The sequence below is a fragment of the Glandiceps talaboti genome, chromosome 23, assembly GCF_964340395.1.
Source record: "Glandiceps talaboti chromosome 23, keGlaTala1.1, whole genome shotgun sequence".
In the NCBI taxonomy this organism is placed as follows: Eukaryota; Metazoa; Hemichordata; class Enteropneusta; family Spengelidae; genus Glandiceps; species Glandiceps talaboti.
Window position 1 is genome coordinate 7,211,685 of NC_135571.1, and position 64,144 is coordinate 7,275,828.

The 64,144-nt window shown below is 35.8% G+C and overlaps 2 protein-coding genes across 2 annotated transcripts; both read right to left on the reverse strand.

Moving 5' to 3' along the window:
• Positions 1-21,597: 21,597 nt before the first annotated feature.
• On the reverse strand, positions 21,598-52,273 carry LOC144452892 (mitochondrial glutamate carrier 2-like). Its single transcript, XM_078144095.1, has 9 exons — positions 52,154-52,273; positions 36,016-36,250; positions 31,323-31,454; positions 30,708-30,763; positions 27,109-27,199; positions 26,287-26,405; positions 24,671-24,912; positions 22,856-22,955; positions 21,598-22,032 (listed from the first exon to the last, which is right to left on the reverse strand). The coding sequence occupies exons 2-9, from the start codon at positions 36,027-36,029 to the stop codon at positions 21,803-21,805; spliced, it is 984 nt and encodes a 327-aa protein (XP_078000221.1). The 5' UTR covers positions 36,030-36,250; positions 52,154-52,273; the 3' UTR covers positions 21,598-21,802.
• A 1,160-nt stretch (positions 52,274-53,433) lies between these two features.
• Positions 53,434-60,236, reverse strand: LOC144452989 (large ribosomal subunit protein bL21m-like). Its single transcript, XM_078144241.1, has 7 exons — positions 60,138-60,236; positions 59,713-59,803; positions 57,410-57,504; positions 56,539-56,699; positions 55,715-55,767; positions 55,232-55,335; positions 53,434-54,666 (listed from the first exon to the last, which is right to left on the reverse strand). Exons 1-7 carry the CDS (start codon positions 60,208-60,210, stop codon positions 54,593-54,595), a joined length of 651 nt encoding a protein of 216 aa, XP_078000367.1. The 5' UTR covers positions 60,211-60,236; the 3' UTR covers positions 53,434-54,592.
• Positions 60,237-64,144: the final 3,908 nt, after the last annotated feature.

Here is a 64,144-nt window from a genome sequence, read left to right on the forward strand (position 1 = left end):
AAGCCATCGATGTGTGTACAAATGAACCGAGGCTCAACGGAATGGTAAGTTGCCGAAAATCGTGCTGAATGTTTCAAATATTTTACGTTTTAGATTATGCTGTTGAGTAATGAATTACCAGGAACAATTCTAATTTTTGTCGATATTCAGAGAGCGCGACGACATTTTTCACTAGAATTGACGTACCTTGGTATGGTATATTGTTTTGCAAAATGGCGGCCCTCTCGTTCATGTTCATGGCATGGTTTAGCGCAGGTATTGGTCACAAGTGCGCTCGTGAAGTTGCTAGATCACAGAGTCAGAGAACTACGACATGATGACCCCCGGGGGCCCGGTGGGGTACTTGGGTGGGTAATGGGTACATATGTACCCTGGTGGACAAAAATTACAACCACAATCTCTACAAAAATTCGAAAAGTAGGGGTCAAAAATCTACATTTTAGCCAGAAATAGGAGTCAAATCGTCTGGGTGGTCATGATTTTTATACACTTTTGATACACTTTCACGTGACACGTGCATGCTTCAGTCATCGCTAGCTAGTTCATTGGCTGCCCAGGGGCTGGGAGGGGAGGGGGGAGGGGGGGGGGGCGCCTACTTCTGATTAAAGATGACTGCATGAAAACAACCCGTGGAAACAACCTTGTTCAAAATATAGGGTCAAAAGTCGTACATGCATTCAAAGAGGTGGGTTAAACCTCATAATGCTTTAAAAATCAAGATTCAAAAGTCTACATGAGTCAAAAAAGTGGGGTCAAAACCACGGTACATACGTATATACCCTTTCTATGGGAGTACACCCCCCCCCCCCGGCTGACAGCCTCACTGTCATTCTCTATTGTCGTAGTTCTCTGTGATCTAGCAACTTCACCTGTGGTGTTGATCACATGACCTACAACTACGTAAGTTCGTAATGTTAGACTGTTAGACAATGGATATTAAATTATTATAATGGTAAGTGTTACGTGTTCTAGATGTTTCTCTAGTTGTTGTTTTTTATTAAAGTGGGGCCAACCCTTACTGTTACAGTGTTAGTGCTAGGGGAAACCTAGGAGTATCTCTTATCTAGGAAACATGGGCATGACAGATAGTCAAACTGAATGATCGACACCTTTCTTCTTTACAGTAATTCAAATTATCAGACAGAAACTTTTCTAGAGCTTGAAGCCCAACTGCAGTGGTGAGAGACTTAAGCAAACCGACAACATTGCCGTTTCAATAGTGGTAAGTTATAATTTTACACTAAATACAAATATTTCCATTTTCTTTTGTGGCTTAGTATACAAGTAAGTAGTTGCAATAATTGTAGCTTTGTTTTTGTTTACAATGCTTTTTATTTTATTTCACATTTTATGTTGTTGTGACTCAACCATTTTTCGTTGTATTTTTTCTTTTATGGGGTTTGCAAACCAAACAAAGCTATAATTCTGTCTACCAGCACACAGTCTAAAATCTCTTGGCAATTACTTCCAGGGTTTTCTCAATTACCTAGCTTTAATACCAAAATTCACGACATTAATCCTCATATCAGTTCATTTTTATGTTCAAAATGGCAACAAATACTCCGAACCACAACACGGGAGTGCTACTCAGCAGTCTATTATGATGTCATGTCAGTGCATGGAGCATGCGCAGTATTAGTCAACGTACATGTCCACAGAATTTAAAAAGTAAACTAAAATGTCAAGAATATAGTATAATTTTTACTTGAAAATAACACTGAGGAAGCATTAATCCGATTGAGAACAACACAGTTATAATCAAAGTGCTGAGGGATATTATTGTCTACCGAAAGAAAAAGGTTTAAAAATGTGCTCCTGGATCTAAAACTAACATACACATGTATAGGTACTTCATTTCAGGGTACCATTATTGTTGTAAGTAAAGTGTGTAATATACATGTATATACTTCATTTCAGGGCACCATTATTGTTGTAAGTAAAGTGTGTAATATACATGTATACACTTCATTTCAGGGTACCATTATTGTTGTAAGTAAAGTGTGTAATATACATGTATATACTTCATTTCAAGGCACCATTATTGTTGTAAGTAAAGTGTGTAATATACATGTATATACTTCATTTCAGGGCAACATTATTGTTGTAAGTAAAGTGTGTAATATACATGTATACACTTCATTTCAGGGCACCATTATTGTTGTAAGTAAAGTGTGTAATATACATGTATATACTTCATTTCAGGGTACCATTATTGTTGTAAGTAAAGTGTGTAATATACATGTATATACTTCATTTCAGGGTACCATTATTGTTGTAAGTAAAGTGTGTAATATACATGTATACACTTCATTTCAGGGCACCATTATTGTTGTAAGTAAAGTGTGTAATATACATGTATACACTTCATTTCAGGGTACCATTATTGTTGTAAGTAAAGTGTGTAATATACATGTATATACTTCATTTCAGGGTACCATTATTGTTGTAAGTAAAGTGTGTAATATACATGTATATACTTCATTTCAGGGTACCATTATTGTTGTAAGTAAAGTGTGTAATATACATGTATATACTTCATTTCAGGGCAACATTATTGTTGTAAGTAAAGTGTGTAATATACATGTATATACTTCATTTCAGGGTACCATTATTGTTGTAAGTAAAGTGTGTAATATACATGTATATACTTCATTTCAGGGTACCATTATTGTTACAAGTAAAGTGTGTAATATACATGTATATACTTCATTTCAGGGTACCATTATTGTTGTAAGTAAAGTGTGTAATATACATATATATACTTCATTTCAGGGTACCATTATTGTTGTAAGTAAAGTGTGCAATATACATGTATACACTTCATTTCAGGGTACCATTATTGTTGTAAGTAAAGTGTGTAATATACATGTATACACTTCATTTCAGGGTAACATTATTGTTGTAAGTAAAGTGTGTAACATACATGTATACACTTCATTTCAGGGTACCATTATTGTTGTAAGTAAAGTGTGTAATATATACATGTATATACTTCATTTCAGGGTACCATTATTGTTGTAAGTAAAGTGTGTAATATACATGTATATACTTCATATCAGGGTACCATTATTGTTGTAAGTAAAGTGTGTAATATACATGTATACACTTCATTTCAGGGTACCATTATTGTTGTAAGTAAAGTGTGTAATATACATGTATATACTTCATATCAGGGTACCATTATTGTTGTAAGTAAAGTGTGTAATATACATGTATATACTTCATTTCAGGGTACCATTATTGTTGTAAGTAAAGTGTGTAATATACATGTATATACTTCATTTCAGGGTACCATTATTGTTGTAAGTAAAGTGTGTAATATACATGTATATACTTCATTTCAGGGTACCATTATTGTTGTAAGTAAAGTGTGTAATATACATGTATATACTTCATTTCAGGGTACCATTATTGTTGTAAGTAAAGTGTGTAATATACATGTATACACTTCATTTCAGGGTACCATTATTGTTGTAAGTAAAGTGTGTAATGTACATGTATATACTTCATATCAGGGTACCATTATTGTTGTAAGTAAAGTGTGTAATATACATGTATATACTTCATTTCAGGGTACCATTATTGTTGTAAGTAAAGTGTGTAATATACATGTATACACTTCATTTCAGGGTACCATTATTGTTGTAAGTAAAGTGTGTAATATACATGTATATACTTCATTTCAGGGCAACATTATTGTTACAAGTAAAGTGTGTAATATACATGTATACACTTCATTTCAGGGTACCATTATTGTTGTAAGTAAAGTGTGTAATATACATGTATATACTTCATTTCAGGGTACCATTATTGTTGTAAGTAAAGTGTGTAATATACATGTATACACTTCATTTCAGGGTACCATTATTGTTGTAAGTAAAGTGTGTAATATACATGTATACACTTCATTTCAGGGCAACATTATTGTTGTAAGTAAAGTGTGTAACATACATGTATACACTTCATTTCAGGGCAACATTATTGTTACAAGTAAAGTGTGTAATATACATGTATACACTTCATTTCAGGGCAACATTATTGTTGTAAGTACTAGAAGCTATAGCTGTCAAAGATGGTGAGCAAAAGAACTACAAACCTGAAACACATACAACTGTTATTGGGTTCCATGAAGCACCTCTTTTGTTTGAAAGAAATCAGAATCTATCCTTAGCACAGTATTCTGTTGGAATGAAAAGTGGATCATGGAGGTGCAACAGATGAAGTAAGTAACGTTTGTACCTGTCGCGAGTATTTTAAATGTATTTTCACATTGCACCCCTGTATGTGATAGAAATAAACTATTTGTTGCTTTTATGATATTGTCCAATATTAGTGTACAATATAATAATAATAAATAATAATAATGTTGGTTTTTATATAGCGCTTTCCCACTTTGTGCTCAAAGTGCTTTATAATAATTACCCCTAGCACGGATCTATATCGGCACAACGACCCTTTATACTTCCTTAACTCCCTAGGGAGCATACAATCCATTGCAGCCTTTATAAGCACATAGGATTAAAGCATTCACATTGCAACCTCTATCCTACCAGGTCCCCAATTATACAGGTGGGATTGACTGAGACACAGTTCAAATCTTGCCCAAGGACTTTAGCCACTCAGAAACAAACAGCAGCAATGGGGCTCAAACCCGCAACCTGTAGATTCCAAGCCGGCCACTCAGTAACCATTCGACCATCATGACTCCACAACCTGCAACCTGTAGATTCCAAGCCAGCCCAGCCACTCTAACCATTCACCCATCATGACCACAACCTGCAACCTGCAGATTCCAAGCCAGCCACCCTACCATTCACCCATCATGACTCAACAACCTGCAAACTGTAGATTCCAAGCCAGCCACTCTAACCATTCACCCATCATGACTCCACAACCTGCAACCTGTAGATTCCAAGCCAGCCACTCTAACCATTCCCCCATCATGACTACACAACCTGCAACCTGCAGATTCAAAGCCAGCCACTCTAACCATTCACCCATCATGACCACACAACCTGCAACCTGTAGATTCCAAGCCAACCACTCTAACCATTCACCCATCATGACTACACAACCTGCAACCTGTAGATTCCAAGCCAGCCACTCTAACCATTCACCCATCATGACTACACAACCTGCAACCTGTTGATTCCAAGCCAGCCACTCTAACCATTCACCCATCATGACTACACAACCTGCGACCTGTAGCAAGCCAGCCACTCTAGCCATTCACCCATCATGACTACACAACCTGCAACCTGTAGATTCAAAGCCAGCCACTCTAACCATTCACCATGGCATCATGATGCCAAACCTGTAGATTCCAAGCTTGCCACTCTAGACATTCACCCATCATGACTCCACAATTAACCTGTAACCATGCTGTAGATTCCAAGCCAGCCACTCTAACAGCCACTCTAACATCATGATGCCACAACCTGTAGATTGCAAGCCGGCCACTCTAACCATTCGCCCATCATGACTCCACAATACCATAAGAATAACAAGCAGTTTAGATAAGTCCTAACTAATTATTATTATTATTATTGAATAATTGACCATTATTTGAGTCAATATTAATATATCATAAGTATAAAAACTGGCAATGTAGTGTCATTGAAAAGAGGATATTGTTGTAGAAATTTAAAAAATGACACTTTCTGACAAGAATTAGTAATTATCATAGTGCTACCAGATACAACATTTTTGTTCACAAACTGCGATGTCATAGAACGACTGACATCAGCATCCAAGACACCCTGCGAAGAGTATGCTCAGGCTTGTGAGAATACTTCACCACAAATTTTATTCAACGTAATTTTTTTTCATTATTTCCTTCAGACAATATCTATCTTGAAAAAAATGTGCTGCTGTGTGTCAAACACTAGAATTCACAGAAATAAGAAGGAGCTTGTGGAAGCATTCCAAAATGCACAAAGAATTATTCAACAAGCAAGTTTGTCAAGTCATCAAGCAGAAAGGTAGTGAAACTGTCTTGTTAACTCTTCCAAGTTAACTTTGTAATACAGTCAGTGTCAAAAGGGAAATGATAACCTTGTAGTCTTCACTTCCAAAATTGGTCCACCAGGGACTATAACTGGAAAGTTCTGATGAGAGGGGTTGTGGGCGTATAGATGGACCTTGTGGGGTACATGCTGGTGAAATACAAGCCTACGTTAAAAGTTATGCAGGAAGTAGCTAGCTAAAAACACATCCACTCTTGTCAGAGCTGCCCTCTTTTGACCTCATGCCATGCAGAAGAAAGTAAGACTTCTGTCAGTCCAAACAATGACAGTGCAATTGTCAGACCCTGTAAATAAAATAGCTATAACCAATAAGAGTGACAGCAGCACTAATACTAATACTAACCCCATTACTACCAATCATATTCCTAATTTCCCCCAATGCTCTGATTCTAAGAGATGGATTCTAATGTAACTCAATACAGCCAGGCAACAAGTGTATACCAAGACATCTACTAGTTCCATCATAGCCAGGCTATAAGAGTATACTATAGATGTATATAGTGCGATCATAGCCAGGCAGTAAGTGTATACGTAAGACATAGATGTCTATAGTGCCATTACAGCCAGGCAGTAAGTGTATACTAAGACATAGATGTCTATAGTGCCATCATAGCCAGGCAATAAGTGTATACTAAGACATAGATGTCTATAGTGCTATCATAGCCAGGCAGTAAGTGTATACTAAGACATAGATGTCTATAGTGCTATCATAGCCAGGCTATAAGTGTATACTAAGACATAGATGTCTATAGTGCCATCATAGCCAGGCAATAAGTGTATACTAAGACATAGATGTCTATAGTGCTAGCATAGCCAGGCTATAAGTGTATACTAAGACATAGATGTCTATAGTGCCATCATAGCCAGGCTATAAGTGTATACTAAGACATAGATGTCTATAGTGCCATCATAGCCAGGCAATAAGTGTATACCAAGACATATATATCTACTAGTGCCATCATAGCCAGGCAGTAAGTGTATACTTAGACATATATGTCTATAGTGCCATCATAGCCAGGCAATAAGTGTATACTAAGACATAGATGTCTACTAGTTCCATCATAGCCAGACTATAAGTGTATACCTAAGACATAGATGTCTATAGTGCCATCATAGCCAGGCTATAAGTGTATACTAAGACATAGATGTCTATAGTGCCATCATAGCCAGGCTATAAGTGTATACTAAGACATAGATGTCTATAGTGCCATCATAGCCAGGCAATAAGTGTATACTAAGACATAGATGTCTATAGTGCCATCAAAGCCAGGCAGTAAGTGTATACCTAAGACATAGATGTATATAGTGCTATCATAGCCAGGCAGTAAGTGTATACTAAGACATAGATGTCTATAGTGCCATCATAGCCAGGCTATAAGTGTATACCAAGACATAGATGTCTATAGTTCCATCATAGCCAGGCTATAAGTGTATACTAAGACATAGATGTCTATAGTGCCATCATAGCCAGGCAGTAAGTGTATACTAAGACATAGATGTCTATAATGCCATCATAGCCAGGCTATAAGTGTATACTAAGACATAGATGTCTATAGTGCCATCATAGCCAGGCTATAAGTGTATACTAAGACATAGATGTCTAAAGTGCTATCATAGCCAGACTATAAGTGTATACTAAGACATAGATGTCTAAAGTGCCATCATAGCCAGGCTATAAGTGTATACTAAGACATAGATGTCTAAAGTGCCGTCATAGCCAGGCTACAAGTGTATACCAAGACATAGATGTCTATAGTGCCATCATAGCCAGGCTATAAGTGTATACTAAGACATAGATGTCTATAGTGCCATCATAGCCAAACTATAAGTGTATACTAAGACATAGATGTCTATAGTGCCATCATAGCCAGACTATAAGTGTATACCAAGACATAGATGTCTATAGTGCCATCATAGCCAGGCAATAAGTGTATACTAAGACATAGATGTCTATAGTGCCATCATAGCCAGGCCATAAGTGTATACTAAGACATAGATGTCTATAGTGCCATCATAGCCAGGCTATAAGTGTATACTAAGACATAGATGACTATAGTGCCATCATAGCCAGGCAATAAGTGTATACTAAGACATAGATGTCTATAGTGCCATCATAGCCAGGCAATAAGTGTATACTAAGACATAGATGTCTATAGTGCCATCATAGCCAGGCAATAAGTGTATACTAAGACATAGATGACTATAGTGCCATCATAGCCAGGCTATAAGTGTATACTAAGACATAGATGTCTATAGTGCCATCATAGCCAGGCAGTAAGTGTATACTAAGACATAGATGTCTATAGTGCCATCATAGCCAGGCAAGACATAGATGAGTGTACAACTTGTAAATGCTCTTGTATATTTCTGTCTTTCAGATCACGTACGTACATCATGTATTTATAGAAGACTGCCTTGATGCTCATATAATTTCTGTATGTACGGAAGAACATTTTGGTCTCTCATCATTGGATGACAAGCCCACCAGAAGTATTCCACCAAGGAAAAATTCTCAGTTGAAATGTACAAATGGATTATCAACAAGGGATAGTTGTACTCAATCAGCATCTAAAGCCAGGTTGTTGTTGATGTCACAGATATAAGACAAGGCATTACTAAAAGAGATCAAACTGCTAGTTTGATTACTGATATGAAAGCAGATGGCAAACAGTATCAATGTAATGTTCAAAGGATCATCTCTCGTACCAAGAAGTTTGAACACATTTCTCCAGTTCTCTACCACTACAAACTACTGAACTTGCAAAGGATCTTGGAGTAAACGTTGATACAGAACTGGAATTCACAAAGCACATTGAAAAACAAGTCAACAAGGCAAATCAGATTCTTGGGTTGTTGAGAAGATCTTACACCCATCTTGAAAAAGACTCTGCACTTGTGCCTCCCCATTTGGAATATGTCAAGGTTGTGTGGTCACCTCGGTTTACTAAAGATTTTAACTTTATAATTGGAAATTTTCTTAGGAGAACCACCAAATAACTTGGAGAACTACGTGATTTAAGTTATGAGGACCGGCTAGCACATCTGGAAATCCCAAGTATGTTGTGTAGGAGAAAAAGAAGTGTGGAAATATCTAAATGGAAAATATAATGTTAACCAGCATCTCCAACATCGCGACCTACAATGTGTCACCCAGAGGTCATGCACTCAAACTTGTGGAAGTTCAAAATCCATGAGTGCAAACTACTTTTCAAACCGAGCCATTACCACCTGGAACAACTTACCTGCTGCTGTTGTTGTAACATCACCAACTTTAAATACTTTCAGAAACAGTCTAGACACATATTGGAATGACTATAAGTATATAACAGACTCCAGTGTTTTTTTACCACTAATCAGCATTTACTGTATCTTGTTTACCATATCATCTCACAGTTCAAAGTTGTACATATGTTTTTATTTTATTATCAATCTGAACTCTACAAGTAATTACTGTCTTGAACTTTGTAAAAAAAAACTTGGACTTTGTGATGAACACTCGGATCATGAACTAATTCACACACACACACACACACACACACACACACACACACACACACACACACACACACACACACACACACACACACACACACAACTTGGACTTTGTGGACCATGAACTAATTCACACACACACACACACACACACACTTTGTTACTAAATGTATGTTTTGGTGATTGATTGTTTTTTGGACAATTTGACATTGATCAGCTCATAGGCTATTAGTCTTTTTTTGCTCTAATTTGATATGATATTATAATTAAGCTTCTTCTCAAGTCACAAGGGTCAAATGTAACATTTCAGTCTGCATAACTTGCTTGCAAATCTGCCCAAGTTGTAGATGGGATTAAACATATTCTCATGGTGCAGTCAGAAACAAAAAGGAAATCTCGCAAAACACCAAAGGTAGATAAAAATAGTGATGTACAAAAAATTGTCAACAGAGTTGAATGAAGATTATTCATTTTTGTCTGGGAAGGCAAATTGAGTCTTTTCAAAGATTTCAAGATCCCATTGATAGTGAAAACTTGACACCGTACAATTTCATAAATGGATCTCATCTTTCAAGTCAATTTTGCAACCAGAGAAATATTTAACTTGTGTCTATCCATGTAAATTTAGAATTGCAATGTCTAGATTTCGTTGTTCTTCTCATGATTTGAATATTTAGAAAAATTGACACCGAACAATTTCATAAATGGATAAAATGGATAAAGAATGAAAGATCAATTGTGCAATTCAAACTTGAATTCATGAAATGACGTCCTGCCCAAAACTACGAACTTACTCATCTTTCATGTCAATTTTGCAACCTGAGAAATATTTAAGTTGTGTCTATCCATGTAAATTTAGAATTGCAATGTCTAGATGCCGTTGTTCCTCTCATGATTTGAATATTTAGAGAGGAAGACACCAAACCATGTCAGAAAACTTATGTTATTGTAATTTCTGCAGCTAATAGACAATGTTTCTGTTATAGAAAACTAGTATCATTCCTAGCATTCTGTCCTCCTTATGATGAACTAAGAGGGAAATTCCTCCCAAGGTGATTTTACGAAAACCCTTCATATGATACATTTATCACTGGTAAGCTCACAAAATGTCACAAAGTTAAATTAGTTGACACGTTTCAATTATTATTCTTTCAAAGTGAAAACCTAACTTTCATACAGTGCTTCCATTATTTATTTTTCTGAACTGTATATTTTGTGTTGTATAAGCTCTTTGGGCATGTGGCCTCAAAAAAAGATAAAAAAGGCACTGAAGGACAGGGCAGATCATGAACTTACTTTTTGATATTTAGTAAACACATGTACCACAATGACAATCAAATGTATTACATGTAATGTACTGATGGTTTATTTGAAACGTCATCCTGAAAATGAAATCATGTTAAAAATTAACATACATACATGCATATACATACATACATACATACATACATACATACATACATACATACATACATACATACATACATACATGCATGCATACATACATACATACATACATGCATACATACATACATACATGCATGCATGCATGTATGCATACATACATACATGCATGCATACATGCATGCATGCATGCATGCATACATACATACATACATACATACATACATACATACATACATACACACATACACACATACACACATACACACATACATACATACATACATACATACATACATACATACATACATACATACATACACACATACACACATACACACATACACACATACATACATACATACATACATACATACATACATACATACATACATACATACACACACACACACACACACATACATACATACATACATACATACATACATACATACATACATACATACATACACACATACACACATACATACATACATACATACATACATACATACATACACACACACACACACACACACACACACACATACATACATACATACATACATACATACATACATACATACATACATAAGTAAATAAATAAAGAATTTGAAAAAAGTTTGAAATCGTGTGTGTCTGTGAGTGTGTGTGTGACTCTATCTGCCTGTCTCTGTCCGCATGACTGTCCAGTCCTAGCTGTCTATCTGTCTGACTTCCTTCCTGCCTGCCTGTCTGTCTGTCTGTTGTCTGTCTGCATGACTTCCTGCTTGTCTGTGTGTATGTATGTATGTATGATGTATATATGTATGTATGCATGCATGTATGTATGTATGTATGTGTGTGTGTATGTACATGTATGTCTGTGTGTTTTAATGGACCTGGTGCACTGAGAACAGATACATAATACAAATTCTGTTCTAAATGTGTTTATTTTATTCATTTATAACGAAAGTTTAATTTTCACATGGTACATTGTTAGAGTTTATAAATGAAATATTTCGATCCCCTTCTCATTATGAAACTTTCTCAAATGTAATCTACTTTGGCATTGTACATTTGCTGTTATTTGCAACTCTTACCTAACAAGTGACTGTCCTTTTCACTCTGGAAGAAGAGGCAAATTCGGAATGATTCACCTTTAAAAAAAACATGAACTTTTTGAGTAGATTCTAGAAAGTTTAGGATAAATTATATGAAAAATTCATAGAAATATAAACTGACTATGTTAGACTTTCTTTATACATTCATCATTTCTTTCAAATCCACGAGCGCATTCACAATGGTTTTCATAGTCTGGTTAATATGAATGTGTAAAAACAGACGATCTGGCATGAAAGAGAGGATATTTGTTGCTGGAACATACACCCTTGGCGCAGAAGTGAAGGAAGGCTATGCAATTCAAGCTTGAGAAAGACGAAGGTAAATATAAGGTCAACTGTAGATGGCAGTATACATCGCCAAAAGTCGATTTCTTCACAAAGGTCAAAAAAGGCGAAATTGGGGCCGTTTGGACAGCAAAAACGCATTATTGCGTAATAGTTGAAAAATGCGACTTTTTTGTGTTTAACCGACAATAACGTGTCAACGGCCAAACCAAATCATCTCTTTTACGTTTCATAATGTCAAACATGTAATTTAGAGTATTTTTTGAAAAATAAAAATCAATATTTCTGAAAAAATTAATAAAAAATGCCATATTTTCGTTATAAACCGAAATTAAGATTTCTTACAACTCGCAACACTTTAATTTATGCATTAATAATGATAGGTCAACTGTAGAGGGCAGTATACATCGCCAAAAGTCGATTTCCTCACAAAGGTCAAAAAACGCGAAATTGGGCCCGTTTGGACAGCAAAAACGCATTATTGCGTAATAGTTGAAAAATGCGACTTTTTTGTGTTTAACCGACAATAACGTGTCCACGGCCAAACCAAATCATCTCTTTTACGTTTCATAATGTCAAACATGTAATTTAGAGTATTTTTTGAAAAATAAAAATCAATATTTCTGAAAAAATTAATAACAAAATTAATAAAAAATGCCATACTTTCGTTATAAACCGAAATTAAGATTTCTTACAATTCGCAACACTTTAATTTATGCATTTATAATGATAGGTCAACTGTAGATGGCAGTATACATCGCCAAAAGTCGATTTCTTCACAAAGGTCAAAAAAGGCGAAATTGGGGCCGTTTGGACAGCAAAAACGCATTATTGCGTAATAGTTGAAAAATGCGACTTTTTTGTGTTTAACTGACAATAACGTGTCCACGGCCAAACCAAATCATCTCTTTTACGTTTCATAATGTCAAACATGTAATTTAGAGTATTTTTTGAAATATAAAAATCAATATTTCTGAAAGAATTAATAGAAAAATTAATAAAAAATGCCATATTTTCGTTATAAACCGAAATTAAGATGTCTTACAACTCGCAACACTTTAATTTATGCATTAATAATGATAGGTCAACTGTAGAGGGCAGTATACATCGCCAAAAGTCGATTTCCTCACAAAGGTCAAAAAACGCGAAATTGGGCCCGTTTGGACAGCAAAAACGCATTATTGCGTAATAGTTGAAAAATGCGACTTTTTTGTGTTTAACCGACAATATAGTGTCCACGGCCAAACCAAATCATCTCTTTTACGTTTCATAATGTCAAACATGTAATTTAGAGTATTTTTTGAAAAATAAAAATCAATATTTCTGAAAAAATTAATAACAAAATTAATAAAAAATGCCATACTTTCGTTATAAACCGAAATTAAGATTTCTTACAATTCGCAACACTTTAATTTATGCATTTATAATGATAGGTCAACTGTAGATGGCAGTATACATCGCCAAAAGTCGATTTCTTCACAGAGGTCAAAAAAGGCGAAATTGGGGCCGTTTGGACAGCAAAAACGCATTATTGCGTAATAGTTGAAAAATGCGACTTTTTTGTGTTTAACTGACAATAACGTGTCCACGGCCAAACCAAATCATCTCTTTTACGTTTCATAATGTCAAACATGTAATTTAGAGTGTTTTTTGAAAATTAAAAATCAATATTTCTGAAAGAATTAATAGAAAAATTAATAAAAAATGCCATATTTTCGTTATAAACCGAAATTAAGATTTCTTACAACTCGCAACACTTTAATTTATGCATTAATAATGATAGGTCAACTGTAGATGGCAGTATATACACGTTATTGTCGGTTAAACACAAAAAAGTCGCATTTTTCAACTATTACGCAATAATGCGTTTTTGCTGTCCAAACGGTCCCAATTTCGCCTTTTTTGACCTTTGTGAGGAAATCGACTTTTGGCGATGTATACTGCCATCTACAGTTGACCTATCATTATAAATGCATAAATTAAAGTATTGCGAGTTGTAAGAAATCTTAATTTTGGTTTATAACGAAAATATGGCATTTTTTATTAATTTTGTTATTAATTTTTTCAGAAATATTGATTTTTATTTTTCAAAAAACACTCTAAATTACATGTTTGACATTATGAAACGTAAAAGAGATGATTTGGTTTGGCCGTGGACACGTTATTGTCGGTTAAACACAAAAAAGTCGCATTTTTCAACTATTACGTAATAATGCGTTTTTGCTGTCCAAACGGCCCCAATTTCGCCTTTTTTGACCTTTGTGAAGAAATCGACTTTTGGCGATGTATACTGCCATCTACAGTTGACCTTACATTTACCTTCGCCTTTCTCAAGCTGGTGTAGGGGTGTAGCGTTCACCCCCAGCTTCAATAATGTCCAAAGCAAATATATATACAATATCCTAAATTTTATTTACATTTTAAAATAATTTATATGAAAATATCATTATAAATGAAACGCACGCATTTGTTGCGAGTTGTGAGAAATCTTTTATGTAAGTTTATAACGAAAGTATACGATTTTCCGTTAATTTTTCAAATATTTATTTTTTAAGTTGTAAAAAAAAAAATTGGTACACTTACTGTTAACTTGGATTTCCTAGGACTCCACACTTCTTCAATCTGTTCTCAAATTCATACTTCTCTCCAATCAGTCAGAAGACATGTAGCAAATCTTGCTTGTTTAGATCAAAGTGGGTTTCTTTTCAGGAAAGCCGTTGAACAGAATATTTCTGTATTCTCTGCTCGTTGTAATGCCAGAATACTAACAATGATTTTGTGTGATTACATAGAAATATGCAAGCATGTCTTTCCATCATTTTCCTCCTCTCTCTAACCTGACTGTGCCAGAGTAAACCCAGCTGTATAATTTGGGACCTGGTAGGATAGAGGTTGCAATGTGAATGCTTTAATCCTATAATGTGCTTATAAAGGTTGTAATGAATTGTATGCCATTGAAAGGGCCATTGTGCTGCCATTGATCCGTGCCAGGGGTAATAATTACATGTATAAAGGGTGCGCTTTGAGCACAAAGTGGGAAGGCGCTATTTCAAAACCATAATTTTTATTATTATTAACTATAAGTATGCCAGAAAGTTTAATCCATGTACATGTTTGCAAATCAACTAATGACATCAAGTAAACGTCACATCACCTTCCTATGGAACTGTGGAAGACTGGTGAGGACAGCGACCTGCAACTTGCATAAACTGCAACCTGTGACTTGCATAACTGCGACTTGCAATTATGAAAGTCACAGGTATGCAAGTTGCAGGTCGTTCTCCTCCAGGATATATATAGTGCGCCCTCTATTGGAAATAGCACATACAACTGTTCTCACACAAATACCAAGAAAAGACATGAGGCACGTAAATATTAGATTTATTCAAATCTTCACAGCACATTTGATTATCTTCCTAGGGGGACCTTATGACACCCTAGTGTACAGTGTAATCAGTAATCACCTGCAGTTACTTTCCTGTGGAAAATATCTATTTCTGTACATCACTAAATCTCTTATTTACTTTAACAATGTTACGACAGTCTCAGTTACCCAGACTCCCTCTGATTTCTACTGCCTACAGAGTCAGAGGAATACAGCGTTAACGATTGTAAGGTAAGATGGCAACTGTCACTGAACTCAGAGTTTCTCACCAGATAAAAATGATCTCTCATTTTCATTTTCATCAACTTTCTACACATTTCATGGAAATTGTGGTATAATTTTTTTTCAACATTGTCTTTGTTAGAAGATTTTTGAGTAGTATGTAAGGTATGCTGTGACGGGGTGGCCTCACACATCAGTCAACCCTCCCACAGTGAGAGGAGGCCAGTGAGGGTCGAGAACACGACAAATCTTACAGTCTAATTAACGAGTTGCCACAATGTGATTTCACTACAGAGATTGTGTTGTGGGTCGGTCAGCCACTGTGCAGACATCTTGTCCCAATCACAGACACTGTATTCCCCAGGGTTGGCAAAAGCCAGAGGAGTCTGGGTAATCAAGACATAGTGATGTCAACCAATCCTAAGGTTACATAACTACAAACGTTGAAAGCACCACTAGAAAATTGATGTATACAGAATTACATCTATATCCAAGTTTCTAAAATTGTTGATATAACTATGTAACATGGGCAGGACAAATTGTAGTCTGTAAGATATGCCAAACATCGTAAACCACAGGCCTCATACAGCTAAAATGATGTAGGCTTGGAGTTTCACTCATGCAACATGACATTTATTACACACACCCTCACACAACTTCTAATGCAAAAGAAACAATAATTTAGGTGCCATGCACAGTGGGGATGTAGTCAAGTTGAAATGTTGATTATCAGTTAGAAAATAAACAATTGAAGCCATTAAAATCATCAAGTTCATGTGTAATGTTTTCATTAGAAGCCTGTTTTTACTGCACTGTGAAAGAATAGCAATGCTTTCAGTGTTCAATGTGATTGGGCAAAGGATCCTGCTGTGTTTATTGTGTCTCTGTTATTGTTAGTCTAGAGTTGAAATATGTCTATTTTTCTGTCACAAAACATAATGATAATGTCCCATAAGTGAAACACCAAGCCTACATCATTTTAGCTGTAATGTCCCATGAGTGAAACACCAAGCCTACATCATTTTAGCTGTAATGTCCCATGAGTGAAATACCAAGCCTACATCATTTTAGCTGTAATGTCCCATGAGTGAAGCACCACGCTTACAACATTTTTATAACGGCACCGTCCAAAGTACCCACACAGAGGTTAGGGTTAGGGTTAGGTCATACGTCATTGCTACAGCAGAAATATGTGTTCTGTCTTGTGAGAATGGATACACATCACTACCAGCAAGCCACTCACACAAGCCCTCAGCACTAGCCATGGTTTAGAAGCCTTATAAGGCTTAAACAACACAACATATCTTACAGTGGTTTAGAAGCCTGATAGGACTTAAACAACACAACATATCTTACAGTGGTTTAGAAGTCTGATAGGACTGAACATCACAACGTATCTTACAGTGGTTTAGAAGTCTGATAGGGCTGAACAACACAACATATCTTACAGTGGTTTAGAAGTCTGATAGGGCTGAACAACACAACATATCTTACAGTGGTTTAGAAATCTGATAGGGCTGAACAACACAATGTATCTTACAGTGGTTTAGAAGTCTGATAGGGCTGAACAACACAACATATCTTACAGTGGTTTAGAAGTCTGATAGGGCTGAACAACACAACATATCTTACAGTGGTTTAGAAGTCTGATAGGGCTGAACAACACAACATATCTTACAGTGGTTTAGAAGTCTGATAGGGCTCAAACAACACAATGTATCTTAGTCTCGACAAAATGGTGACAATATTTGTAAACTTCACAGAAAACAAGCTCACAATAAACACAAAAATTACAATTCAAGATTTCTAATTATTTTTTTAAACAATAACATTACATCACATCCAGCATTTTAATGCTTCATACTTTTTATACAACAATTTACAAAACACAAAATCTTTTAAAGGCATTTTGACAAGAAAACAAAACAATCATCACAAATTTGTTTGAAAATACAACAAAATAATTACACAGACTTGTATCATTTTTCAATGAAAGTCGTCTCAAAACATTGCATGACCAGACTCGTTTCATCCTGAACATCCGTGAGTTTGTTTTATCCGACATCAGCTTTTCAAATACATAGCGCCCTCTAGTGTCAGCAATCTAAAATTACTTCCTTTTTTAAAGAGCCTGTCCATCTAGTGACAGCTAGGCAGTGATCAGACCTAGAAATACTGGAAACCAATGTATTTATTTTTTTCCTGATATCTGTATTTTTAAATAAATGTCATGAAAATTCACTGAAACTTTCCCTTGTATGTTTTCTTCAACACATGAAATAAATTTACAATCAACAAGAGCAGATTACGGCCAAAATACTGTTTTCATGCAACTAATATTGTATACCATTAGTTACTGAGGGGAGGGTGAAATACTACACCGGCAAATAAAGTTTCGGCTAACTAAGCTAGACACAAACTAAAAATGTTGTCTGATGTTGTAGATAGTGGTAGCTCTTCTGTGCAGATAGAATAATCCTGGAATCAAGATGATGTATGGGGGACAAACCTCGCTATTAGAAATTCTACCCTGCTATAATATCGGTATAGTATAATTCAACCCACATCCATTTAATAGCTTATATCAACATGTCACAACATTGGTTTTAGTTTGTGTCAATCTTAGTAAGTCGAAACCAAGGTTTCCACTGTTGTAAATTCAGTTAACAAGCTAAAAGGTGTTTCTCTTTTACACATGCCAACTCTATTATAACTTTGGTAATCAAGCCTTCGGTTTAAGATAGATGCAAACTAAATCTATTGTTCTTCAATGTGGTAGATTACAACAAGTGGGTGATAGCGGTTTCTCTGTTGTGTGATTATAATCACCCTGTGATCAAGATAGTGTAAACATTGGAAGTCCCAAAACAAGTACACTGCAAGTTCCTGGAACTCTGTCAATAAAACTCTGCAATGCCTCCCTACTGAGACTATAATTAAACCAACATCCATTCAATAGCTTATCAATGTTGTATCAACATGTTGCAACAATAGTTTTAGTTTGTCGTTATCTTAGTAAACCAAAAGCTCAATTACCAGAGTGATATCTGCCATTCTTGGGGGTAAATAAAAACTCACAAAACAAATTATTAAATCATGCAAACAAGTTATACACTGAAATTAAATTTCTCATTTCATGCAACAAAATCTTCTCAAATGTACTCAATTTTAATTCCAAAATGGCTTCAAGTGACAAAATCATTTTAAAAGTATCGGATTCAAAATGGCAGCCAACTTGTTCACTAAATGTTAAAACTTCTTCTGAAATTTGTTTTGATTCTCGCAAAATACAACACGTATAAAGCAGGCAGATATTGTCACAGATTTAGAAATCAAATTCTGCTTAAACACAGATTGGCAGTTTCAAGAATTGAGAAATATGTCCGGCCTTGAAATTAGCATTATTTTACTACAAACCGGCCATCTTTGATTTATAGCCACAGTTAAATACAAACCATTTTATATGCAATACATTTCTTTCAAATGCTCTCCTATTTTAACAAAAGAGGGCAGTAAACAACAAGATTTGACAACTTTCAAATCTGAAATATATTCACAACGTACAATAACATGTAGTATTTTCTATAGAAATTACATTTCTAACAAATTCACCATTCTGCCTTGGTGTAATATGGTGTACATGAATTTGAATACATTTATCACTGTACATTTGAACTTTGAACTTTCCAGCACTTGTATAGTTTTAAACTATCCAGCAAATCTGAGATGAAACATCATCACATTTTCTCGTTTCTGATTTTTATATCTTAAAAATATTTTTGCAAATAAACTTAAATCAAATATGGCACAGAGAAATCCCTCCATCTAAATTCATTTTTATCACCTACGTTTCTTTCCTTTGATTATTTTTTTTTTATTTCTGTGTTTTCAGTCTATGTTCAAAGTGACTAAATTGCTACTGGCTAGCTTGACATTTAAAACAAAGTAATTTGACCATTAGATCACAATCATGTGATATTGTGAGCAAATCATGTGACTATCAGCTGATTCATGGTTAGCCAATGAAAGTAGTTTATAAGTCACAGACACTGACATCATCTCCAAAGTTTAGGTAGGTCCCTAAATATCCAGAAATTAATATGACCTGACATCTTTGCATCATGACTATCAGATGACAATCATGTGACATTGTGACTAGGTCATGTGACTATCAGCTGCTTCATGGTTAGCCAATGAAAGTACTTTTTGAGTTTGTCAAAGGCACTGATATCCTCTCCTCCAAAGTTTAGGTAGGTCCCTAGATATCCAGACTCATTATATAAATTGCCAAAAAAACAAAAGATTACAGAGTTTGGCCACTAGGCGTGCTGTTGTATATAATAACTACTAAAATACAGGGTCATTCTAGTGAAGAATATGGTGCCCTCCTTTGGTCACACGAAATCGCTACACATTAGTGATACATTACATTTACTTGGAGGGTACACTATAAAGTATTTGGTTGTCTGGAATATCTTATAGTACGACATTTACTAAAACTTTGGCAAAGAGTGACAGTGCCATGATAACAATATATGGATATAAAGCCTGTAATGTTATGATTTAGCACCAATGATTGTCATATTCATTGTATGTTTTACATTAGCACATCGATTTGTAAGTTGGTCTATAAATCAGAATAGGGCAAAGATATATATGCCAATATGGTTGGACAGATGCTACATTTTCACCAGTTTACATTAATTGATAGAGTTGAACAGAGGTTAATGTGTGCACCTGTGTGTGTGTGTGCGTGTGTGTGTGTGTGTGTGTGTGTACATTATATATATATATATATATATATGTGTGTGTGTGTGTGTGTGTGTGTGTATGTATGTGTGTGTGCATGTTTGTGTGTGTGTACATTATATATATATATGTATGTGTGTGTGCATGTGTGTGTGTGTGTGTGTGCTTGTGTGTGTGCACTCTCAAAATGTAACCATAACGAAATGGCCAGGTTGATTATCCTGAGGATGGCACTGTCACTACCGACAGACACAAGAAATGCAAACTTAAACCCCAATATTTGAATCCCATGGTCTTGGAGTACAACTCTCCAATCAGTGGAGCTAGATTTAATGAGACAATTTTGTTGTTTAGGATAATCTTTTTCTAGAGCTCTGCCAAAAAACTGTTTTCCGCACCCAAATAATTACAATCCAAATGCAACAATGGTCTTCCATGGAAAGCTTCCAACTGGTACTATTACTAATATATATTGTGTACATATATATTTTTTTGTTGACCCAGTGATGCTCTGTTAACAGGGGTAAAGCTAGTCCGAACTTTAGGAAAACCCTTGAGTTGAGTTTTGTTGAGACCATTCAGTTCTCATTTGTCTGTATTGTATACATACTTATAACCTTTGAAGTTTGATTAAAAATAACGTTAAAGTGGCCATATGAATGAGAATTTGATATTTATTTTGGATTTTTAATTTATAAAACAATTTTATCATGGCTTCCTACTTGAAAAATCAATGTGAAACAACATATGTTAAGTCCTTGTTGGCAACTCACTAAATTGCAAAAGATTAATAAAATGTGTAAAATCTTTGTACGTACAATAACAAACTTTGTACACATTTGTTTAGCATTTTGCGATGTAATAACTTACAAATACAGTCTTTGTCAATGTTGTTTCACATTGATCTTTCAAGTAGAAAGCAATGGTAAAATTATTTTAAAAATTTAAAATCCAAACTAAATACCTAATCCTAATCCATATGACCACTGAAATACACATAATGGATATTAATGCCCCTAAATACTAATTACTGACCAGCACTTTGTGACTGGGGAGAACCTAAAAGTCATAACTTGTCTTATTCTGATCTATAAACCAACTTCCTGGTAAATGTTTACCCGATAATAAATTGTCTTTTAATTGTATCTATTGTGTTGTATACCTAAAATATATTCTCCGACACCAACATAGTAAACGCCTTGCGCGATACCAAATAGCGGTGCGATGACTAAAACACGACATCCTCCACCTTTAAAGAACGCCGTCCATCCTTCCTGTTTCCACACTTTGACGGCACAGTCTCGTATACCGGTATACGTCGTATCACCCGACGCCTGTTTTAGTAGTTGTAATCGTGTTTTTATAACTGTAAATAACAACAGTAAAAGAATTTAATGCAAATTAAAGAAATTAGGCCAAAAAAAGGAAAAGAATTGTTTCTGGTCAGGACATTTTGTCTAAAGTGGTGCAAGGACGCAAATTCTTTTTTTTTTAAATTTTTTAAACATGTTACTCAATCTACTATTTATGACAGTTACTCTTCTTTTTATTTAGTACTTTAGAGCAAGAGTGTATGTGGGGCAGATGTCATTTGCTTGTTCATGATTGGCTCTGCAGTTGTCTTCACTGAAGTAGGGAGGGTTATTTTTTGTGTTTCCCCCTTCATGTTCACCTTCATGTTTTTACATTGCATCGATTGTAGTGGTGTGACCGCTACAGTTTTCTTCATGGTTTATATCATATATAAATAATGAGTTGATGTTACACTTGTGAATGATCGTTTAGGGGGAGGGGGTTTTGTCCTTAATGAACGATGTTCGTTTATTGAGCTTGTGCGACATTGTGAGATCATTGGTTTATACAATAATTTACTCTAAAACAGAACACATCGAAAGATGTGTCAGTCTGTGGTAACAAAACAAACAGCCAAGGCAGCAGTGTTCAAGACCACATTAACTTATGGTCCGTTGATTCATGTTGGTACAACCTTCGATGTCTTCGGTTTTAGAGTAAGATTTACAATGCACTTATTGGTCAGAAGGGTATGTACATCTGATTGTTTGAAACTGGCTTGAGCATGTCAATGATATCACATGGGAATCCATGATTGCATGAATGAAGAGACATATCCCATTCCTCTAGCCCCTTCTGGGCTGTACTTGTTAGGGTTAAAATGATAAGTGACTTACCATCAAATGGGTTGACACTGATAGAAGCAATGCTACCAGCTATACAACCTGAGATAAACGAATGTAGAAAACTAGCCCTGCCTCCGTCTGCTGTTTTACCCTGTAATTAAAAGAAAATTACTGTAAACCTGGAAATGTTTGCGAAAGACTTATTTTCACTTATTTCAGTTGAAAACAAAAATGCCCTCTTGTATGTGAATACAATGTACCAGTCTGGTAATTAGTAAAAATAAGTAGTGACTAAAATGCCTTCTTGTACGTAAACACAATGTACCAGTCTGGTAATTAGTAAAAATAAATAGTGACTAAAATGCCTTCTTGTACATGAACACAATGTACCAATCTGGCAATTAGTAAACATAAGTAGTGACTAAAATGCCTTCTTGTACATGAACACAATGTACCAGTCTGGTAATTAGTAAAAATAAGTAGTGACTAAAATGCCTTCTTGTACCTGAACACAGTGTACCAGTCTGGTAATTAGTAAAAATAACTAGTTCTTAAAAAATATGAGAAATAAAATTATTCAAATTTGCCATCAACTGATCTCTGTAGGGAATTCAGAGTAAGCAAACAAGTGAGTTATCCAATTACCTACACCTGAAAATATGTCAGACTTCAAGGGTCTTGTCGTTACTTGTATTCAAAGGGGAATACCACCCCAGGAGAACACAGGCATTTTCATGAACTTTGGGTTCTGGAGTATATTGTATATTCATGACACAAAGAGCCTATCACCTTCAGTGCAAATGTCATGAATATTCATTGTTCAACCGTTGCATAAACATTTCTGCAAACTCCCATGATGCAATGTGGCCCACAGCAAAGATCCCCAAATGGTAACAACTTCAACTTGATGTTTCTTTGAAATGACGTGTAATGTAGGTGATGTAAAACCTTGGAATGACTCTCCAGAACCCATAGTTTATGAAAATGTAGCTTATATCCTGAAGTGGCATGCCCCTTTATCTCAAATTGACAAGGTCCGGCCCTAAGTGGCATGCCCCTTTATCTCAAATTGACAAGGTCCGGCCCTAAGTGGCATGCCCCTTTATCTCAAATTGACAAGGTCTGGCCATAAGTGGCATGTCCCTTTATCTCAAATTGACATGGTCTGGCCCTAAGTGGCATGCCCCTTTATCTCAAACTGACAAGGTCCGGCCCTAAGTGGCATGTCCCCTTTATCTCAAACTGACAATGTCTGGCCCTAAGTGGCATGCCCCTTTATCTCAAATTGACAAGGTCCGGCCCTAAGTGGGATGCCCCTTTATCTCAAATTGACAAGGTCCGCCCCTAAGTGGCATGCCCCTTTATCTCAAATTGACAAGGTCCGGCCCTAAGTGACATGCCCCTTTATCTCAAATTGACAAGGTCCGGCCCTAAGTGACATGCCCCTTTATCTAAAACTGACAAGGTCCGGCCCTAAGTGACATGCCCCTTTATCTCAAATTGACAAGGTCCGGCCCTAAGTGACATGCCCCTTTATCTAAAACTGACAAGGTCCGGCCCTAAGTGGCATGCCCCTTTATCTCAAATTGACAAGGTCCGGCCCTAAGTGGCATGCCCCTTTATCTCAAATTGACATGGTCTGGCCCTAAGTGGCATGCCCCTTTATCTCAAATTGACAAGGTCCGGCCCTAAGTGGCATGCCCCTTTATCTCAAATTGACATGGTCTGGCCCTAAGTGGCATGCCCCTTTATCTCAAATTGACAAGGTCCGGCCCTAAGTGGCATGCCCCTTTATCTCAAATTGACATTTTGTAGAGTCTATGGTTTATCTTAGCTGAAAGAAGGGATATTATATATTATCCTTACCAGAGCATTAAGGTGAGCAAATACTGGGAAGTAAATCATAGAGAATGGAATGTCTCGAAGCAACGTAGCACCATAGCCACGATACAGTCCTAGAAAACCTTTCTGTTTCATTAGATTTTGGGATATCTGCAGTGCTGATTTTGGTGCCCCTGTTGCAACGCTTGCTGAGTAATTTCTAGTCTGTCCTACGTTGACCGCTGCCTCTGCCGCTGCAGCACCCGGGGACATTTTATTTTTTTGAGCTGGAATGGAAATAAGAAGTATATTAGTATTTCTAAATCATGCTTCATTACCCCCCGCCAGACGTAGTCCAGCACAGGGGGCTTATAGATTGGGCTCTGTCCATGCGTCTGTGTGTCCAGAGTAATTTCTCGGATATTCATTGACCGATTTATTTCGAACTTAAAGTAAATGGATAATGAACTATGACTTACATATGCACGTCAATTTGCTTTGGGATATGATGCAGTTTAGCCAACTTAGAGCCAAACATTTTTTTGTCAAAAAATATGATTTCTGGTAAAAAACTTAAATTCCAAAACTACTGGGCAGATTGTTTGCTTTCGATAACATGGTTTCAGAAAATAGGGTAAGTAGGTCAGAATTTCATTTTAATTTACAATTTATTTTTCGAATCACTTCAACCCAGAGACAAGTTACTTGTTGGTCACAAAACTTCCGTAACAGTTGGTGAGGTGTAAAAGAAGTAAATAAAGACAATTATGTGATTCAGAAGTAGACAAACACAATATACAGACTGTACTTTTATAGGCTGAAATGATATCGTTTCTTTCTGGAATGTGATTTTTTTTTAAAAACTAACCAAAGATACTTTGGCAAGAAAATCTACTGAAAAAATAGAAGTAACTTTCATAATTTTACCTTTTTCGAATGTAAAAAATGTTTTGGGTCGGCGGCTTAAACTAGAGTCAGTCGGGTTTTTGAAAACACATTAATTTATTTTTTCTTCTTCAGCCTTATTTCAAATTTGATGTTTCTACCAAAACTAATTTCTATGCTACAGAAATGCTTACGTGTCACCTATGGGCCCCTTGTAAAGTGACAGGTGATATTTCTGTGATCAGAATTTATGGTTTCTCATTCAGCTTATAAAAATAGTGTCGGTTTGATAAGTTATAGTCAAATGAGGTTGTACATGTACAGTAGCGTTCTGTTGACATAATTTAGACCTGAAAGTTCAGTAGAGTGTGGTATTTATGCTTGTGGTAAACTTTACTCCAACAGACCTCATGCGAACAATTTTCAATTATTTGAAAGGATTTTAAATTTGATTTACTATGTTTTACTATGATCACCATGGAATATTCCATTGCAAGACAGGGAAGAAGCCTTAAAGGCTTAGATAATCCCTCTTTTTTGTTCTTCTGCTGATGAAGTCTAATTTTAAAGTCACAGTGTCTTGGTTTGAATAACATATTCAGGTAAGTCATTCCAGTGAGATATAGTCTGCCGAGTGAAGAAATATTTCCTGATGTCCAATCTGACTACATGGATTTGGCAAATTTGATGTGTCTACAGATATATTCTCGACCAAGTCCCTTATAGCACTTTGGTTTACAGATTAAATATATAATATTCATAAATCCTTTCCTCACCTTGTCTACCTGCATCCTGCAGTTGGATTTTAAGCATTTCCATTGGTGTAGTAATGATCACCTGACAAAGACCAGCGCCCCCACCAGCTATCATCTCTCGATATAACGGAAGGGTTTTACTGAAGGAAATAAATTACAAACATACATTTCAAGCAATTTTAATTGTAAGTTGTCCTAAAGAGGTAAATGTGCAATTGTAATTATAAAATTAATGAATAATTATGTAGTATATGTGTAGCTGTTGTTTCTATTCATTACATATGTACCAGAGATTACTTTCACCAGTGCACACGGCACACTAGTGGTATTTGTACTGCAGTGTAATACCGAAAACATTATTGCATACATTATACCTGCATGTAAATGATATGCAAATGAGGATGCGATAGTTCAGTCTACACTGTCATTCTTACGGAAATTTGATGTTTTAGATGAATGTAATAATAACAGAACCCCATGCCACGTGAGTTCCAGTGTGGGTACTCAGGGGTATTTACACTCATGATTGCAGTGTTTTCTGCTTGAAAGTACTGCTGCAGAGAACACTGCAAATACCCTTGAATACGCCACACTTGCACTCGTGCATCATGGGGTTCTGTCAAAGACTGGGTTTGGTTTTCTTTTAAGAATACATAAGGTACATTACATCATGTACCAGCCATTTAGAACAAATAATATGGAATATATACTCTGGTCATTTGACGTCCAACAACGTGCGTCTATGTCATGACAACACATGTCTACATCACTTGTTCTGCTGTTTTCGGAATTAGTTATTAGAAATAGTTTCAAAACTTTAGTTATTTAAGCATCTTTACTCACCTGTCTGTTTTGAGTATATACCTAAAGAAGTCATTTCCTACTAGTTTTATTGCCTTCTCTGGTGTTATAAGAGTTATGTTTACACCAATACCTGAAAATAAAATAATATTTCCCATTTGATAATTGACAGATAATGTAAGAATTAATACAGAACAGAATTGTAGATACTAGCAATACCCATAAACATAACTTGTGTAAGGCTTGCTTATTATTTTTACAGCATATATGCAAATTTCATATCTGTATATATATTTCCAGATCTACATATACATATATCTCCTAGCTGGTCCCATTAAAGAGAGGAACACCACTCCAGGAAATAGAGACACTTTCATAAACTATGCCGGGTTCTCGAGAGTCATTTCATGATTTCACGTCACCTACAATCACTTGTAATTTCAGAGAAACATCAAGTTGATCTTGCGGTTTTATAGGGTGTCTTTGCTGTGGGCCACAACCAGATTAAAATCTGATGTAGGTGTTGGCTAATCATTCATTTTTATTTTACTTGATTCTGTATTTTTGCTTGAATTGACATTTGTGATACAAGTACATGTTTACGTTTTTGTCTTGATCGTTGAGGCGGTGATCAAGACGAAAATGTACACATGTATCACAAAGGTCAATTCAAGCAAATATACAAACTCAGAGGTAAAATAACAATGAATAATTAGCCGACATCTACATTGGATTTTAATCAGATTCCTATGGGCCACTACATTATAGGAATCAGCACAGGAATAATATATTCATGGTTGCACAATGAATATTCATGACTCCTGAGTGTATATTCACTAACAGTATAAAACATCTCATGAATATTCATTGTTCAACCATGAATAATTATTTCTGCTGACTCCCATGATGCAATGGCCCATAGCAAAGACACCCTATAAAGGCACAAGATCAACTTGATGTTTCTATGAAATTGTAAATAATTGTAGGTGATGTAACACCATGAAATGACTGTCCAGAACCTATAATTTATGAAAATGTCTCTATTTTCTAGAGTGGCGGTCCCCTTTAAACCCAAAAATTATGCAAAATAAGTCTGCTAGCCTAAAATGTACCAGAGTGTTTGATTCATAAATTCCTGTTTACAGAAGCGAAGGGAATTAAATTCTGATCAATAATATAGATTTTTAATCATCATCACACGACTACATCTTTCACTAGGACCAATCAAAGTAATTACTAGTACGATCCTTTTAGCTTAACCTTTGAAAGAGATTTTATTTCCCAAAGGACAAATATTCAATTTCCTGTACACAGGCATTTTCTATCTCGGTTGTTAATGGTACATTTGAAAGCAGTACTTGTTGTAATATTACTAACAATGTAAAGACATGCATTAGTGTAATCCGCTCTGATTGCCAGCAAATACCAGGCTGTCCCAAAGGAATGATGTATTTTACTATCCATTGATTTCATCTGATATAACATTCTGTCATTTCTTCATTTCTATAGTACTAATATTGAGTCTAATTATTCAAATTTAAGCAATCATTTGAATAGAAAGTTTTATTTTTGGCATTTCTTAACAACCAGGTTTAATTTTAAGCAATACCACGTTGTTGTATATAAATGATTTCTTAACTGTTTATATTGCTAACATTGTATTTAATTATTCAAATTTAACCTATCATTTAAAGGAAAAATTTTAATTTTGGCATTTCTCAACAATCTGGTTTGATTTCAAGCAATACCATGTTGTTGTATATAGTGATATATTTCAATATCTCTGCTATAATGTACCAATATCATTACTTAATTTCCATGTTGTTAACACTGTCTAATTATGCAAATTTAAACTATCAAATTGAATGGATAGTAGCTATCATTTCAATGGACAGTTTCAGTTTCAGTTTTTCTTAGCACTGGTTTGATTAAGCGTAAGCAAATACCATATTGTTACATAGGAATAATGGATCTGCTATAATGTACTGGTATCCCTTCCTAATTTCTACATTGTTAACATTGAGAGCAAATTAATCAAATTTCATCTGAGAGAAAATATCCTCTTTAATGATCTGCCTTGACTATAAGCAATTACCAAGTTGTCTAAGAAGAATTACTCTCCAGTACGTATGGGTATTATTAATTATGTCACTCATTGTCTTTGCCATTGCTGGCCTAATTTCTTAATTACAATATTGTTGACACTTTGTTTTATCATTTCACTCTTATGACTGAATGAAAGGGTTCCCATTTCTGTTTGTTCATTTTTTAAGTCTCACTTAATAACTCCAAACATTCCCATAGGAACTAATCTTAATCTCCTGACAAAACATTGGCTTAATTTGGTGAATGCCTAGACTCTCTCACAGTCCTCGGAACTTCGCATAAATAGCTAAAACTTGGGTTGTTTTGCATGTACAGGTATCTACTGCATAATTGTACAAACAACCCAAGTTTTAGCTATTTATGCGAAGCCTCGAAGACTGTGAGAGAGTCTAGTGAAAGCCCACCCATATTAAACAATTTTATCAAATCAGTTGCATCTTGCTCAAGGACAAAAAGGTATTTTAATTACTAAACTTTGGGTTCAGGAGAGTAATTTTATGATATCACATCACATCAATTTCACACAATTGCCAAGATACACCTTTAGAAGTTTAAATTCTTTTTCATCTCCCATTTGCTAACAGTGGTCCACTCTTGTCTCATGGGGCTGAGCAGATATATGTATTAGATGAACACTAAATATTCATGGCTATTCATCTCAAGGTAATAAGCACTTAGGAGTCATGAATATTGAATTGAAAATGAAATTAAGTTTATTTCCTGGAGTGGCATTCCCCTTTAGAATTTGTTAAATAAAAACAAAATATGTAATATGTGACTCCCCAAGGCCATTTGGTGCTTAAAAAATATGTCAGTGATTCTTTAATTAATCATAGTATAATGATGATAATAATCTTTATTTATACTGGATAGTTCTTTAAGTACATAAACACTTGTCTCCCAAGAAGTCCAGCGAGGGCCATCCCTCATGGGTTCAGCGTTAATGCAGGAGGAAACCGGAGTACCCGGGGAAAACCTGCGTTAGGTAGAGTCAAACTGAACAACATTCTTCTTACTTACAGCATTATAAATTTAATCAAACCCTGAATGGGGTTCGAACCCAGACAGCAGTGGTAAGAGGCGAGTGGCTTAACCACTCGGCCACCAACAGCTGTTATACAGGATGTTAATACAGCAACAGTATTTAAAGAGTTAGTTTGTTCGGCGACATGTAGTTGTTTCTGATTTATCCAAAAAACAAATATCTATTTAAATTATAAGTAATGAAAATTTCTACTCAGAGAGTCAACATTTTCTCGGAATTGAGTCCCAAATGTTCACTAACGTCTCATCAGCATTGTCAGAGCTATACTACAATGGAATATTACTACATGTCTTGGGAAAGACGCATGAAATGAGCTTGAGAGAAACGAAAATTTGGGATTTGCTTGAAGAAATTATTTGACTCTGTGAGTAGAAAGTTTCATTACCAAGTATGAATCCAGAGTCCATAAACATTCGAAGATATCTACTGCCTGGAAGGCAGATCCTAGAGTAGATTTTTTAAACCAATCTTGTACATATTAGCCTCATACCTTTATACAGTCCTCTGAGGCCTTCAGCTCTGAAAACTTTGACGAAACAGTCTGCCCTGTAATAAGAATACAATAGTTTGTAAGTTCCTCAAATATACAAAATTATTACATTTTGTGCATCTTTGTATAAATTATCCTTATAATAACAAGGACTAATGTGTTCACAAGGGTATACAAGCAGACATGTGCATGAAAATTTTAGTGCACACACAAAGACACACACACACACACTCACTCAGTCACACGCACACACACACACACACACTCCACACTCCCCTCCACACACATAAACACATCCGTCAGCCCATCAAAACAAACACACCCATCACAACATGCACACAGACAGACACACAGACAGACAGACAGACACACACACACACACACACACACACACACACACACACACACACACACACACACACACACATCATCATCATCATCATCACATGCATAAAGTCCTATACCATAGATATGCTAAACAACAAAACCTGCTCTGCATCAATAGTTGAACAATGAATGGGGTGGGCGGAGGGTGGCATCCTGCATGGGTATAGTGGGGTAGGTGTGGGGCACAGCATATGCCTTCAAGATCATACATGCTTCAGTTCTACTTACATGTTGTTGTACATACGGACGCCATCTTTAATTTGTTGATTTTGTAATCTTGTCTTGACCAAATCAATAGGAAATACACAAGTCACACCTACAATGCCAGCAACACCACCATTGATGCATTTTGCTGGCAAACTGCAAAGGAAAAAAAATATTTAAAAAATTACCTTACCTGACAAAAACATTGAAATGTTTGAGTCCAATGTATCAAACTTGGTGCAACACAGTTGGGACTAAAATTGTATGTATTTAGTGTGTGTAGTTTCAGGCGATTGATAAGTAATATTAATTATATACAAAAAGTCATGTATCTTACGTTAACTCTTCCTTCCATTCTGCCCATAAAACGTTTTTCAATCTTAACTCTCACTCACTTACACACTTCTCTCTACATCCTTCAATTTTTTTCAAATTCTTTCTCTGTATCCTTTCATTTTGTTAGTAGTTCTGTGTCCGCACCTGGAGCTCTTTGGAGAACGGGCGCATTGTAAATTCACTTTACTATCATTATCATCATAATATTATGATATTAAATTTTTAGTGCTAAAAAGCAGAAAACCGGGGGTTCAATTTTAATATAAATTAATTGAGCCATTTTATACATAGTCAGGATGCAAATGTGGTAAATCGTAACGATACTGATAGGAACTAGACCAGTTTATACACTCTGGATGTCAACGTGGTAAATCATAACGATACCGATAGGAACTAGACAAGTTTACACACTCTGGATGCCAACGTGGTAAATCGTAACGATACTGTATAGGAACTAGACAAGTTTACACACTCTGGATGCCAACGTGGTAAATCGTAACGATATCGTATAGGAACTAGACAAGTTTATACGGTCTGGATGCCAACGTTGTAAATCGTGACGATACCGTATAGGAACTAGACAAGTTTATACGGTCTGGATGCCAACGTTGTAAATCGTAACGATACCGTATAGGAACTAGACAAGTTTACACGGTCTGGATGCCAATATGGTAAATCGTAACGATACCGTATAGGAACTAGACAAGTTTATATGGTCTGGATGCCAACATTGTAAATCGTAACGATACCGTATAGGAACTAGACAAGTTTACACAGTCTGGATGCCAACATGGTAAATCGTAACGATATCGTATAGGAACTAGACAAGTTTACACGGTCTGGATGCCAACATGGTAAATCGTAACGATATCGTATAGGAACTAGACAAGTTTACACGGTCTGGATGCCAACATGGTAAATCGTAACGATACCGTATAGGAACTAGACAAGTTTACACGGTCTGGATGCCAACATGGTAAATCGTAATGATACTGTATAGGAACTAGACAAGTTTACACACTCTGGATGCCAACATGGTAAATCGTAACGATACCGTATAGGAACTAGACAAGTTTAATAATATACATGTTGAAGTATATTTACTTGTTGATGGTATCTACCCCTGGGGGTGGGGGTACAGTGTATACCTATACTATAGATACAAATTAATGTATACAGGTGTATGCCATTGCCACCCAAAGGGGTCACTTTTTCATGAAAAAATCTCTAACATTGGTCGACTTTTCGACAGAAGATGCTCAAATCTTGATATCGATAACATGGTAAACATCTTCATGTTTTAGAAATACCGTCACAGAAATGGACTGTAGGATATGTCACGCCGATGTCCCCCCCCCCCCCTCCCACTAACAAAAACATTGATGTTTGCCCAGGCAATCTCTCTATAGATATTCAATCAAGTTAATGATATTCCATCACAACTGATAATTTCACATCTCAACTCTTACCAAGTAAACTTTGACCCTTAGATTACCCAGACATGTGTGCATGTCCAACTGATGAGCTATTTATACTACAATGTAGTTATCTTCTATGTGTGGTATTAAAGCCTGGTGGCAGCCTGATCAACCAATGTATATAGCTTGTTGGTGTAAGTTTGTGTGTGAAACCACGAGTGTAATCAGAAGGTGTAAATTATACTACAATGGAGTTATACCTACCCCCCCCCCCCCACAATGTTCAGACAGGGGTGTGTCGACAAAGTTCAAAACATCGACCCATGTATTAATCCAAAAAACAAACCCATTGTTAGGATTTCCAGTCATAATCATTCAGTCCATTACTTCATTCTGATCCTAAAATGTGGTTCATTGTCCTTTGCTAAATCATAACTGCCATTAAATGTTGCGTCCTATGGACAATGTATTAGGTCTAAACTTTCATCTCTTTTTTTTTTTTTAAAACTGTAATGGTCTAAAATGGGGTATTGGTTTTTGGTCAAAGTGGGTCTAAAATGGGCCTGGGGTTTCCAGCACTGGCCATACACCACTACCAGAGCTCACCACTGGTACTGCCCCCAGGGGTGACCCCCCCCCCCAGGGGTGACCATACTTAATTCTACATGTGTGTTTCTCATGACCCCAATTGATTACATATTTTTCCAATCTGGCAATAGTTTTTTTTAAAAACGGCACCCTCTACAGCAGGAATAGAAAGAAGCCATAGCTTCACTGATTGTAAGATGGTGACACCGCGAGTGTGTATCTGAGCAAAAATTATTGAGTACAGCTGAAAATCAGTTAACTTTAAGTTTCCTTCTAACTTTAATTGATATATTTCTAAGTAGACCACTGAAGTACGATTGTTATTTGAATGTATTACCAACATGTAAACATTCAAGTATTTCAACATTTAAATTTTTTTTTTTTTAAATTTTAACCGATTGACTGACTGATAATTTTCAAGGTGTAACAATGAGTAACATAGAATTAATTATGGCCTGGATGTACTTTGGTTCAATGAATTCATGTACTTACATACATGCGGGTAATGCATGAACATTTGCTGGTATTCTCATGAATTTAACCTTTATCCTATACACATGTACAGGCACGCACCATACAATGTAGATTGGTATAGTTCTACTAATACTATACAATCAAGTTATTTTGCTCGTTTTGTTAAACATAAATATCTTTTGTTCTCTACATGTAACATATCAAGAACCTATTACTACAATCTTTCACCTATCTGGACATACCCAGATGCTCCGCAAAAGTCTGAGATGGCAGAGCTCAAAATTAACTACTTTCTTTTGGTAGTCGTAGTGGGCTACCAATTTCAGCAATTGGTAGCCCAAGTATTGTGACCTGTAGTCCCATATTCCTGAACTGAAAACAGATTTCCTCTATTGGAAATATGTGTGTTAATACTTTGACGTCCATAAATCTTCTATCTTCATCGCATAATCAGTGGTAGTCTGAGTGGGCTACCAGATACAAATTATGGTAGCCCCATGACAAGAATTGATAGTCTGTGGACACAGGACTACTGTTAATTTCGAGCCCTGGATGGCCAAGACAGAAATGACGTTCTAAAGAAATTCCTACATTATTGGCAGGTCATGTGGTCGGGGACTCAGTTCAGGTTGTACACTAGTGAACAAGTGTGCAAATTTTATCCAGCATTATTGCGTTCAAACTTAACTACAACTCAAATAACCTGGCTAGAAAAGTCTATATACTAGGTATATGTCGTAACGATTGAATTTACATTTTTATCAAATTGTTTAACGCAAAGTTCCAATTACAAAATAGCTATTTCACCTTAAAATTAACAAATAGTCCTTTTACTTGATAAAAAATTTCTATAAATATTGTCATATTTCATATTTTAAGCTTCATGTACGTTGAAATCAAGTACTGTAACAGTGTTGTTAATTGTTGCTATGGTTTCTAATTTTTAACTTAGTCGATATTGGTATATACATATTAAAATACTTTTACTCACTGCTTGGTCAAAAAGACACCCAATTTAATGTATATTGACAATGGCAGCCATATGACTTGAAATAAAATCATCTCGCTCAACAAAAATCTTACTCAACATTGCTACATTTCATTGTCTAATTCTAAAAATCTTACCAACATTGCTACTGTTGTCTGGCAACAACTCTTACTAACATTGCTACATTTTATTGTCTGGCAACAAAAATCTTACTAACATTGCTACATTTTATTGTCTGGCAACAAAAATCTTACCAACATTGCTACATTTTATTGTCTGGCAACAAAAATCTTACTATTAACATTGCTACATTTTATTGTCTGGCAACAAAAATCTGACTTACCTTGCTACATTTTATCATCAGACTCTAAAAATCTTACCAACATTGCTACATTTTATCATCAGACTCTAAAAATCTTACCAACATTGCTACATTTTATCATCTGGCAACAAAAATCTTACTAACATTGCTACATTTTATCATCTGGCAACAAAAATCTTAATACCATTGCTACATTTTATCGTCTGACTCTAAAAATCTTACTAACATTGCTACATTTTACCTTCTGACTCTAATGTATACATTTTCCAGGCATGCCAATGGATTATTATGTAACAATTTTAGTACTAGACAATAACTTACATGTACAAAAGATTTTTTTCAAGCCAGACGATAAAATTTAGTATTGTTAGTAAGATATCAGTCGAACCAGACGATAATTTCTCTCAACTTATTACTTGCTTCCATCGTATTTTTTGTGACCTGCACATAATATATACATTTTGATGACCCTAAACATGCTTTCATAAAATTGTACCAGTTTAGAGTCGGACGCCATTTTGGTAAAAATTTATAAATTTATAAAGCACTTTCCTTTAAAAAAAAAAAAGACAGAAAAGGAATGAAACCCACCTCAAATCAGTCATTCCTCTAACGTATCTTCTCCTTCTTCTCAATTTCTTTGTAAGCTGACAAATATGATAATCTTTCTTCCTAGGCTTGGTTACGATCTTAAAAGAGAAATTTCTCCTACATCTGACAAAGGGCTGAGAAATGTTGCTGTCAAGTTGTTGATGATTTCACCGGCAGTATGTAATCCCAATGACGAGGTGATGTGTCCCTCTTCTTGTATCACAGCAAACACTCCCTTACCTGTGACGATGAAATAGAAAGATTGCAGTGAAAATACTGGTGGAAGATAAGCAGATTCCATTTCAATAAGGGGACACAGCTATGTAAATGATCCCTTACCTGTAAAAAGATTAACTAAGTTAAAGGGTCGCAAGCTGAGCTTACACATGTATGGTAGTTCATACTGCATATTATGTACAATGTACATGTATAAGATACTTGCAGTATTGTACTTACTGGAACACACTTAGCCACAACTTACAATTAACTGAACTCAAACCTGGTATCGAGATACAATTTAGTAAACGATCAAATAACGTAATTTATAATATGTATCAAAAAAATTCAAGAAATCCCTACTATGCAATCAACTGTTTTAACAACACCAGAAGACATCACCATAATAGCAATAATAATAATAATGTTATAGAAGGCATGCATCGACATTCAAATTATTTGAAAATATGAGAATGAATCTTCATGGACTCTTACTTACATGTAGTAATGAAATTTAGAGAGTCAAAATTTAAAAATAGTTGAAATTCAGGTTATCTTCACTTTCATGAGTAAAACGCTTATATAAACTTAGCTGACAATACAACCTAATAGTAAAAAGTGGCACAAGCTAACATAGAGCTTGCACCCCTTTTGAGGTTGTAATATAATACTGGTGGAAGAACATTCCATTTCAATAAGGGGCACAGTTATAATATGTGTTCCCCTACATGTAATAATGATATAGTTTAGCTTGTAGTGAAAATACTGGCAAATATTCAGAATGTTCCATTTTAAGAAGGGGAACACTGGTCTGGTATATATAAATGACCCGCTACCTTACAGGGAATAATGATATACCAGTAGTTTAGGTTGTACTGAACATATTGGCAAAGATTCAGAATGTTCCATTTTATGAAGGGGAACACAGGTATATAGAAATGATTCCATGCCTGTACTAATGATATTAATTCAAATTATAAAGAAAATGCTGGCTGCAGATTAAGGACATTCCATTTCAATAGAGGGGAGGTGGATATATGTACTTAATGATGTGCAGGAATCTGAATGAGACTGGCTGGCTCTTTCTATTTTGGAAAGGGGATGCGCATGTATAGTCTTGGTAGAATAACCATATGAGATGGTATGATAATAATAATGTATAAATGTATACAGGACTTGAAATTAACTTTTCTCTAAATTATGCAGTCCTAGTGGGCTACCAATTGTAGGACTTGGTACCTCAAGGATAATGACCAGTAGTTCGACTTCCATATTCCTGATCTCAAAATAGAATTCCTCTTTTGGAAATATATGTGTTATTAAAATACTTCATGTCTGTAAATCTTCCATCCTTAAATCATCACATAATCAGTGGTAGTCTGAACAGGCTACCAGCTACAAATGATGGTAGTCCCATGACAAGAATTGGCAGTCTGTGGACATGGAACTACTGTTAATTTTGAGTCCCGATATTTCATATTTCTGTTAGTATACTGCAAGAAAAATCTACCCGTCTTCTACAGGTATTACAACAAGGTACCCATCAAAATTATCACAAGATTAATAAAAGTGGATGGTACATGTATTTTTACATTCCTAAGTTCAAAGGACTGTCAAGAATAATGGGGCTTATGAAATATGATTAATATAATTCAATAAATCGATAAACCCTTTTTAAAAATTATTTGCAAATAAAAAGGTTATAATTAGCAAGTTATACAATTTAAAAATCAACAATTTTATTCATCTACATGTATGATGTAGTAACTGGTAGTGACAAAGCCCCCTTAGGTCACTCATATTTTCCATGGCTGAACGAAGACAAATATCTGGGAATAGTATCTGAGTGTAGCCTGAAAGATTCAATTGCTGTACATAAGTGGACCAATGACTAGACATTTCATTTTCAGACTACGTACGTCTAGTGGCGCTACCCTGCATTGAATCTCAAAATCTCTCCTTACACTGTTACAGGTACAGGGATCATGAGATGAATGGATGCTATGTTACGTATATAGCATCTGTAGACCAGCATTGACATGGCAAACACCAATTTTGTAAAGATGCAGTAATTACAAAAATATACATCAAGTTATATCTAAGATCAGTTATTCACACTGCAATATTACATATCTACAGAATTCCACTGGCGGACATCACATACATAGTGTACTTACCACTTGACAAGTAGAAGCAAATAGATTATTTAAGCTCACTGACTGTGAAGGCACACAAGTATATCACCATCAATCAGGCAAAGTGTGCATACATTATACATATGTGTCTGTATTCAGACAAATAAATTACATACAGGCAGACATATCAACATGAAATAACATGATATACCATAATGCTAATGTGACATTTCAAGGCTGTGGTATCATACTAGCCTAAGACATTTACTGTGGGGGGGGGGGGGGGGGGGGTGCTCCGAATATGGACAAAGTTCATCCAGATTGCATGGTAGTTGGGTTAGAGATAACCAGCTGTGTGGTTGTTACATACAGGTTGGAACCCTTACTACTAGTATAGTGTTACTACTAGTAAATGGTTCAAATCTTGCCCATGGACTTTAAACCATTCAGAACCAAATGATGGACATTTGAACCTGACACTTGCAGATTATTAGCCAACCACTCTGAACATTTGAAAATTATTACAAATGTAAACTCAACCTACATTGTAAGTTCACTTAGTCTGGGTGCAAACTGTTGTTTCTAAACCACAGTTGTGAGTGGACATTTAATTTTAACGATAATGTATAGGAACTAGACTAAAGTTCACTATAACTACACTTTAGTTGGTGGTACAGACTGAGTGGAACTTTAGACTTTTGATTTATACCTTGGCTTTGGACTATGTCAGTTAAGATCAAATCTTAGAATGACCCTGGTAGCAATATTAGTTTTGGTGCTATCAAAGTTTCTGTAAATAAATCAAAATGAAGGGTGAAACATTTCAGGAATGTTCCATAAATTTTGATATCCAGTAACACCATATGGGAACCTGCACCAGTTAACCTTACTCAGTGTCTCCACTTAGGGTGGGAAAAGGGTGGTAAGTACATAAAGAATGGTAAGAACGTAAAATCTACCAGAGGTGGGGTCCCCTATTACCATCTTCCTGAACAAAATTAGGGTAGGTTGTACATGAAATATACAATTTCTATCCGTTGCTCACTTTGTTACCATGGTTACCAATCATTAGCAAAAACACTAAAACTGGTTACCCCATTATAGTGGTTCTCATATACTGATTCTTGTACAGTTTTAATACAAAGTAAATTTTCTGCTAGATATAAAAAAAAATTCCAATTAATGTATCAGAATGTTGTAATAGATGCCAACACTATATGAAGTAGTAGTACATTGTACCAGTATAGCAATATGTAAGTAGTGGTGATTTCCTGGACCTAATCACCGGGTGACCCACATGTGTATAAGCAACAATTTGCAAATTCCACCACTAACGCATTTCCATAACTTTGCCCAGACCTATTTTTAACACAAATAAATCGCTAAACATAAATTGAATATTTATGATACACAACTCTATAGCTTCCTTCAACTTCAAGGTTTCTTTTTGTGATGGACCATTCATAGCAACTTGTAAATGACAGATAATGAATACTGAATGGTTGTGTAATCCGAAATGGAAATGTAGAGGAAATTAATTGCATAGATCTATAATGAACAAGTCTACGTTTTTTGTAAAGAATACATCATTAATAATTTATCATTGCATGTATGTACTTGCTGGGAAATATTTTCACTTACAATATAATGTAACAAGTCATAACAAAACCATTTTCTCACAGGAAATTAACTGTAGAGATAGATCTGTGAATGTATAGTGAACATATCAAGGTGTTTGGTAAAGAATACATCATTTATTTTTTATCATTCCATGTACATATATGTAATTGCTGGGAATCACTTTCAATTATATGTACAATGTAACAAGCTACGACAGAACCATTTTCACAACAAGGTTCAGTGGTTTTTTGCTATGGTTGTCATGGTAACAGGAAGAGGAAATCTTGTCAAACGCATAATGCAGAGATAGATTTCCTTACCTTTATGGGGAACCCTGGTAATATACATCAAACATGTACATATATATTTTATCATTGTATTCGAGCTGGTCTTACCTTTATCATTGTACTTTTAAATCATTTGTTATATATTTTATTGTGAAGCGGTTTGTTATTGTTTTGATAGAAGTCGCTATAGAAAAATAAAGTATTATTATTATTATTATTATATTTTGGTACTATGGTACTCCAACTATGAGTCAAACTATTCCAAATTGACATTATTTTTCTTGATTTTTCATAAATTTTAAGCTTGACACTCAGAAGAGAAGAATTATATTATTTCATAATATTTGTCTTCATTCAGACAGAAAATACTTCTGAGTGACCTAAGGGTTTTATCCCTTCTTATCCAGCAACTCATAGTGACAAGGCCCCTTAGGTCACTCATATTTTTCTTGGCGGAAAGAAGAAAAATATTTGAGAACAATATATCTGATAATTCTTAATGTGAAGCAGATATATACAAAGCAAAGTAATGCCACCTGGACTTTGTCAGTGTAATTTACATGTACCATATTTATTGTGAGGGACTGAACATATTTTTGAAAATATTTTGTTATATACATTGTACAATAACTTACTTGTGATATCGTACACCCTGAACAGTATTGAATCACCTATGGGTGAACGTCTTTTCTGTAGCTGTATACATGATCAATCAAATCAAACTGATTTTTGAGTCCATACCAAAAAATCAGCGCCCTCAACGGCGATCACGATTTAGTCCTGTTATTGCAATACTCATGATACTATTGTGATTGGAAAGACACATGGATTCGAGGCTAGAGCGATTGTGTTCTCTAAGATATGATAGACCATTGATTAACATCTACAACGTCTGCGTGTTGGTATTTTAGTACTTTCCAGTGAATAAATTATTTGTGTCTGATTGAAAAATGATACTACTGTTACAAACTCATGCAGTTTAAACTTTAACCTTTAACCTTGTCACTACATCACCTACAGATAACATTGACCACTAATTAATTATTAAATTAAGTTTTGATAAGAACACTTTTATGGCCTCTTTATGTGTACATGAAATGCCAGGGAACTGGAAATTTGTTTGCGAATATGAACTATTATGTAAAGTAACCATGATATAAAATTGTTCTTATCAAATGATAGAATGTAATACAAGTCTCTGTACTTCCAATACTAGACTCTCTCACAGTCCGCAAAGCTTCGCATAAATGGCTAAAACTTGGGTTGCTTTGTAGAAATCTACTGCATAATTGTACTCATATACTAGTAATAGTATCCCAGTATCCCTAGCCCTGTACTGTGCGCCCCGCCTAACACATCAACAAAATGTTAGCCCTCTGTGATCAATGAGGGTGCACAGTACAGGGCTAGGGATACTGGGATACTAGTATATGAGTACAATTATGCAGTAGATACATACAAAACAACCCAAGTTTTAGCTATTTATGCGAAGCTTCGAGGACTGTGAGAGAGTCTATTCCAATACATGCTGAGCTAAGTGTTATTAATCCAATTCAGTTGTTTACTTTCCATGTTTGTATCAGGTTTGTTGTCCGCGGTCTGATGTCAACAGTTGTATCATCTAGTAGTACTCTATCTTTGGGGTGAATGAACTTTTCTTCTCTATCTTTAAATAATGATATGTCACCATTGTACTAGACATAGCAATCCAAATATTCAAAAACTCTTTCTACATATCATTTTTGTTTACATTTTGTCTTTATCTTATTGACATTTACAGATAACATTTTAACAGAGTGTGTGTACAATAGCTTTATATTTGTTGTCAAGATAATAAATATCAGAATTTGTCAAGCTGTCCAAACTGTATATGTCAATGTATCTGAATCAGTGAATGTGTCAGTTGGGTGACGTAGATAAAGGCTGCAGCTGGCTCTTGGAGAGAATAAAACACTTTTAGATTACGGAAATTTTACATCATGATGAACCTCCTGTTACATTCTGACTTAAGCGTCTTACTCTTTTTAACGGTAACACATGTATAGCGTACAATGCTACTGTTTTGTTATTAGATTATGTAACATAAATATGTTGTAACTGAACCTACAAATAGTGACTACATGGTTATAGACTTGATGCTGTGTAGCAAAAAGATCAATAAACTTTCCACCCTTTCACCATATCCGTATCTCGCTATTTTCTTTCATATACAACGCTGAACATCGTTGCTTACATTTTGCTAAAAGTTTGGTGTATGAGATTTATTCACTGACTTCTGATTGGTGTATGAGATTTATTCACTGACTTCTGATTGGTGTATGAGATTTATTCACTGACTTCTGATTGGTGTATGAGATTTATTCACTGACTTCTGATTGGTGTATGAGTTTTATTCACCGACTCCTGATTGGTGTATGAGATTTATTCACCGACTCCTGATTGGCAGATGAGTCCAATTTGTAGTCATGTCAGTCACATTGGTTACGCCTACCTTGTACATGTATATACTATATAGCCATGGCTGGGCGAGTGGTTGGGTTCAAGACTATTTAAAACAGAGGGATCAGTCAGGATCAGAGGCTGATAACAAGTCATATTTGAGGGTTGGAGACCGAGAGGAGCTGATCTTGGGTGTGGTGGTAGTCTACCAAGTTGAATGACTATAACTGGATGTATGCACTCCAATAACGCCGACACATCTCTGCTACTACACATCTTGTCATGTTACTGCATGTACACTATTTCAGCTATCCTAACTGACATTTTGATTTTTGTAAATTTTCGCTCGTCCTCAACAACTAACTAGGCTAGTGTGGTAGATGTTTTGGTAGCACTCTTGCTTAAAGTTAATATGTATTGGTTTGGAATATGATTTTCATTATATCACAAGGAGTCAGGAATATAGCTCAGATTGAAAGTACAAGAGGGCTCAGTGACTTTGTTACCATTTATTTAAGGAGAATATTTGACCATTTCAAACCAGAAATGTTATCATTTACGGTCAGATACTGCCACTAGGATGCATGTGCACAAGAACTATAGAGATTTATAGAAGGGCAAATACCTTATCTGAAAAGGTTTCAGCTTATTGATCTTAGCAGACCTAGGGTGACAAGGCCCCTTATATTACCTGTTATTTGAAGGAGGTTACTATAGTCACGTTTTTCGGCGCTGGAATTATTTGAGCTGAATACGCACAAAACAATTTCCATGGAAATAAGTCCTGCTAACACACTATGTGAGTTGCCATATTTTTATATTCAGTTGTTGCGAAAGGTATCACCAACAATTGCATTGAATAAGGCAAACCGATAAGTTATAAGTAATTTACTAGTTAGCATCTAATTACATTTCACCTTGCTCTGTCTGCCTAATTAATTGTTCATTGTATACAAGACAGTCCTATTTAATGTAAATGGATTGGGTTCAGTGACCTTTTTGTGTGTGAGTCAATCAACACTGAATTACACGGCTATGCAGTATGCATGTACATACAAGTCAATGTAGCAATAAATATTAATAATAATAATAATGCAAATTTATGATGCGCCCTTTTTCCCGAGAGCTCAAGGCACTCCCAAAATATCACCACTGAAATCAAGAATTAGTGGTTGTTACTGGACTAGTTTCGGTTACCCAGACTCTTGCCGCTGGGGGGCTCTGCCTATGAGACCACCCCAAACGAGAGTTTGGGGAAACCACATTCCAACTACCCCACGACAGAAGTCACACACTACATTTCTTCCAAGCATAAATAATGGCCTTACAAGGCCTGTTTGTTGTAATTAATACAAATATATATATGTTTGTTGAAACTATATATTTATCGGTCACTTGAGAAGTGATAATCTGTAGTGAAGGTACCCAAATCGTTCAGCCTACAATGTTGGACATGAAGTACGTGAAGTACTCCCATGATGCACTGCTCCACAGGCTACTTTTGCGCGGGTGAGTTGAAATTACGTTTCCCCAGATGCTCATTTGGGGTGGTCTCATAGGCAGAGCCCCTTCTGGTGAGAGGCTGGGTAACCGAGACGACTACTAGCCTTATAAACAATAACAGGAGATGAACTAAGAAGTTGATGTGGTCATGCATACGTGCTAAGTCTGACTAGACTTTTCCTTTCGCAGAAACATTATGATTACACCATTATTCAATCATACAGCTATTAGAATTTACATTAGACTCTCTACAGTCTCGGGAGCATTGCCGGCAGAAAGAGCTGTTTTGTATGTACATGTACTGCAATCTACCACATCCTTGTACTGTGCGCCCTCAACGACTAGACAGGACTAACAATTCATTGACGGGTTACTGCAACTGCTCAGAGCTACTCGCTAAACATGGAGCATCACAGTAACACATCAAAGAATGGTTAGCCATACATGTATGTGGTCGATGAGGGCACACAGTGCAAGGATATTCGAGTACAATTATGTGGTAGATATCGATACATACAAAACAACCCTTTTAGCTATGCGAAGCTCCGAGGACTGTACGAAAGTCTAAATTTACATGTGCAATAGTAGTATGTAGATTATGTGTTCACAAGAGTTAAATCAGAAACCATAACAGCTGTCACTCACCATAATGCTATCACTCATCAATAGCAGTCACTATTAGTATTACTAAAAATAGAAATTACATTATTTGCATGCTACAAATTTCTGTGACAAAAAGAAATTTTACACGTAGTTTGACGTTTTTTTGCCATCTGAGATTGGCAAACTGAGACTGGTCTCAGACGAAGATTTTTTTCGTTCTGAGACTGGTCTCAGATGGCTATTTTTTCCAAACTGAGACTCTCAGTTCATGGTCTCATTTTAAGTACCCCTACATATATACCACACTTGGCATACAGTTGTTATACATTTCATAATCTATGAAATATTTCAAATTCCTTCATACTAGCTGTTCTAACTGAACAAAGTCACAGCACCAGAATATCTTACTTTTCCTGAGAATCCCCAAGTCTTCCCTACTAACTGTTCATCCAGAACAAAGTATCTATGAGCACCAAGACCACTTGCAGTTTCTCTGCACACCTCTAGTCTGTAAGGGTCGATCGCACAACGTAATACAAGCTCGATCAATAAACAAACTTTGTTCGTTTAGGCTAAAAACCCTCCCCCTCCACCTCCACTCCCCCAAAATGATTTTTCACAAGTGTGACATCGACACGTTTATACATGTATATGATGACACCCTAATGATGAAAATTGGAGTGGTCACATCACTATGATCGAACACATTGAAAGATTAGTGGGAACCCAGCACTGTATATCACATCAAAAGTAAATTTTAATCAACTTATCAACATCTCACTGTAGTAAATACAGAACCTGTTAGTGTTATCATTGAAAGTATCATATGTAAAGTTTTCTAAATTTGGTTAGAAGTGCAAAAAAACGAAGTTCAGCAATTGCACTGGTGCCACACCCCCTCACCTCAAAACAAACGAAGTTCATTTATTGAGCTTATGTGACATCGTTTGATTCCTCCTAAGACATGATACCGAATGTTGTGTTAGCTACCACAGTACTTCAAGTTTTAAGACCGATGAGGGCAGAACGACAGGACATAATATCTTTGTTTTAGTCTCAGAACTGAACATAATATTACAGTAACTGTATAAACCTAGACATTTTCGCTAAAGACTTATTTTCACTTAGTTCACTGGAAAACAAAAGTGTAGTCTAAATGAGCAGTGACTAAAATGTCCGTCACAATGTTTTCTGTCAATTGTACATGAACACAATGTACCAGTTTTGTGAATAGTGAAAATTGTTTTTTAAATTGAAACCTATGATCTGAAAACTGTAAAAACGCAAAATTATCTAGTAGCAAAAATATCTAGGTTTACGGTACCAAATCTCCTTCCGTGGGCTCCATACATTTAAAATACCAATGTTAGCTTAGATTTGGTATATCCACACCAGTGTTGGAAGAACGCCAATTTGAAATTGAAAGTAATGCCAGTAGACAGGCTAAAGTTACAAGGACATTATCACCTTACTATACTTTCTGACAGTACTTTTAGAGTAGCAAGCATCAGATTTCAAACTACATAAATTGTACACGCAGGTGTTGTTATGCCTTCACTTTTGAAGAGGTGTACATTTTAGGAGGGGAACTCCCTCTTGGCCTAGATCAATCTTTTTAATGTAGGATAAAAAAAACTAAATTCTTTTAGTTATAGGCCTCAGAACCCCCCCCCCCCCCCCCCCACCAACTAAATTGTCCAAAACTGATGTTGAGTTTTTGTATAGTTTGTTGACATTGGGTCCCAATGCAAGTAGAGTTAAGCATTTGAAGAATTAAAATGCACAAATTGATTGATACAATCAATTTCAAATCAGTAACTATGTATTAGTACATGTATTTAGTTACCCATTAAAAGTAAAATCGATCTTGTAGGATGAGAACTAAAATGGCTCAAACCCCTCTACACCAAAGTAAAAGAATTTTTCGTTTTTTATCCCATTGAACTGTTGAACTCACCCCCTAACGTATTAACATATTCAGTATATTAACGATGTGGTTCGTAAAGTGTAGTGTGCATAGTTACTGCATTATTGCTCTATATTATGTCTCTCTTTATCCAATAGCAATTAATCATGATGTCATTATGACCAGAGTATGTACAAAAGCTCTAAGTTTAGGCGGGGCAGTGAGAACAGCCATCCTGGTCTAACAATGTGGTTGTAAAGAGCAATGTGCATAGTTACAGCATTATTGTTCCATATTATGTCTCACTCTATCCAAAGCAATTAATCATAATGAGCAGTGTGCTACAAAAGCTCTAAGTTTAGGAGGGGGAGTGAGAACTCCATCCTGGCCTTTGGCAGCTAGTGGTGGCCTTGATACAGTCAACCAGTGGTGGCCTTGATACATGAGGTACTGTCTCCAGTTCATGGTCTGCATTGATAGTCATTACATGTACGTCTTACCTGACATTATCCAAAGTGATCAATAACAATGTCAGGTGCACCTGGACCGCGGTGTTAATATCAGGGTGACCTTAATTGACCCGAACAGGTGTGTTTTCACTTGGTCTTTAAGGTAGTGTGCCTTCTAACGATAGTCAAATATTGTTGTTGTGAGTCAAAATGAGAAAAACTGGGATTTCTTGTGAGTCACCACATAGTAAGAGATAGGGGAACACCAACTCGGCTTAGAGGGCATACTGGTCTATTCTTAGGCACGTACTTGATAAACGGAACGTCAGAAATCTATTGAAACTGAAAGGGACGCTTTTACCCTAGGTAGTAATATGGTGATATCTGCTGATAGGTGACTTCACTGCAGGGTATTCAGACACTTTATACTACTTTAAATCACACACAAAACGAAGACAAAAAGAACGTCATAGCAGTACGTCATAGCAATAGTCTATATCAATTGTTACTGATTTCAATAAACCACATCAATCACTGTAATTTGTATTACATCAGATCTTTTGTACTGAGTACAAGGCATGTCTTTGATAATACATTGAACCAACCCTACAGAAATATATTGTTATACAATATATAGGCAACCATTTCACAACAGACACGTACACCTCAACATAAAACACTCGCATTCCGATTATTCAAAGTAAATTTGTACATGGTGTACATGTAATTCTTCAAACACTTCCAGACATTCCCAATTGGAAGTTGGAACCCAATGTCAACAAAATGTATAAAATACCTAGTTTCAATACCAGTACATACATGAAGGTGAAATATAACTTACACTATGCCTTTAGATTTCATATGTCATGAATGGCGATAAAACTGTGTTGTATTGTAAGATTAACTATTATAAATTTAATATGTATGTAACTGGAAATATATTTACGTGTAATATTACATATATCATAACTCTGTATGACATGCTGTATTCATATCATATTTCTGTTGATTATCTCTGTACATCTTTGTTAAATTTAGAACATTTTAAATAGACCTGTTGCAACTTTGACCTTTGACCTCAGACATGCCTCACTGGGTGCCAGTGCAATATAGGTCCTTCACCTTAATTATGAACAGCTCATACAATGTAGGTCTCTGATCTGGTCAATTGAAAACAATGAGGTAATTACCCTCAAGATAGGGACAGAGGAGAGGAGTTATTAACAGAAACAAACATGTTAGAAAACGCGTAGTCAGCTGTCATCAGTTCAGAAGTTCAGCACTGAAGACTATTGGAATGATCTTTGGAATATAACATGCTCAGTTACAAAAAAGTAGTGCTAATAGCGTTAACGTTGTAGCACGACTATGTTCATCCACATGCCAATCCATCCTTGGTCACCATGCAATATGCACCACCATTTTAGTGCTACTGCTGATATACAAATGTATGCAGTTTCAAGAGTTTGTCATTCTTTTGAAATTGAATATCTATCCACTTGCTTTTAAAACTACCCCTGTTGTTCCTAGGTAAAGTCCCCACGACTTTTGAAAACAAAATGTAATTTCAGAGCTATTAAATTTATGAAGACATGTTTATTGCCATGCAATTGCAAAGGTTAGTAATCGTTAGGTTTATGAAATAGCAATATGTGAGAGAGACAATACCCCATGCATGGTATGTACAATGTACATTGTATGAACACCTCATGATATTGTAGCAAGTCACAAAAGTACTAAAAGTTTGAAGTTTATTGAAACACATCACTTTGATTATTCACAAGCTCAAATACTTCATACTCTTCTACCAATGAAAAAGGGGGGAGGGTGCGGGGGGTTCAATGCCGCTGGCGTATTGCTATAATTACAAAGCCTACTACATTATGCAATTAAAACGTCAAATTTCAGTACTTAATCAAGTAGTATATATCACATAAAAATTTTATTTCACCATCTTTTATTTAGAAGGGGCGGATGAGACCTGTGGCAAGAAGAGGGGGAGCCAACTGCATTAGATTTTTGTGACTTGCTAATTTTATTTGTTATAAAATATAATACGAATTGCCCTGTGTTAGATCACCATGTGGTTGACTTGCTATAAACATGTAACATGGCCTGATCTGAACTCTGTGACACTTTCAGTACAACACTGTAATATTCAGACATTCTAAAACTAAATATAGGAATGGCATGTAAAATATGTCCAGGCCAGACAAGTTCAACCTTTGTGTAGAACTCAAATAATATATTTTCATAAATTTAAAAATGTTTAAAGACATTAGAATGGAGATAAGAAGCCAAATATTATTAGATTTTTTTTTAAATCAAACACATTCAAAAATATTATTAGATTTTTTTTTAAATCAAACACATTCAAAAATATAAGAGCAAGGCTCAACAAATTTGATTTTTGTTTTTGTATTTACTTTTAACATTTTTTCATTTGACAACAGCTGCGTTAGATAATATAAAGTGCATTAACTCATACATATTTTGTTTGTTTGTTTGTTTGTGTATATTTTGTTTTGCTTGTTTGGTTTTAAGGTTCTTCCTTGGCCATGTGGGATATCATATGTACCCTCTGCAGTGTACCCTCTAATGATTGATATCCCAACTTTTGTTGTTGTGGGTCAAAATGTTAGAAACTGGCATTTCTTGTGAGTCACCACATAATATGAGATAGGGGAAGGCCCAATTTGGATGTCAATAGAAATTGTGTGCATCAGTGGTGCATCAAATTGGTATTCCACTATCTCTTACTATGTGGCGACCAGTGTGCCCTCTAAGCAAATTTTGGTGTGTCAATAGAAATTGTGTGCATCAGTGGTGCATCAAATTGGCTTACAGTGCACACTGGTCGCCACATAGTAAGAGATAGGGGAACACCAAATTTTGGTGTGTCAATAGAAATTGTGTGCATCAGTGGTGAGTCAAATTGGCTTAGAGGGCACACTGGTCACCACATAGTAAGAGATAGGGGAACACCAAATTTTGGTGTGTCAATAGAAATTGTGTGCATCAGTGGCGCATCGAATTGGCTTAGAGGGCACACTGACCTTCTGAATCACATATTTTTGATGGCAAACTGAAGCATAGCAATATGTTTTGACCCACCAATATTTTACATTTTACATTCCCCTATAACTTACTAAGTGACTATGACTCACATGAAAACCTATTCTATTTTGTTATCATGTTGACCCATGATGTCCTGTCAACTATCTATTTAGTGAGGCAAAGAATAATGGGACCCTGAATTTTGATCCATACCATAAAATATATTGTCTTTAAATTAGAGGGCATATCACTGTGAAGTGGCTCAAGAGTCAATATAACCTAGCTACTTCACATACCAATATTGTCAGACAGGCAGGAAATGACAAGAGGTACTTTGTTCATTTCATGTTAAATATATGGGACCAACTAACAAAGTCCTATAGAGTTTCCATGGTAACAGCAAAAGGATGAGGTGAATCTCATTCCTCAATATTTGTCTTTATTCAACCAATATATGGGTGACCTACAGGGCCTTATCACTATAGTGTTTGTGACCTAAAGGGCCTTGTCACTATAGTGGTTTGATAGAGAAGTAGTTACAACCCTATATTATATAACCCTATAGTCATATATACATACATACATACATACATACATACATACATACATACATACATACATACATACATACATACATACATACATACATACATACATACATACACACACACATACACACATACATACATACACACACACATACATACATACACACACACATGATACATACATACATACATACATACATACATACATACATACATACATACATACATACATACGCATGCATGCACGCACGCACACATGCATACAATACATACATACACACGAACATGCATGCATGCATGCACGCGTGCACGCACACACACACACACACACACACACACACATTTCAAAGGTAAATGAAGAAAAATATTGGGGACACATATTGTTACTTACAAAATGTAAGATTGCCATTTTCTTAAGGAAAATATCATACGAATCCTGTTGCTACAAATGTATCAATACTTATAGATATGTGTGATTTCCTCACTGGTAGGACCCCTACTCCCACTTCGAAAGGAAAACAACAATCTAAGAAATACTACACGCCCCTTTGGTCAGTGCATGTCTTTCATATTAAATTTTGAAGAAAAAAACATTACCACAAAGATGTCATGAAACTGTTTGGGTTTAAAAGACTATTTGAAAATTCACAACTCGGACTCGATGTAATTTACATTTTTTGTAACCGTTAACAGTTATGTTTGTTACTATTTTTACATGTGTACACCAATTTAGATCAATGTATGTGTTATGATTGGGTTAATATTGATAATATGCATAAACGTATATGTGCATTTCCGAATCGGTATGAAAATACCTTAAAAGCGGACACAGAAATCATGCAAGTTGTGAAGACGTAAGACCGTACCGCGGCACAAGTTGATAACATCAAAGGTACACAAGTATTGATTCGTCTCTCGTTACGTAAGCTTGTTTACAATTGATTCGTTCTTTAAATTAGTAAATAACGGAATATATACAGACACGTTATGTCGTGGCTTAATTAGGGTAAGAAAGAGGAAATAGACGTCGAAAGTTTTATGTCATGTGTTAGATCATACATATTCAATTCACAGTATATGAAATTAAAAAGACAATGTTTTGATTAAATTTTGGTAAGTGTACAAAATCGAATGACGTTCCTGGCTGGGTTCGAATTTAATAACATCCATTTTTTGATGTTCACTGACTTCTGCAGTATTGTACGGTAATCTGAGCCGAAATAGAGGAAACCAAACATGTACACAGTTCACATAAGTGTTTAGTTTCGACGACACATTTTTTCACAACGTGGTTGATTTACTGCAGCACGGATACCGCGCTGTCTAGCTTTAGCAGATTAGCAAACATTGCATGCAAAAAATTCAAAATTGTAACCTTACCGGTTCGGCTCGTCATTCACAATGTTATGTTTCCTCTGAACGTACTTTGTTGTGATTCTGCTATCGATGAAGATGGTAATTTACATAAACATATAAAATGTCTAAAAATGTTCAGAGTTCGCTAGCAGATGTGGATATTACAATGTAAGCTGACAGCAACGGCCACATGGGTAATTAATAGATGGCGTGAGCGCCAGTGACTTTGCCGCTTTGATATGCAAATAACTGTCTGGTCTACCAATCATGTCCATGACCCAGTTTCCGATAAGCCAATCTGGGCATACCTCACTTGTCTCATGGCAACGCCTTCGCTTGGCCCCTTGCTTCCCAACCAATGAACGAACATCTCTCATGGTACTCATGACAACTGCGCGTGATGACTGGCCTACTGACATGATCTGAGAACACGCGAAACGTACTGTGACACCGGCGAGTTTGACACGTGTCACACTGTGTACACTACGTCCACTTTCTTATTTGTCTGTGCTTTATACAAAAAGAAATATGAACAAATAACACAAAAATGTTATAATTTAAGATATCGCTGTGATTCTCTGATTTGGAGTCTAACATATACACACCGAACCACCACAATTTGCACAAATAACGCTTGGTGCGATTGTTATTAATTTTGTGTACAAATTCGATAATTTAGTCAAACGAATACCCTAATTATATATGTCGGACTTCAATGAATACGCATCGACCTATTAAAATGCATAGTGCGATAATGAGGCGCCGGACGTGCAATTAATTATGATAACAACATACATGCCATAATTTATCATGTCTGTCCCCATCGGTTAGAAAGTGAAATTCTTTCGTTTATTATATTAAATTCACAAAATATCAACAGAGACTATACACGTTCCATTTTTCGAATAATTGACCACAAAATAATGTTTTCATATCATAACTTCGTACCTGGGTAGAGCTCTACATGTTGTGACTTGTGAACTTGGTGTGAGATATATTTATTTAAAATATATAGTCATAATTCAACACTTGCCTTTCAGTCAACTACCATTATAATGGTCAAATTTAAAGTCTCCCCCCCCCCCCCGCCACACACACACACACACACACACATTCTGACTATGTCAAAGCCTTGTAGATTTAGTAATGGTTTCCCCAAAACCCTTTATCTTCTTTCTTTAAAGAGAAATCACACACAACACACAATTTTGGTACAGAAATTATTTTTTTTAATAAACAGCATACTTCTATACAATCTCTGAGTGAACTAAAGATGACACAAAAAATACACAATGATACATTGAAATATTTGAAAGAATCAACATAACACCGATAATCTTTCAGAGTGTGACAAATGATAGTGACTTTCCAATGAATGCTGCCCTCTGGTGGTGACACTGTAATGTCATAGATCGTGAACCAGATATGTGATATTGATGGTTAGCAATCATTATTTCTTCAAAAACAAAATCATCAGTATCATATATTCTGTTTGCTGATTTACAAAACGAGACAAATATCAGTATGGTAACAAAGAATTGCAATTTGATTTCAGACTTCATGGAAAAGGGGTAAAACACAATTACAGCTGTTTAGTATTTAAACAACCTATCGTTATGTTTATAAAATTTAACTTCATTTTGCACCACAAAATATTTGTACATCACAAAAGGTTTCGCCAGATATCAACCATTGCTTCATCAGTGTTTTCTGAAGTCATGATGCTTGCGAGACTTCAGACAATTATCTCAAAGTCTTGGAAGTCAGTAACATCTCCCATTACTGTTCATTGAGGGTTGTAAAGTCTGTATATGAATTGCTTCATTACCAACTTACAAGATCCGAAGAGATTCACCAGCTTGGTTTCATGATATATGAAGGGTTTGTTTGTTGTTGTTTTTTGTTTGTTTGTTTGTTTTTGTTGTTTTTGTGTATGTGTGTGGTTTTTGGTTTGTTTGTTGTTGTTTTTTTGTTTTTGTTTTGTTTTTGTTTGTTTTTTTTGGGGGGGGGGGTGTTTCTATCACAAGCAGGAAATGTTACCTTGTCCAAATATTTTGCCTAGTCTCGATTTACTTTAAATGGCATCACATGACACATGATTATTGACCAATGCTTTGGAATTGAGGACATGATTGTATGCGTGCGACAGCTGCAACCCTCACCCCACCCCCATCTCTTACAAGAATTTGGAAAAATTGTCTGAAGTCATGTCTTGACTGTAGAAAACACTGACAAAGAAATGGTTGATACCTGGTGATAGCTTTGGTTAACTATTTGTATTTCTTTCTGCAAAATAAAGTTAAATTTACAAACATAGCCTGAATGTTAGCACAGATTAGCTTCCATCATAATATATCATTGCTGTAGTTTATCACCAGAGGGCGCAGTTCTGAATGCAGATCTTTTGTGCAAGTCACATGATGGCAGTTAAACCTGTAGAAAGTCTTCTTTCTCTATATCACTCAGTGTTGTCTTTTAATGGTACAACTTCTATTGTGTTAATTCTAAGCACAGTCAAATCATCTTTGTATTCTGTGGAGGAAACAAACAACAAATTATGCAAATTAACTGCGAGAAAAGACAATCAAATTAAAAGTAGGAAGTCTTTAAAAAATGTCATTATTCTACGGAATTACAGAATAAATTTCTTTTCTCAATTTATTGCCAAAAATATTTGGGAGTTCTCTAATATCTCTGGTCAACATATCCTCAATAAAAATATTGTTTATTACTTGTTTTTCTTTTTAAGACAACAGAACCGTTCGTGAGAAAGGGACTGCCATCTAAGGGAAACTATGTATTTAGCCTTAGAGGGCGCTATATATAAATACATCAGATATTTTCACATTACCATGTATGAATTTGGACGTCAAAGTTCATTCGACCATACAGGGCGCTATACACCAAGCCACCATTGTTTCTGATATTTTCAAATTCTTACATGAGAAGAGATGGTATCAGTCTTTTGCAAAGTTTATCTTTTAAAACGTGTATCCAACTTTATGAAGAAATTACATTTATCATGAATGATTTAGACGTCAAATTTCATCAAGTTATCTCGTCTGATTTTGGGACAAGATGAGGAGAAAATACTTACCAACCCATCTTTTAAAACCCTTCCTTCTCTTCTTCTGGAAGAAAATTTGTTTGGGTGTTGTAGTCTTCTCAAGGACAGTTGCCCATACATGGACTAAATCTCTCCTGTGAAGAGTGCAAAGATTCTGTAAATGTAGGAGCTTCCCCTTGGTTAGTTTAGTCACTGAAGTAGAGGTAGCTTGCCTGAATAAATGTTTTTGGATACTGTGTCACTCAGTGGGGATGATGACTGGTCAGCAGTGATAAGGATCTCACATCCTCAGCACCTGACTCTGTGTGTGTTGCTATTGTGTCACTCAGTGGGGATGACCGGTCAACTTTGATAAGGATCTCACATCCAATTACTTCTAATCTTGCCTTGCTCATAAAAAATGTATGTGTCTCAAGCTCAGCACACACAAGTAAGTTGTCTGTGGTCTCAGCAAAGTGTTCATACAATGCAACAAATCATTGTAATGGTATGATTAATTATGCATTAACTTACGAAAGTAGTGGTCTACCAAATATTGAGAAGTTATCTCCACCAACCATCAATATCTATAAAATAACAGAAATGGCACAATAGTTAACGCACAATTTCAAATCTGAATACAATACCTTCAAATACAGATAACTAGCATAGACTATTAGTAAATGTATGATTTGTTCAAAAACTTCTTAAAGTTGCAAAAAAACAATACACCACATTCTGGTTACCCAAGTTTCATATATTTTGCAGGTATGTATTTCAAGAGACTGCCTAAGATTTGGCAAGTGAGACCTAAAATTTTCATCGAGGCAGTTGATTGTATGGAAATGCATGAAGCAATAAATAAAATATGTGTGATAGAACTGTGTGTTCTTAAAAGAGCTAGGGCATATTGTGATTACTGGTAGATACAAATAAAATACTGTGTAAATAAAATACGGTGTGCCCTTTAGACCTCACCTCTGTGTAACATTGGTGGCGCCCTTTAGACCTCACCTCTGTGTAACATTGGTGGCGCCCTTTAGACCTCACCTGTGTGTAACATTGGTGGCACCCTTTAAACCTAACCTATATTCAGGTGTGCATGATCTATGAGATCGGTGATATCAATGCTGGTGAGGACAGATTTGAAACTGTCTACTTTTGTTTTTAGATTGGAGTTGATGTCAATTTCTGCATCTACTATAATTTCTTGCAAGACTTCACAATTTTCATGATTTTATTTTATTTTTCTCGAATACATAAAAAAAAGTTTTAGGGTTGGGCAATGTATAAAATATGGGGGGGGGGGGGGTCGGGTAACCAGAACCAAACAATTTTTTTAGGCTTATATATATTACCTTCTCCAATCTGATTTTTTGTCCAACATCTGCTTCAATATGATCGATGGTTTGGATGAGATCACCAGTTGTAACTTTAAATTGTTTCCTCTGTATGTATACCACAGCAAACAATCTACTAGCATTGTTTACTACATCTGTGTTTACTTTGTCCACTACATCTGAAAATAAAGAAGACAAGAGTCCATTTTTTATGATAAGATTATGTAATAGAGTACAACTCATGGATACCTTTCTGATTTGTTAGTGAACAGTTAGCCTAATATTACATATTACTGCAGGCATTAACCCTTCCAATGGCTAACACATATTGTATTGGGAGGTCACGTGTTAGTGCCTGCCCAGGTTTAGCAGTGAGCAGTTAGCTACAGGTAGTTAACATAGGGTTGGTACAAATGCACAGAAATTTACCCTTCCAGTTGCTAACACACATTGGTAAGGTGTTACTGGCAGTCCAGTGTTAGCAATTTAGCACTAAGCTGGCCGGGTTTTAACATATAGGTCTGATGAAACATTACAATTTTTTGTACACTGGTAAGGAAAAAATCTCATTTCTAGACATGCCTCATACGTGTTTCAGTTGAAAAGCAACACAAAGTTACTACATCTGTCCATGAAATGATTTCCAAGTAACCCATCTGACAGATAATTCTAGTCAACAGTGCCTTCTAACAGCACATTCTGGTAAACTGTAAACTATGCCCTCTAACACAAAATAAATAGCACCTTCTCAAAAATAAAATAAATAACAATATTTCTAGTAAAATGTGACATGTAACAACAATGCTGGTACAGAAACTGTAGTAGACAGCACTGTTTCACGAAAGGCATTACTAGTAAACAGTGTCCTCAAACACCAAGTTATACTTACTGTCTACAGTCTCCTGTGGAATTGTAAGTCTTCTCTCTATTTCTTCTTGGTCTAGACTAACTTCTACTGCTCCACTCACAGCTGTTATTTGCGGTCTATAATTTAAAATACAGCAGAACACAATGTTGTGTCGGATGATAACATGGAAGATTTTTACTAAGACTTTTATCAAGGACTTAGGTGGACTATAAAATGAGGCAATACTATAAAGTTTATCCTACAGTTCATCCTACTAGACTTGCTGTTGCAGGGAGTAGAAATTTTGTAGTATAGCCAGTTAGAAATTATAGATAGAAAACTATTGTGGGCGTGAAGGGGGAGGGAGATGTATGGGGGGGGGGGGGGCTATGGACATGGACAAAATTCAACAAGGTTGTACATGCATATGGCAGTTAGTTTAGAGATAACCAACTATGTGGTTATTACATAGAGGTTAGAACCCTCAAAATTTTGAGTTGGCTCGTGTAGGGAAACTTTTGGCGATATGTCCCCAGATGGGTAATAGTTGATCCTTCTTTCTGAGTATTTCAACATCAGCTTTAGGGTCTCTTCATCAGTCACAGCATAAACTCTCCACCAACAAGTCTATGGTCGCAGTTGTTGTGAGAAATTACTGTTCCTATATTTGTTTGCCCAAAGTTTAATTGTATTGTTCATGAAACAGAGATGCCAGTAAATCATTGAACCATAAACATAATAAATTCTAAAAATATGATTTCAATAAATAGATCTTTATATCTTTATAGCCGGAAATTTACAGCGAGTTGTTTTTACGGGCTTCCTGCTTTTTTTCTACCTCACTGCTGTTGTTTTGATGCCAAAAGTTTCATGTTTTATTTCAATCACCTGTGACTAGATTATTAGTTGGCCTCAAGAGACAGGATGTGTGATTTTAATTACTCCATTATTGATTCCATACCTGGATGACGGACAACATTCACAGACAATGTTAGTAAGATTTCTTTGAGCCAAACAATGATTCATCATGTCTACTCAACTGGCTACCATTGCATATCATGATCGTCAGATTATTAACTACATACTTGTGGTACAGTTACAAACTAAGTGGCAAATGGGTTGGATCAGGGATAAGGAAAGCCCATGATTAATTCTCACAACTTGCAGTTATGCTATTTGTGTAGAAAAAATTACCCCCTGGTAGATAATGGATTATGCCAAATTTGCATATTTGATTTTAAATGGTTCACTATTATACACCACCTCAGACCAGTTTCATGGTCTTAGACACCACAAAATAATAATTGTAACAACATGTGCAATTCAACACTTTGTTTTGAGAAAGTTCAATAAATTTGTAGGCTAAAGTTCAAAGTTCAAATTGGATGTTCATTCACCCCTTAGTGTTTACTTGACCTATTAAGCAGTCACTTGTTAACCACTTCCTTTGTTGTATTTGTTTTTTGATGGCAAAAACTATGCACTTCCATTCACACATTCCTCAGTGCTTTATCAAGTGGAGGACTATTTTGGTATGCAGAAAGTCTTTCGGAGTCCAGCCTGGAGCCAATGACATTCAGATTTTGGCAAAGCATTAATTATATATTCATCAGGCACAATACATAGAGTAGTACAGTATTTTTATCTCTGTATTACTCACTGGCCACATGCTGACCCTCCCAGTATTCTACATGTCTTGACACCTTCATTTTATATCATCTATGTTTTCCTAGACTGACACCTGTGTTCATCCATGGTTCATCCACCTGTGTTCACTGAAGACCATTTTGTTCAGAGTGTGCAAGAATTACATAAGATGTAAGCCTTACTTTATCTATTATTCTTACTCTTTAAGTAAGTCTGTATATTCTATATATTTACATGTATTTCTCTTGCATGATTGCATATATGTGTGTGTATGTATGTATGTATGTATGTATGTATGTATGTATGTATGTATGTATGTATGTATGTATGTATGTATGTATGTATGTATGTACATTGTATGTATGTATGTATGTATGTATGTATGTATGTATGTATGTGTTTATGTATGTATGTATGTATGTATGTATGTATGTATGTGTTTATGTATGTATGTATGTATGTGTTTATGTATGTATGTATGTATGTATGTATGTATGTATGTATGTATGTATGTATGTGTGTATATCACTGTACATTTGTATGTGTGAATGAGTCATACTGGGTGATTTGATCAGTTTAATTTCTATTACACATAAAAATGTTAAAACTACTCTTTCTGTACAATTCATTTATACATACATACATACATACATAGAAAGTTGTCTGTATATATATGTAAAGTATACATATTTCCTTACCTTTCAAAAGTAATGTTGCCAGTTCTGAGGTATCTTTTCAGTGTGGTCTCTGTTGGTATTACCCTATACTGTGATTGCAAAGTTGGAAGTCCTAAAAAAAACCCAGGTAAAATAATAATTAAATAATAAATATTTCAATATGAATTTGATGATAATTCGATGTGAAACAGATCCTAATCACTTCAAATTCAACTCATCCCACAATAAAAACCCATAACACCAAAGTAAAGCATTTTCTGTATGTACCACAATCGTTTATAGCATCCATCGACTCCGACCATGGATGTATAATCACATCCCGATTTCCATCCATGCTCGGACTGAGGGTCATGCTAACTTGACTAGCCAAATTATGAGTATATTTTCAAATACACTCCATACAATTGAATATTTGATAGCATTATATGAATGCCTCTTTAACTAACCTGCAGTCGATCTCACGTTTACCGTTGAAGTAGTTATTAATCTCGTCAATTTTAAACACCGGCAGATTCTCATGCCGCTCCACAAGCTGGAGGCAGCCATGTTTAGTCTCGCTAAATCTCGTTTGTTCTCGTCAAATCCTCCGTCAATCAAATAATTATAAAAAGTATTCTTTCCTATTTATAGAAAATATAACTACACTTTTGAGCTAATGCGTCAAATTGAAAGTGTATTTACTATTTGAATTTAATTGTCACTACATATCAAATGAATACCAACGAGTTTACAAGTTTCTTACGCGGACGTCCGTGGACTTGGTTCAAAGGTCATTTTGAGTGCAGAAAAACATCCAAATGTGTTTAGTTCATATATCGATGTTTAGAAGCGATCAAAACTTATATATTTTTGCCTAACTATTGACAGAAACTTCTAGGAGATGTTCAAATACATGTAACAGCACAGGATGACATAGAGATCAGAGAGGAGTAAGTATATAAAGTTTTGTAGACGTGTTTTTGGAGAGGTTGTAGCAGACAACAGCTGCACTGCCCCTCTCCGATTCCCATGGCCTCAGTCTCCTGCAGATCCTGTCAACACCATGATACATACTGCACTGGTCAGTTTCTACCGTGGATATTGTTTGAAGGATCCCTCAGCAATAGCATGCATAATTAAGGTTACATATTATGTAAAAGATTACCCGTAATCAGTAAATTTCGGTATTAGATGTGACACTTTTAGAAAATAATTGAGCAAAACCAAAAGCCGTGTTTTTGCTAAGCACCCCCCACCCCCACCCCCACGGGCCCCACCCCGTAACGAAATGAAAGACTTAAAGTGAAAGTGAAAGCTAATTTCCATTGGAAATCGATTTGCAAATTATTACATGACAAACTTTTTTTTTGAAAATTTATTTGTGATATTATGAACTTCTCAGTTGCCGTAGTTACACATGTACATGCACACGTGTCCAGAGCAACATTTGTTGAAATATTCAACAGTCAAGTATATATAAACTTTTGAAATAGTTTGGAAGAATTCCTTTAGCTACAGGCATGTTTAAAGTTGTGGTTCAGTATTTGAGAGGGAGTTCCACAAGCGCATAACAAATTGATTTGTTGGGGGTCATAGGTCAAGATGTCAGCTGTATTACAATGGTGGCTTTATGATGACAGTTTTTTTCATGAACAGAGAACCTAGAAGTCTTTCATCTACTGTGTACTTAATATTGGACACACGATAATTATAGTTACAGCCTACATGTAAATTCTTGATGAGTGTAACTGTACATGTACTACACTATATAACTGTGCTGTCTTGATATTACCTCTCCTCTCCTCTCCTCCCCTTCCCTCTCCTCTCCTCTCCTCTCCTCCCCTCTTCTCTTCTCTTCTCTTCTCTTCTCTTCTCTTCTCTTCTCTTCTCTTCTCTTCTCTTCTCTTCTCTTCTCTTCTCTTCTCTTCTCTTCTCTTCTCTTCTCTTTTCTCTTCTCTTCTCTCCTCTCCTCCCCTCTGCTCTCCTCCCCTCTCTTCTCTTCTCTCATCTTCTCTTCTCGTCTCGTCTCGTCTCGTCTCGTCTCGTCTCGTCTCGTCTCTCCTCTCCTCTCCTCTCCTCTCCTCTCCTTACCCCCCTCAATCTTCCCCCCTTACCCCCTTCAATATTCCCCCTCGCCATTTATATCTGTTTGTCATTTTCAGATAACTTTCGAGCAGTACTACAACCTTCTATTGGTCATGGCCACACTCCTGCCTGATGACAGCCTAGCCATGACCCAGGCATCATGTCTGTGGTGTACAGATCCCAGTGGTATGCGACAAAAGCTTGGTGAATATTGCAGGGAACCAGAATGGGCTGACACCGTGGCACATGACCTGAGTTATTGTCAAGATTGTGTCCTCGAATATCATGAAGGAAAGAATGATTTTGTAAAGGAGAACAAAGACAAACAGGAGGTAGGTACTTTGTAGTCACTAGCATCACACGTCATGGGGTTCTGTTATTATTACATATGTTTATCCAAAATTTCCATAAAAATGACAGTATGCGTTCATGTGTTTTCGTGTACAAATAATCGTGCCTTCATTTGCAATTTGCATGCATGATTGCAATAATGTGTTCAGTATTGTACCATAGTGCAGATATCACGAGGATGTTTGCACTGGCGCCAGTAATCTCTGATACACATGTAATAATATGCAGAGTATGTAGTTACAGATTATTCTATTCTTGATTTCAGATCCTAACACAAATTGAGATCAACAGACTAAGGAAAGATTTCAATGCAGTTCTTACAGAATCAGATTTGGATAGCCAGGAGTTGGGAGAGAGATTGGAAGTACCAATTTATGAAATCTTAAAATATCCATATCTCCTGTTTAGTAAAGAGATGGGTAAGTGATAAAGTGCAAGAATCCACTGCTATTCAATGTTTCTTGTAAAAGAATTTGTTTTCATATGTATACTTCTTTTGGATCGGTATTATTCATAAAGTAGGAGAGTTATCAAGGTGTGTTTTGTTATGTTGTTATTTTGGTAAGATTTCTTTTTTGTTGCGATGTGCAGCCGTCTACATCATCAATGTTTACTCTACTCTCTGTTCAGGAGTAAAATTATCTCCATAGTTCTTCCTAATCTTATTTTAAACACTGTTTGTAATAATGATGTTGGATGGATCAAAGTGAAGAAATCTTACGAAAATAATAACAAACCTTGCAAAACACAACTTGACAGTTCTGAACTTTGACCTAACACAACTTGACAGCTGTGAACTTTGACCTAGCACAACTTGACAGCTGTGAACTTTGACCTAGCACAACTTGACAGTTCTGAACTTTGATCTGTGGTGCATATTACATTGTGTATATGTAAAATGTGTATGTACTTATTTATTGTAGATAATTTATTCGGCAAGACAATAACACATCTAGAGAAAGATGGCCATCCTCCTATGATATCAGATATTTTACCTGGGATCTATTTATTATTTATACATTCAAACCCACAGGTTAGTATTTTATATTTGCCATTGACGTTAGACTAGTTTGTATACGATATTGTTATGATTTACACCTCCACTCATCTATATGACTAGAATTGGTAGTCTGTGGATATGGAACTACTGTTAAATTCAAGCCCTGAATGGTGCACCATGCAAGTCATGAAATATAACAATACAATTGCATTGTTACCACTAGGTGAGAAGATGGGCCATGAAGACCGCAAGAACACTGCCACAGATTACTGCAGTTGATTATGAAGACTTGGACCAGACTGTTACATGGATAACTAATATAAATAACTTTGATCTTTTCGCAACGCCAAACATAGCCGACATGATAGAAAGTGGTTGTCCCGGTGACTGCATGTTACTACCATCTCATTTGTTCTGTGCTGACTCTGTAACAGATTACTGGATAGGTAAATGCCAATCAGTGGAACTGTCAATCAATAAATCAATCTATCAATCACTTAATCAATTAGTCAATCAGTTTAAGACATCATATTTCAAGGAACTATATGCTACCACAATTCTCAGTACCTGAAGTAGAACTTTATCTCCTAGGCAAATCATGATAATAACGTAAATTGGCCATAAAACTGTTATCAAATGATGAAATGGGCTTCCAACATGCTGTGCCAAATGTTATTAATCCAATAGAGAAACAACCCAGTTGTTTACTTTCCCTGTTTATAACTGGTTCCGTTTGTCCACAGTCTCAGTGATGTCAGCAGTTGTGTAGGTGCTTTAGTCCAGTCAAAATATGGAAAGAACCATCACTAAGACACATCACTAATTTCAAGAATTGAAAATGATGTAAAATGTGAATCAAATTGAGTCCTGTTCTTCAGATATTAATCAAATTGTTTCTGTCCCTTCGTTCACAAGGTGTTAGCATGCTATTAACGTCACTAAATGCTAATGCGGTACGTTCCAAGTTGATGCGTCCAAGCAACCAAGGAGGTCACCGATCTTTAGCTGATGCAGTAGTCTTTGCCATGGAAGAAAGTA

Excerpts from the sequence above, each read along its gene's own strand:
- LOC144452892 (XM_078144095.1), bottom strand. Across the intron at positions 30,764-31,322 it reads GTCCGTATGTACAACAACAT|GGCAGACTGTTTCGTCAAAG; the intron begins GTAAGTAGAACT and ends TTCTTATTACAG. Across the intron at positions 26,406-27,108 it reads TATATACTCAAAACAGACAG|TAAAACCCTTCCGTTATATC; the intron begins GTGAGTAAAGAT and ends TATTTCCTTCAG.
- LOC144452989 (XM_078144241.1), bottom strand. The coding sequence starts at position 60,210 with ATGAGAATCTGCCGGTGTTTAAAATTGACGAGATTAATAACTACTTCA. Across the intron at positions 55,768-56,538 it reads AAAAAATCAGATTGGAGAAG|ATATTGATGGTTGGTGGAGA; the intron begins GTAATATATATA and ends GTTATTTTATAG. Across the intron at positions 54,667-55,231 it reads GGGTTTTAAAAGATGGGTTG|AATACAAAGATGATTTGACT; the intron begins GTAAGTATTTTC and ends TTTCCTCCACAG.